At 57.7% G+C, this 68,153-nt stretch overlaps 3 protein-coding genes across 7 annotated transcripts in view; 2 read left to right on the top strand and 1 right to left on the bottom strand.

The window, feature by feature from the left end:
• Positions 1-10,818: 10,818 nt before the first annotated feature.
• Positions 10,819-13,112, bottom strand: EMD (emerin). Its single transcript, XM_036305766.1, has 6 exons — positions 12,898-13,112; positions 12,615-12,722; positions 12,372-12,452; positions 12,021-12,154; positions 11,607-11,653; positions 10,819-11,524 (listed from the first exon to the last, which is right to left on the bottom strand). The coding sequence occupies exons 1-6, from the start codon at positions 12,977-12,979 to the stop codon at positions 11,203-11,205; spliced, it is 774 nt and encodes a 257-aa protein (XP_036161659.1). The 5' UTR covers positions 12,980-13,112; the 3' UTR covers positions 10,819-11,202.
• A 4,738-nt stretch (positions 13,113-17,850) lies between these two features.
• Positions 17,851-46,234, top strand: FLNA (filamin A). Of its 3 annotated transcripts, none has more exons than XM_036304069.1 (48): positions 17,851-17,990; positions 21,087-21,574; positions 24,626-24,874; positions 24,991-25,088; positions 25,208-25,355; positions 25,825-25,943; positions 26,494-26,571; positions 26,660-26,822; positions 26,926-27,126; positions 27,659-27,796; positions 27,882-28,005; positions 28,109-28,245; positions 28,329-28,522; positions 28,680-28,793; positions 28,878-29,021; positions 29,953-30,076; positions 30,159-30,319; positions 30,404-30,494; positions 30,580-30,749; positions 31,198-31,315; positions 31,413-31,675; positions 32,106-32,703; positions 32,798-32,971; positions 33,053-33,215; positions 33,292-33,452; positions 33,545-33,715; positions 34,339-34,462; positions 34,549-34,705; positions 35,503-35,692; positions 35,847-35,870; positions 38,423-38,670; positions 38,789-38,884; positions 39,062-39,164; positions 39,251-39,391; positions 39,501-39,629; positions 39,815-39,988; positions 40,539-40,700; positions 40,792-40,995; positions 41,072-41,224; positions 41,325-41,447; positions 41,564-41,830; positions 41,961-42,098; positions 42,280-42,395; positions 42,936-43,068; positions 44,080-44,256; positions 44,402-44,620; positions 44,705-44,908; positions 45,725-46,234. In XM_036304069.1, exons 2-48 carry the CDS (start codon positions 21,202-21,204, stop codon positions 45,910-45,912), a joined length of 7,944 nt encoding a protein of 2,647 aa, XP_036159962.1. In that variant the 5' UTR covers positions 17,851-17,990; positions 21,087-21,201; the 3' UTR covers positions 45,913-46,234. The 3 variants fall into 3 exon arrangements, with proteins under 3 accessions (XP_036159962.1, XP_036159961.1, XP_036159963.1); XM_036304068.1 differs by having other exon boundaries at positions 31,413-31,684; XM_036304070.1 differs by lacking the exon at positions 35,847-35,870.
• A 20,431-nt stretch (positions 46,235-66,665) lies between these two features.
• RPL10 (ribosomal protein L10) overlaps positions 66,666-68,153 on the top strand; it is a 2,408-nt gene continuing 920 nt past the window's right edge. For 2 of the 3 annotated variants that reach the window (XM_036305510.1, XM_036305512.1), the window contains exons 1-4: positions 66,666-66,823; positions 67,647-67,705; positions 67,798-67,905; positions 68,081-68,153. The exon at positions 68,081-68,153 is cut by the window's right edge and continues 66 nt beyond it. In XM_036305510.1, coding sequence (XP_036161403.1) covers positions 66,801-66,823; positions 67,647-67,705; positions 67,798-67,905; positions 68,081-68,153 — 263 coding nt within the window. In that variant the 5' untranslated portion in view covers positions 66,666-66,800. The remainder of the gene's footprint in view (positions 66,824-67,646; positions 67,706-67,797; positions 67,906-68,080) is intronic. The other variant, XM_036305511.1, reaches the window with a different exon arrangement.

Genomic DNA, 68,153 nt, shown 5'->3' with positions numbered 1-68,153 from the left:
CTGAAAGGTCCCAGGTTCGATTCCGGTCAAGGGCATGTACCTGGGTTGCGGGCACATCCCCAGTAGGAGATGTGCAGGAGGCAGCTGATCGATGTTTCTCTCTCATCGATGTTTCTAACTCTCTATCCCTCTCCCTTCCTCTCTGTAAAAAATCAATAAAATATATATTTTTTAAAAAAAAAGTGTGCAGGGTGGTCATGTAAAATGCTATAGCCACTGTGAAAGGCAACTCACTCAGACAGGGAGAAACATCAATGATGAGAAAGAATCATTGATCGGCTGCCGCCGGCATGCTCCCTAATGGGATGGAGCCTGCAACCAGGGCATGTGCCCTTGACCAGAATCAAACCCAGGACCCTTCGGTCCACAGGCTGACGCTCTAGCCAGTGATGGCAAACGTATGACATGCGTGTCAGAGGTGACACACGAACTCGTTTTTGGTTGATTTTTCTTTGTTAAATGGCATTTAAATATAGAAAATAAATATCAAAAATGTAAGTCTTGCCCTAACCTGTTTGGCTCAGTGGATAGAGCGTCAGCCTGCAGACTGAAGGGTCCCAGGTTCGATTCCAGTCAAGGGCATGTGACTTGGTTTCGGGCACATCCCCGGTGGGAGGTGTGCAGGAGGCAGCTGATCGATGTTTCTCTCTCTTCGATGTTTCTGACTCTCTGTCCCTCTCTCTTCCTCTCTGTAGAAAATCAATAAAATATATATATATATATATATATATTATGTCTTTGTTTTACTATGGTTGCAAATATCAAAAAATTTCTATATGTGACACGGCACCAGAGTTAAGTTAGGGTTTTTCAAAATGCTGACACGCCGAGCTCAAAAGGTTCGCCATCACTGCAAGCCACTGAGCCAAACAAGCCAGGGTTCAGCTGTTTCTTTTAAAGATAAACATCCATCTCCACAGGACCCAGCCATGGAACGCTTGGGCACTTGGCCAAAGAAATGGAAACTTGTAATCACAGGAAAACCTGTGCTCCAATGTTCATAGCGGGTTGTTTGTGGAAGCCAAAGACTGGGAACAGGCAACGCCTCCCTCAGGGGGTGAACGCTGGAAGGAACAGCGGATGATCCACACCGAGGACTACAGCCAGCAACACAAAGGAAAACTATAACACATGCAACAGCGAGGCCGGACCTCCAGGGCACCGCGCCAGTGGGAAAGGGCTCAGCCCTTGACACGCTGCACACTTCCTTATGTAACGGCCTGCAAATGACAAAACTGCAGGGATACGACTAGAATACTGGCCCTGACCGGTTTGGCTCAGTGGCTAGAGACTCGGGCCTGGACTGAGAGGTTCCGGGTTCGATTCTGGTCGAGGGCATGTACCTTGGTTGCAGGTTCGGTCACCAGTAGGGGGCGTGCACGAGACAGCTGATCGATGGTTCCTCTCATCGATGTTTCTAACTCTATCCCTCTCCCTTCCTCTCTGTAAAAAATCAATAAAATATATGGGGAAAAAAAAGAATAAGAAAGAAAATAGAATACTGGTTGCATGGGTTGGCGGGAGGAGGGGAGAGGCTGTGGCTAGGAAAGGTGAACCGGAGGGTTCCTTGTGCGGGAACAGGCTGGCCACTGATGGCAGTGGCGGCCACTTGAACCTACACGTGAGGAAAGTGCACGGCGCTATGCGTGTGCCCGCGTGCGCTCACACACGGGAGTAACCGCAGCAGCTCCCGGCTGGCACCAGTGCCGTTTCCTGGTGTGCGACTGTGCTAAGTGTACAGGATGCGGACACTAGGGACCTACGGGAGGGGCCCGTACCTCTGTTTCTATGGAACTTCCTGTGAACTTAATTACCTCAAAATATAAGTTGACACCAAAACAATGCAAACAGGGCATACAGTGTACAAACAAGACGATTCTCGCGGCTCTGCATGGAAAGTCCCTGCTTTCCCACATTGGAACCGGCTTTGCCCCCAGTCCACAGACAGCTCAGCCCCACCAAGAAGAAAGAAACATTAAGCCAAGAGGAGGGAAGGAGAACGGCTGGCTTTGATTGGGCAGAAACCCTGTCCGTCAGGACCCAGGGGCTGAATTACGTAGGTGGGCTGGGGGCGGGTCTTGTCACGAGCCAAGCGTAGTTATTGGTGGAGCCGGCCAGACAGTGTGTGAAGAAAGGCGGTACTTCCTGTTGGCGGGTTGATGACGCCTTGAGACAATGGAAAGGCGGTTCACCTCCGCCATCTCTCTCCGCCCCACACACACCCTGAATTGGCGATAGTCCCCATTCCCTGGACTCGGGGATCTCGACCTCACCCCTAGAAAAACGCCACCACCGAGTCCAAGCCCCAGGAGATTCTGGGGTCACAGTCAGGCGGCCCGCCCCCGGATCCCGGCCGGACTTCCCCCACTTTCCGGACGGAGCCAGGCCCCCCCACCCCCACCCCCCGCAGATGACCGGGGACAGCGTACCGGGGTCCGGAGGGGACTGGTGAGGGGGAAAGGAGGGCGGCGACCCCACTCCGACCGCAGGGTCACTCCGTCTCTGGCCCTGCCCAGGCCTGGCCAATGAGAGTGGCCTTGCTGGGAGCTCATGGGAGCTTCCATCCTCCCAGGGCCCCAAATGTATCTCCCTACCCCCCACCCCCCACTCCCCCACACGCAATCACATACACACTCGTTTCCGGGCCCACTGTGTTCCAGCGCCTCCCGAGTGTATCGAGACAGTTCCTGTAAAGCATGGATGACAAACAACCACACAGGAGCCTGTATGCAGGGAGAGGGGGACAGAGTTGAGGCCAGTCACGGGGAAGGTGCCGTCCGCCAGAGGGACTGGCTGTCCGCGGCCAGGAGGTGAGAGGCAGGAAGGAACCGTCCTCCCTGGACCGTGGCAGAGGGCCGGGGGAGCGAGTCCTGCCAGGCGGGCCTGCTCTTCCCCAGGAGCCCCTGACTGCGGCCATCAGCTGTGCCCGCCTGCCGCGCACCTGGACAGGCCAAGGTGAGCCCTGCAGAGAGCTGGCGGCTTCTCTAGACGGAGGTGTGATCAGGAACATCCGTCCTGGTGGTGCTCACGGGGGCTGGGGCGGGGGGGGGGGGGGGGGGGGTGTGCAGGTGCATGGCAGCCCCTGCAGGGCTGTTCACACCCAGTCACTGGCCTGCCCCCTCCCCGCAGTCTCTGATGTTGCAGATCTGACTGGGGCCTGAGAATCGGCGCCTCTCACACTCTGCCTGTGCTGCTGCTGCTGCTGGTCCAGGGATCCCGCTGTGAGAAGCACGTCTTCGCAGGCCTGCAGCCCCTAGATGTGTGCCCCCTGCCCGACGTGGGGCTGGCTCCTTGGATGGCCCCCATGGACGGGGAGATGCTAGGAGGCTGCCAGCCCTCAGAGACCAGGGCCTCCTGTTAGCAGCATCACCCTTCCTGCCTGGGCGGGCTGCAGGGCACGTGCACAGCCAGGTGGGGAAAGGGGTCCCTGTGCAGGTGCTCAGCGACTCCCAGGTTTGAAAACAGCATCTGGGCACGTCGGAGACAGATCACACGGGGGCCTGGGTGGGGCTGGACAGACTCTCTGAGGAGGCAGAGGGACGACCCAAACCCCCAGCTGGGAGATGGGAGAGGAACCTGGGCCCAGGGAGCAAGAAGGTGGATGTGGGGCACATCGAGGCCAGAAGGTGGTTTTCTGCCCGGGAGCTTCCCTGACAGCTGTCAGGGCTGGGGTGCGGCCGGCCCTCTAGACGGGGGAAGCCTCCACCTTTCCTGCCCACTGCCCCTCCCAGGAGGGCCTCCCAGCTCCCGGGCCGGTGCCCAGCAGCACCCTGCTTCCTCGGCCAGTCGTGGCAGGGGGCAGAGGCCGGTCGTATTCGGCGCCACGGTGGCCTGTCATCTCCTTGGAGCGGCAGGCGACGTGCATTGCCGGTCACCAGCCGCCGTCTGCCCCTCAGAGCCCAGCACCTGAGCATGTTCTGGCTGTGGGAACAGAGGGTGGAGTAACCTTTGGCTTTCGTTTTCCACATTTCCCCCCCTGCACCCCCTCTGCCTCTGGGTTGTGCCCTGCGCCCCGGTCAAGCTCTCTCTGCGTTAATGATAGGAGCCCTGAGTCACATCTTGTCAGTAGTTTCCCTCACTTTGTCACTTGTCCCTTGACTTTGTGGTTTGGGGTTTGTGTTTGGTCAGGCAGACGACTAGTTTTCATGCCATCAGACTTTCCAGGCTTTTCCTAATGGCTTCTGGGGCTTCTTGTCGGTTTCTTTGCATCAGACTTGAGTCCCCGTCTCTATGTAAAGGTGTGTATTAGTTCCCTGTTGCTGCATAACAAATGGCCCCAATCATAGCGCCCTGATGCGACCCACACGTGATCTCCAAGTGTCTGAAGGACAGGACGCCCAAGGGCCTGGCTGGGGGTTCTGGCTCCGGGTCTGTCCCAGCTGCAGTCCAGGCACCAGCCTCACTGCAGCCTCGGGCCTGCCTGGTGGGAGAGGGCTCTGCCTCCAGGACCACTCAGGCGACGGTGACAGGGGTCTCGGTGCCTCCCCACAGGGCCCGGCCACCCGGCCGCTCAGGCAGGGCTTCCCCAGGACCAGAGGAGAGGGGCGAGCGGCCCAAGATGGAAGACACAGCCTCCTCCTCACTGGATCTGTAAGTGACAGCCCCTCACCTCTGCCGTATTTGTATGGGTCACACAGGCCAGCGCTGGAGCAGGGCTGGAGGGGGCGACTGGGCTGAGGGGTGTTCTGTTCACAGCAAATGAGAAGGCTGCGAGGAAGGGCATGGCTCCTGAACCTGGAGGTGCCGGCGTGAGGATTCCTGGCCCCGCACGGAACAGGTCCCTCAAGAACGTGTCCTTTGTCTCCAGGAGGGTGGCCAGTTCTAGCCCCGGGACCAAGCCAGGCAGGGCCTGTGCTTGCAGGGCAGGGGGGCTCTTGGTCTTCAAAGGGCTGTAAAGGAAACACACAAAGAGGAAGAGAGAAGAGTGTGCCTCAGTGCCCCGTGTGCCCACGGTGTGTGCTCTCTGCCCGTCCCTGGGGAGGTGGCGGCCCTGATGGCGGTCCCAGGCCCTGGAGCGGCTCCGGGCACAGGGCAGGAAGCCCTTCCTCACACAGCAGCGCTGGTCAGCGCCCTGTCAGTCCCCATCCAGGCTGGGCCACAGGATGCCCCTGACCTCCCGTGTGCCCACACACTGGCTCAGTCTCGCCTCCATTCCTGCTCCGTCCCCAGGGGCAGGGACTGGGGTAGGGGCAGCTACCCTGCCTAAGGCAGGGGTGACCTCCCCTGCCCCCTGCTGTCCCCTCCAGCCTTCCTCCATGCAGTCTGAAGGGTGGGGGCAGGGAGTGGAGAGGTGCAGGCAGCATTGCGGAGGGGCAGGCCCAGGAGCCCCTTTCCTTCAAGGAGGGTGTCAGGTAGCCCTGGGCTGGGTTCTGGCGGGTTGGGGGGTGAGGGTGGCAGGCGTCAGCCTCGCGGGTCAGGGGCAGTTGTTGAGGAAGGAGCTCCCACTGTGGCTGAAGGAGGCCCTTTGCATCTCGTTTCCCTGGAGACGTGCCCGCCCCAGCCCCATCGTTCCTGGCAGGGGCCCAGAGGTGACTTCCCGATGACAATGACGCATGTGCTGGCTCTGAATTTGTCACACAGGTTCTGTGGGCGGTGAGTGCTTCTCTTGTTGGCTCTCGCTGCTGGGCAACACCGAGCCCTTGGTGCCGGCTCCTGGCACCGTCCCAGGTGCTGTGCGTTTCTTGAACCCAGGACAGCGAGGTTCTGCGGAGCTGGGCTCTGCTTCCCGGGAGCAGCAGGTGTCGCTGGCGGGCCTCGCCTCAGGGATCCTGGCCCTGACTCCTGGGGACAGTCAGCCAAGGTTAGGGACAGGGTGCAGGGCTGCCTGGAGGTGCCCAGGCCTGTTGGAGCCCTTGCTCCTGGGCCATCTGACCCTGACACACTGTCCCCACCTGTGACCGTGCTGAGCCCCCGTCCCCTCCCTTGTCCCTGGGCAGGAGCCACCGTGAGGAGGGCGCTGCCCTGCGGTCTGCCCTGGGCCGCCTGGCCAGGAAGCTGTGGAGGGCTGGGCGGTGCTGGGCGGGCACTGGGGCCTCACCCCCCACCCCCCTGCTGCAGGGCCCCTTTCCTGGGGAGCTCCCCCTAGTGGCCTGCCCTGAGGATGGCACACTCACAGCCCCTGCCCTGACCCTGTCCCCATCTGCCCTCAGTGACCACTGTGGCCTCACCCTCTCTGCCCAAGGACCCGGGTCCTTACCCAGGAGCACGGATGTCTGTGCCCCCGTCTACAGCAGCTGTGCTGACCCCAGGGTAGCCTCCGCCCCGCCCGCTGCTCAGCGATGTCCTCACCCTGCGGCCCTGGCTGCGGTCTCGCTGGGCCCTGGAGACCTGCCCTGACCCCGTGCTGGGTCACGGAGGTGGCCGCCGCAGCCTGACCTCCAAGCAGCTCAGTGTCCTCCTGCAGGGAACGGCCTCCCTGGGGACGCCTCGGGCCTGAGGAGGACTCTGTGTGCATGACTGTCCCTGCCTCTGGGGACCTGACTGCCGCTGGGATGGCCCGGGGCCTGGACTGGGATGAGACGTCCCGAGCCACTGGGTGCACCCGAGGGCCCAGGTCAGCACCACACCGCGCATGCTCGCGCCCTGACTCGGTGCCCGCCCTCCTGGGCTACTGGCTCCCTCCAGGTTCCCAGGGGCCTGCCCTGGAGCACCGTGGCCCCATGCCCTGGGTGGGCGAGGCTGCCCGTGCTGGGGGGCTCTGCGGGAACCCCAAGGGTCCCCAGACTAATGTTCCCCTTGTTGACAGGCTGGACTCCCTCACTGTCAGGGGGCAGGGAGGTGGCAGCCCTACCCTGAGGGCCCAGTGCTCCCCTTTCTCCACCTGGGCCCCCCAACCTCCTGTGGGCATGGGCAGCAGGGAGGGTCAGGTGCAGAGGTGTGGCTGGGGCGGGGGTGGAGGCTGACTGTGGGGTGGGGGTCAGCTCAGCCCTCCCCCTGCCCTGCCCTGCCCGGTCTGGACTCAGGGTAGTCAGGGCTTGCGGGGCGGGGCCAGGTGCTCCCAGTAGGGTGGCCAGCCATCTCCTCCCCCACTTAGTAGGTGAGGTGGGGGAGCCTGGGAAGGCATGTGGCCGGGTCCTCCCCTCTGCTCCTGGTTCCCACTGGCGAGCAGGGCTCGGGCGTGGGGCCGGGTGGGGCTGGGTGACCACACTGTTGGCTCTGGGCGGGTGGCCAGGCCTCCACACCCAGTGTGTGACCCTGGCTCCTGGCCTGGGCCCTGCCCCTCCCTGTGTCCTCCCAGCAGCCGGGATGTCCTCTGTGATTTGCTCAGTGGATCAGCCGGTTCCCAGGCCATTTGCCTGGTGGCTCTCTTTCCTGGTGGCAGCTGCTGGCCCCCCACTGGGGCCCCTCCTGCCCGTGCCGGCAGGGCTCAGGCTCAGGCCTGGTGTGTCCTGCAGACTCAGTCCAGGGTGGTCCCCAGAGGCTTGTTCCCCCAGGTTGGCATTTTCCATCGTTGCTGCCACACATGTCACAGCTGCCTGGGTGTGACATGGCCTCTGGGGAGGGGACAGGGCTCCTGGTGGCTGGGACCCATCTCCGTCGGGGGCCCACCAGGCAGGCATTGGGAGAGGATGGGGGCAGGACTGTCTCCTCTTGGAGGGGCCAGCCTAGGAGGAGGCAGGAGGCTCTGGTATCTCAGGGAAGGGAGGTGTGCGGTGTGTGTGCAGAGTCCTGGGGGTCCACTGGGCCGAGGGGAGAAGGGGTGCCTTGGGGGGATCTCTGTTCCCCCGCTGGTGCTGCACCTCTATGGGCCGGGGTCTGCCTCCTCCTGTTTCCTCTCCACCTGGGTAGCTTCTAGAAGCCTCCAGAATACACCTGCCTTTGAGGACAGTGGGAGAGCGAATTGGGGAGCCAGGGGGTGGGACCTAACTTTATTCAGGCGTGTCCAGCGTCCCCTGGGGCAGAGCTTACTGTGGAGACTGGACACCCAGAGCCTAGGGCAGCAGTCCAGCCCCAGGGGCAGTAACAGCGAGGGTCCATAGCCACTTTCCAGTCCTTTAAGACCCTCAGAGCCCCCGCCAGTCCATCCTCATGGAGCGCAGGATGTGCATCCATTGTGTTGTCTTGAAGGCTGCCTGCTTGGTGCTGGAACCCACAGGACTCAGTAGGCGCATTCTCCAGCTCAACAGCTGGCTAGTATGCAGCATGAGGGTCAAGGCAAGGGCACACCTGGACCTTCTCAGGGAGGCCAAGTTCATGGGGGAGATCAGGAGTGGTGCCACCACCAGGGCACTCCTCTCTCAACCTCCCACTCTCAGGGTGCATCCAGCTCCTCCCACAGACACCTGCACTGCCCACGCTGTCCTGTCCAAGGCCCCAACAGGATTCGGCTCAGGTGGTACCCCCAATGGAAGCAGAGACATGGTCTGCTGGACCGTAGGCGGCTGCTGCCCCCTCCTGTGTCCCCAGCCTTGCTGGTGCCCTTGGGCAGGAAGAGGGGAGTGGATCAGAGGCCTGAGTCATGCATTGTGAATACTGGAACCCTCAGTTGCTGTACAGGGGGAACCCCAGAGTCCTAGGGGGCTTTTGGGAAGTGAGTCCCCTTGGAGTTCTCAAGGAAGGGAAGTAGTCCCAGCCCTGGCAAATACTAGGTGGAGACCTTCAAGCCTGGGGTTCCCTTGGGGGCCCAGGGAGCACTCAAAAACCTTTGGGTTGTGGTGCCCAGAGCACTAGGGAGCACTCAGGTGCCCTTATGGGCCTCCAGAGCTCTAGGGGTTGGGTGTGGAGAGCCCTGGGGACCACCGGAGGGGTGTAAGAGCACTCAGGATCCCATGATGCCCTGGGGAGTGAGCCAAGCCCAAGGGGGAGTCCTGGGATGGGGATCCAACCTCCTCAGGAGCTATCAGAACTCCCTGGGATAGGAGTGTCCTCAGAGCCCCGGGGCAGGAGGCTGAAAGCCCCTTAGCAATCCTCCATCTGGCACATGGTGCTGAGTGCATATGGTTGGCCATGGGGAGTAAATGAATGAGAAGGAGGAGACTATGTCATGTGGGTGTTGCCTCTTTTCTCATGCTAGACACCACAGTGGTTTCCCAGCACATCTACCTAGCCTCCCTGTCTTTCCTGAAACAGATGGAGGACCAGAGACTTGGAGCCATTCTACCCAGAAGCCATGCCATCTCTTCCCTTCCTGGGGATGCCCCCAGCCCAGCTCCCCTTCCTCATGCTGTCCCTTTTCTCCACCGCAGCTTTGACACATCAACCTTGCCCTTCCCCAGGCCCCACATGGAGTTCGCTAGGCTCCACATACCTTTCCAGCGCAACAGCAGCCCCAGGCAGTGCTTGTGGGGGGTCCCTCCTAATATACTTGATTTGGGATCAGTTGCTGACACAAGCTGTCACTGTGTCCCTCTGGGGTTCTAGTGTACTTATTCTGCCCCTCCCCCTCTTACAGGCTCATTGATCTGACCATCAGGCCTTATTGTCAGTGATGAGGCAGCATTCCCTGCCCCTGCCTACCACCACTCCACCCATAGAGCATCCAGGTTTAGCCTTTGCACTAGGATGGCGAGGGGCAGCGTCTGAAGTCTGGGGAGTCCGTGCCACAGGTGTCTGTGCACTTGGGGATGAGCCAGGTGGGAGTGGCTTGCAGCAAACAAGGGAGGCTGCAGCTGTGGGAGTGGTGAGAAAAATAGAAGCAATTCATTTCTTTCATTTTGTATATTTTAATTGCACAAAAAGCATGTGTTACTTTTAAGAAAACACAAAAAATGTGGAGAGAGTCCAGCTGGCATGGCTCAGTGGTTGAGCACCAATCTAAGAACCAGGAAGTCATGGTTCAATTACCGGTCAGGGCACATCCCCAGGTTGTGGGCTCGATCCCCAGTGTGGGGCGTGCAGAAGGCAGCTGATCAATGATTCTCTCTCATCATTGATGTTTCTCTCTCTCCCTCCCTCTCCCTTCGTCTCTGAAACCAATAAAAGTATATTCTTTAAAAATGTGGGGAGAGACTAGGATCCAGCAAAGAGAAATGGCCAGGAGCTGGGGGTAGGTGGGTCCCAGTCCCAGCCCTGACCTGAGCTTGCTGTGTGGCCATAGCCAGTCGAGAGCCCCGAAGGCTCAGGAGCCCATGGGTACTTTATGGGCACTGTGTCCAGTGAGAGGCTGGCACCTGCTGAGTCCTACTACCTGTAGCCAGGGGCTGGTCAGAGGCAAGACCGAGTGATGTCAGGGCCCCACCTGTCCTGGAAGCCTGGCCTCACCTCTGCTTCCCACCTGCCTGCATGGAGCACACGCCCATGTGCTTTCCCAACTTGTGCTGGCAGTGCACCAACAGGATGCACAGCCTCACATGCCATTCTACCCTGGGTTCCCTCAGTACCCCCTGTTATAAATACGTGTAAATATTGAGGATGATTAAATACCCACGGCAGAAAACCTGGAGATAAATAAGAATAGTCAGTTGAAGAATCGGATTACCCAGAGATGGCGGGGCATCTCAGATGATGATGACTTCCCCGTGTCACTAAACAAGCCGCTTTCCAGAAGAGGAGGCCCACCGAATACATGCTGCCCCTTAGACACCAAGGTCAGCATCAGCTCTTCCTGGTTAAAGCACCTGCAGCCAGCATTGTGCGCGCAGCCTCACCTGCATTTCCAGCTGGGCTTTCCATAACCTATGGTGCTTCAGTTATTTTCGTAAGTAGTTACAAGAGGTCTGGGAGTAGGCCCCACAAGCAAAGCACAAATGTGTCTGTGGGTAGAATGTGCCCAGAGCAAAGAAGGAGAGTCGTCAAAGCCAGGTGGGGATCTTTGAGACCCAGGGCAGAGGCCCCAGGCAGAGGAGCCCACCCCCTTCCCCAGCAAGAAGAGCCCACACGTTAAAAATAAACTTTTTATTGTGTGTCCACGAAAACAGAAGTCAGGGTGGCCTTTGGTTAATCCCCCAACAAGGTGACAACAACAGGAGGCATGCAATGACAACAACCATGTTCTCCTCTTCAGGAGAAGGGTCTTGCCCTCCTGGGCCCTAAAGGGTCAGAGGCAAGCAGGGTCAGGAGGAAGGTCAGCCCAGGCCCACCATGCTGCAGAGAGCCCAGGTCTGCTGCCTCCAAGGCAGGACAAGATAGGACAAGGCACCCACAAGCTAGAACACACACAAAAAGCCCCCCACCCACCTCCCCCCAACAAATACTGCTAAGGCAGTTGGCCAGCACTTCCATGAGCAGCTGGCCACGAAGCCAGCTGGACCCTCAGGTGTTTCCTTAGAAGGGGTTGCTGTCCTCAGCCTGCATGGAGTAGTAAACCAAGAGCAGGAAGGCAGCAAACACCACAAAAAGGATCAGCTGGCCCCAGAGTGGGACCTGGCGGTCCGGGCCCAGACCAGCCCCAGGGGCCTGCTTTTCTGGCCGGATGGCTCGGCGGGCAAGCCATGAGGGGGAGCAAGATGAAGTTGAGGACATGGAAGAGGTGGAGGAGGTGGTGGGATAATAGGACATGCCCAGAGAGCTTCTGGTGATGTTGGAAACTGGGCGGTAGTGCGCGATGCTGTGGTAGGCACTGTCCCGGCCATACACAGGGCGTTCCCTGAGGCAAAGAGGGGAGCAGATGGGCCAGGAGGATCTGGGCCCAGAATCCATCCTGGCCCCTGGCCTTCCCCACTACTCACCTATTCTTGCCCTCCTCTTCTGAAGAGAAAAAATTGTCTTCACGCACCTGAAGAAGAGAATCAGGGTGAAGAGACACTGTCGGGGTCAGCGTGGTCCTGTCATCTCTCTGTCCAAACTACCCTGGCTGGCCTGCCCCGCTCCAGAACCCTTCTGAATTTCTGGCCTTATGTCCGTGGGGCTTTGCCACTTGCTCAGTAATTGTCCTGGCTGCATGCACACTACCTTCTGCCCCAGGGTTCTCAGAAAGAGCTCAAACCTAGATCCCAGACCGGGGTGCAAAGCATGTCCCATGAGCTCTAGTCAAACGGTTCTGACAGCGCCATTTGCACCCAGGGGCCCCCTGGGTTTATTCAAACCCAGCTATGACCCCCTGAGGTTGTACCTCAGTACAGGGTGCCCGGCAGCTAGCTCACCTGGTGGTGAAAGGTGTCAGCATCTGCAAGTGAAGCCGAGGGCTGGCGGAAGCCCTTGGGTGTGCCGGCAAAATCAGGCTCACCGTAAGTTCTGGTGCTCATGTAGCTCTCCTCATAGTAGTCATCATTGTAGCCTTGGGAAAGAGGGGAGGTAGTGGTAGTAGAGGGGGCAGTGGTGTCCCCCACCTGGCCCCGTGGTCCTAATTTGAATCCTATTTGGGGCCTGTGACACAGTTGCTCCCCTCCAGGGCTGGTGAGGGACAGTGGGGATTGTGGTCTCAGGTTCTCCCTAACACTGGGATCCCTGAGGGAGTGGAATTGATGTCAGGGCCCATCCCACTGCTGCCTTACCCTTGCTCTGATAAAGTAAGGCATCCTCTTTCTTGGGCAGATCGTACATATCCGAGTCCACCGATGCTGCCGAATCTGAGTCTGAATGGGGGAGGGGGAGTAGGACCATTTGCCCCCAAGCTCTTTTCCTCACGCCCCTCCCGGCCAGCGTCCCTGCCACACCCGCGCAACCCAATCCTCCCTATAGCGCAAAACACGTCCCCACAGGTGGTCAGGTGGCGCCCTGGGGTGGGGGAGCCTCACCGGAGAGCCGATAGGAGAATGAGGATGTGGACGAGTTCGGGGGCGAGAGCCTTCGCCTCTGAGTCTCGTACTCGAAGATTTTCTTTTCGTAGAGCTTGCGAGTGGAGCCTGGCCAGACATCGGGCGCAGGGGAAGGAGGGGGTCAGGAACGGGGGCCCAAAACCTGGGGAGGGAGTCCCAGAAGGGGGCGCGCAATGCGGGCTGGGGCCCGGGAGGGGGGCCCGAGAAGGGGACCCGGGAGGGGGGGTACGGGAAGGGGAGGGGGCCGCCCGCCGCCGCATACCCACGACAGGCCCGTGCGGGATGTTGTACTGGCGCAGCACGGCGGCCAGCTCAGCGTCCGAGAGGACCGCGTAGTCGTCCATGGCGGGAGGCGGAGGCCTAGTGGCTGCCCGGGCCTGGCGACACGGGCCTAGCTACGGTTGCCTCGGAGCTCGGCGGTGGCAGCAGAGTGCCTCGGGAGCGGCAGCACTCGCGTCACGCCTGCGTCACAGTCGCGGGGTGCGCGCGCCGCGCAGGGCGGAGCCAGTCCGCTGGGAAGCAGCCAGCGCAAACCGGTCTGGCCTCGGGAGTGGGCGGGGCGGGGCGGGTGAGCCCAGCCATCACAAACGAGCGGGATTGGCTAGAGGCGAAAGAGGGGCGGGGCCTGCGCGCCCTCGGGAAGAGCCGAAGCAGCTCGGACCTGTTGGACCGTAGGAGTAGGCGGGGCTGCGCGCCGAGGGAAAGGGGAGGGGTCGGCGAGCCCGGCGTCACACGCTGTGGAGTTTGGGCTGGACGTGAGAGAGGGGCGGGGCCTGCGCGCGAGGGCAATGAGAGTAGACCCCCCTGTACATGCGAGGAGGGCGGGGCCGGGGAGCGCAGACGTCACCCACTGGTGTGTTCGGGCGAGAAGTGAGGAGTGGGGCCCTGTGAGTGGAACCGGCAGAAACCGGCCAGAGCCTGCAAGTGGGGTGGGGCTGGTGCGCATGGCGTGGCTTGCCTTCTCTGAGTCACGTGGGCTCGCCCCTTCCCCGCACTCCCCGCTACCGAGAATCAGGGGTTTCCCGGGCCGCACCCCGGCAGGCTGCCCGGGCAGTACCGGGAATGGGCCCATTCTAAGGGTGAGCCCTTGGAAAGCGCAGATCCCGGGCTAGTCGCTGTTGCAAGCGCTTTGAGTGCGTGTGCCACACCTGGGAAGCGACCCCAGGCAGAGCCCAGGCCCTAGGCTTCCCCCAGGCCTCTCCCCAACCACCTACCCCCCTGTTCCCCTCCAGCTTTCCTGTCTGCATAGCTCTGGCCTGTGCACCTGCACCCTGCGGTCCCCACCGCTTCCCTCCCTCCCGGCTCCACTCGGGAGGAAATGGGGCACTGGGCCAGGAGGCTGCCAGCACTCCAGGAGCAAGCAGCCTTGGAAGTGGCCGGACGTGCCAATAATGGGCACTGGCATAGGGCACCGTGTGATGTGAGCACAGACATTGAGTGTCCGCCTGGGGTTGCCGTCCACCTGGGGCACTAGGGGTTTCCCCTCCTGTGTGAATGGCCCCTGAGCCCAGTGTGACCCAGGAGATGACCAGACAAGGAGCCAAGGGGGCCCTTCCAGACCCAGAGTGGCCTGCTCAGGGCTCCCAATAGGCTTGGCAGGCTCTGAGCACCTGGGTGTGTGTGGGTTTCAGTGCCATGAAAATTTAGCCCCCACCCCCACCCCAGGACAGGGGGCCCAGGGACTGAGAGGAGCCAACCACAGAAAGCACCAAGGCCTACTGAGGAGCCTGGACTGTCACTAGGAGTTGGTAAGGGCCTTTGTCAGTCAAGAGCTGTCCCATGGAGATTGGAAAGCTGTCCCGTGGAGATTCTAAACAAAGACAGCCAACTGAGGTGCCTCTCCCTAGGCAGGCCTAGAACTGGGAACATAGGGAAATGAGGTGCTGTCCCTGGTCTCATGGATGACAGCTGGTGATGGGGAGCAGAAGAGAGGTGGGCTCTGGTTCAGACAAGCTGGCTGGCCCAGCTAGTGAGGGTCACAGATCAGTTCTCCATGGAGGGGAGAAGGTTGCCAGACAGAGTGGTAAACACATGGGCCTCTGGATTGACTGCATACAAAGACCCTCAGAAGAGTTGCTGTTGACTTGGTTTTAGAGTAAAGGTGGGGCCTGCTCTGTCTCCTGAAAGATGAAGAGGAGACCTGTGAGTCCCCAGACACGTGTATGGCTTCAGAGCAGGGAGAGAGATGGCGTTTGGGCTCTGGGCCGCTCAGAGGCTGCCTCGTGGAATTTTGGGTTTTGGCAAGATCAGATTCCCCAGCACCTCTCCAAGCCTTCTTCTGCAATGTTGGCCCATGTCCCAGAGGCTCAGTCCTCCCCCATGCCACCCCTCCCTGTATGCATCCAAGCTGTTTCCTTATGAGGTCAAGGAATTCTAGGTCTGCCGTCTCCCCAAGGAACACCCCTCCCCCGGCACCTGCCTCGGCACTCGGCCTTTTATGTCCCCCACTGTTGTCCCACTAGGAGGTCCCACCATAGATGGCACCAGGAGGCTGATCTGTGATGGTCTCCTGCGCCTACCCTGTGGGCTCCTGGAGCCCAAGTACAGCCCCACTGCAGTGCAGACCCATCCCAGACCACCAGAAACCAGGGGGAGCCCTTGACCATCAGAGCTGAGAGGCCCCCTGCATCACCCCCATCACATAGAGCAGAAACCAGGAGACCAGAGAGGTAAGAGACTTGCCCAAGGGCCTCAAGTGCAGCGATTCATTCAATGGACTGTTCCCCCAGCCAGTACCTAGTCCTCATGGCAATGACCTGGACAGTTGTGGCCCAGCAGGGGTTCCAAGTCCTCAGAGGAGCTGTTGAAGGAAATCTGGGACCTCCAAGGGAGTCTTCCTGGGAAGGGTAGGCAGAGTTCAAGAGGAGTTTATATGGAACCACAGCCAGGATGAAAGGGCTAGGAAGTCACCAAGTCCAGAGTAAGAAGACAGTTTCGCCCTAGAGGGGTTGGCTCAGTGGATAGAGCGTTGGCCTGCAGACTGAAGGGTCCTGGGTTCAATTATGGTCAAGGGCAAGTACCTCAGTTTCAGGCTCAATCCCTGGCCCTGCGCGTATGGGAGGTAACAAATATGTCTCTCTCACATGGATGTTTCTCTCTCCCCCTCCCTTCCACTCTCTCTAAAAATCAATGGAAGGATATCCTCAGGTGAGGATTAACAAACAAAAAAGAAGACAGTTTCTCCTTTAAGGATAGGGAATGGCTTCCAAGCAGTATATTGTATAACATGCAATTCCAGTCAGATTGAAAGTTGTAAGGAAAAATAATATCAACACGAATACATTTCTCAGCATCCATGTCCAAGGACATGATTGTTCCCTGCGCTATTCATGTTTTCCGTAATATCAGAATCTCCTTCATACTTTAGCACTGGACAAAACTGAACTTTTCAGGGATGTTAGAGAGCCTTTGGGTTTTCCCCAGTGTTTGAATTCTTTGAAGCAGCTCAGAGAGTAACAAAAGTCATAAGATGGTGATTATTGTGAAAATGTGTGTGTGTGGAAGGAAGATTGTCACAAGCAATATAAAACAGTGAATGGTTAGCGAACCAAAAGCCTCTCAAAGAATGCCTTGTGTTCCAACCCTGGAACCATTGGTGTATCTGGGAGCCATTGGCACAGCCAGTTGGAGAGTCAGCCTGCCTTGGCAGCAGGGATGGAGCTGATTCTAGTGGTTTTCCAAAATCTTCAACACAAGGAGAAAAGGTCTTTCATTTATGACATTTTTTTAACACCAGGAAACAGCTGGTGCTGGACAAACCTTCGTTCCCCCCAGACCTGGAAGCAGCAGTGAAGAAGAACTGTATGTGTGGAGGGGGAGGGACGCAGAAGTGTAAAGAGAGGATTCAAATGGAGGTGAGGGGCCTGGGATCCAGCCACTTGGCCACTGCCCCCTTCATGCCCCCTCACCTGTTGTAACCCTGACAATGCCTGTGGCAGGTGAGTTTCCCTCCTTGAAGGACAGCCGTGGCCATGAGCTCCAGCACAGCCACCCAATGGAGCTGAGCTCAGGCCGCTCATCTATCAAGTGATGATAATCCACCGCCCTCCCCAGTGGTAGTGGTGGGGAACCCCACCAGAGAGCAAGCAGTGAGAAATGGAAACCCTGGCGCTGCTGGGAGATCCCACCATGGGGCTAGGTAGAAAGGTCATTGGCAAGGGAGGCTTGGAGGGTGAACAACGCCTTCCCATTCATGTTACACTGTAGACACCAAATTCATTAGAAACATTAATGATCAGAGAGTATCATTGATTGGCTGCCTCCTGCACACTCCCCACTGGGGATCGAGCCCACAACCCAGGCATGTGCCCTGACTGGGAATCGAACCCTCCTGGTTCATACGTCGACACTCAACCACTGAGCCATGTCAGCTGGGCCCCTTCTTTTAATGAAGTAGAACAGAATAGAAAATACCAAAGTGCTTTATAGGTACTAAGGGAGGGTAGTTTCGTGAAATGTTTCAATTTTTGGTGTCAGTCTGTGTGTGTGCGCACACATACTGGCTCAGGATATAAAAAGTAGTTCTTATTGTGGGCAAAATGTTAAAACGATACCGCTTTATGTGGGTGAATCTGAAGCTACCAGGAAATGGGCACAGAGAAGAGGAAGAGGGAGCCTGGCAGAGCCAGGGTGTGGCTGTGCCCACCCAGCTCACAAACACTTGGCTCTTTTAGGCTGCTCCTCACCGCACGCTCCCAAGCTTCGGGACTGCACCTGATCGTGTTCCTAAGAATTCAGTATCCGTCAGCAGGGGCCCAATTGGCAAGCTTCACCAGGCATTCCTGCCCCGCTGGGGCCTTGCGGATGGTAAGCATTCAGTGGATACCTGCAAAGGCCTGTTGTTCCCCTCCACCCCAGAGGACAGAATCCCACTTACTGGCCAGTCCAGGCTTGGGGCAAAGGCAGGGCCATGCCTGGGTGGCTCCCTGGAGGAGGTGGCCTTTCTAGCTGTGTTGAGACGTGGGCCCTGCAGACCCCACGGGCTCTTTAGAAGAACCTAGCCCCCCCATCACCCCAGCGGTCCTCGAAGGGCGGTGAGCTCATCGAGGGGGGGGGCACGTCGCCAGGCAGCCTGGGTGCCTGAGCTCACGGCGCGCCCCCGCCCCCCAGCCCCCCTCCCCCGCTCCTGGGCGATTTTACCAATTAAGGCTTTTTCGCCGGGCCGGGCCGGCCGGGTGCAGGGCGGGCGCGGGGCGGGGGTGCGGCCAACAAGAAGGCAAGCGGCGGCGGCGGCCCATTCGCGTAGAGGCTCCAGGCGCGCGGCGGACGCCAGCGGAATCCCGAGGCGCCGGCTGCGGGCGCGTAGGCAAGCCGGGCGCCACCCTGCGGTTGAGGGCCGCCCGCAGGGGACAGCAGGTGAGGCCTCCGCGCGGGATGGTGACCGCGCTGCTCCCGGACTCGGGGCGGGGGTGGCGAAGGCGCGCGGTGAAGCCCGAGAACGCAGGCGCCGGCGTGCACCCAACACCCAGCCAAGTGCAGCTGAGGTGCCTGAGCGTGAACGCTGGGGAGGCGCCCCCTGCTCCTGGGAGTGCGCTACCCAGAGGCTGCCTTCCCTAGTATTCTCGAGAAGCTGTGTCTGTACCCAGGAGTGTGGGAGCCCAAGGCCACGGGCGTCCCTGAGGAAGAGCGTGTCTGAGCTCCTGGCAAGATATGGGCTCATGTGGGTGCCCATGCGCTGGCCACTGCATAACTGTGTGGGTGTCCACGAGCTGCCCCAAGAGCAGGGAATAGTGTGGGTGGAAGGTGATTGACCAACTGGAAGGACACTAGGCAGCCAGTGTGCCCCCTGGGAGGGCAACAGTGGGCTCTTCGTTGGCACCAATCCTCAGGGCACCAGCTGCCTTGGGCACAGGGGAGCTGGCCTGGGGCTGCTGCACTCCATGGGGGCCAGGTCACGGCTTCAGCCAGGTACGGAAAGCAGGATCTCCTCAGACAGGCCAGATTCCTGGGCTGGGCCCTGGGCTCTGTCCCAGGTTGGCTCTGAGCTGGCTGTTCACTGCCAGCTAGGATGTGAGCAGCAATATACCCAGATTCCCAGGTTCAGGAAAAGTAGGTGAAGTCTGTTGGCAGGCCCGCCTGCACGTGCTCCAGGCTGCATGGCCAAGGTGGGAGCTTAGAAATGAGTGCCCTCACCTGCAGCACCTGGGCAACCCAGGTCTCTTCCCACTGTGCCATTCTGAGGCTTTCTTGGCCAGCTGAAGCGCCCCAGTGGGAGGGCCTGGCCTGGGGTCTCAGGGCCGGGGGCGGGGTGGGGGGCGGGGTGTGTCTAACATCCAAGAATCTACTCCAAATAAGGGAAAATATGAAAGAGCTGGATTTAGGCTTCCAAAGACTGCCTGATCTGGGGGCTTTGTGATGGGGCGCCATCTGGTGGTGATAAGATGTCCCCTAGGGACAAGAACCCTCTACACCCCCAGCCCTGTCTCCCCCAAATAGGGAAAGCCTAGGGCTGGAAGCCAGGACACCTAGCTTCTGCCCACTTTTCTGTTAGAGTTGAGTGCTGGCTGGTTACTCTGACTCAGTTTCCCTGCTCTCTGAAGATTAAGGAATGAACACAGACGATCCAGTTGGACGGCACTTAGTGAAAAGAAAATCAGTTCTTAATGTCATGCTGTCCTTGGGAACTTGCTTTCCAGTGGGACAGGGGGAGCTGGAGGACAACTTAGCGTGTCTTGAATGGAGCCTGGCAGGAAGGGGTCCATCCGGGTTCCCCCTTCACAGCTCTCCCTCCCACCTTCACTCCAGTTCACAAGACACTGGTGTGGAGTTTTGTGCAGGTGTGGTTGAAAGTGCTCGGGAGAGGGGAGAGTGCGCAGGAGGTGGGCCTCAGATTGGGAGTCTCTACCACTACCATTGGTGGGGAAAACCAGTCGTGTGACAGGTAGCCCCTACGTGAGCATGCTGGGGGGTAGGGAAGATGCCGGCTGGGACCATAGCCCCACTGTGGGTAATGCAGGCACTTAGTCATGCAAGAGTCAACCATATTTGGACATGACATGCTGGCTGAACCAGGGCTTGCTGTCCCACTGGTCTTTAGCAGATAACTGAATTATGGCTAGTCTGCAGCTCAATCTAAGAATCCAGTAGGAGGGACAGAGACCTAAAGAAGGGAACATACTGGAGAAGGGAGGCACATGGGACTGGGAGGAATAAGCCCACTCTGGGGAAAAGGGCTTCTCTTGACTGAAGAGGGTGGCAGTGAGCGTCTCCAACAGGCCTTTTGCTGGTGTCCATGTTCCCACAGCAGCCTCCTCACTGTCGCCAGAGTTATCTACTAAAAAATTAATTTTGAGCGAGTAGTTCCCCATTGCCCTGGCGACACAATCCAGGCCTTAGCAGCCTTCTCTGGTTTGTCCCTCTCAGTCCCCTGCCCACACCCTGTTCTCAGAAGGGGCCCCTCTGCATGGCCACAGCACTGAAGCCCACCCAGACCCAGGTGATCAGAGCCTGCCAAGCCTTATTGGAAGCCATGAGCCAATGGAAGGGCCCCTGGGCTTCCTGCCTGGCCACCTCCTGGGTCACACTGGGCTCTGGAACCAGTTAGACAGGAGAGGAAACCCCTAGTACCCCAGGTGGACAGCAACCCCAGGCAGACACTTGCTGTCTGTGCTCACATCACACGTACGCGGTGCCCTCTGCCAATGCCCATTGGCACACCGGGCCCCTTCTAAGACTGCTTGCTCCTGGAGTGCTGGCAGCCTCCTGGCCCAGTGCCCCATTTCCTCCCGAGTGGAGCAGGGAGGGAGGGAAGCAGTAAGGACCTGTAGGCGCAGGTGCACAGACCAGAGCTGTGAAGAGCGCAATGCCTGGCCGGGAGCAAAGGGTCTAGGGTGCAGCCTGGGAGGCAGTGTAGGGTCTGGGCCCTGCCAGCAGCCACTTCCCAGGTGTGGGGCATGTGCTTCCAGCAGTGCCTGGCCCAGACCGTGCTCTCCAAGGGCTCACCCTTAGGATCAGCCCCTTCCCGGCTGCTGCTGGGGCACCGGACAGGGTGTGGCTGGGGAACCCCCACGCTGGAGCCCCGGGGGGTGGGGTCAGGGATGTGCTGCCGGGAGGGGGCGGAGCCCACGTGACTCACGCAGGGCAAGCTATCGCTATGGCCCTAGGGGCCTTGGGGAAGGAAAGTCCCTTGTATGGCATGCTCGCTGGAGACCGAGGCCCAGTGGTCCAGAGCCAGAAGCTGCTCAGCCTTTCCTCGCTGCAGGGTTTTCTGCAGCGCTGATGTGAGGCCGTCCTTGCCCCATTTGGGGTCCAACGAAACTTCCTCGGAGCACGGGGGGCTGGGGGAGTCGACTCAAAACTGCCCGGGTCGGGAGGGGGGGCCTTTGGGGGGCATTCCAATGAGCGAGGTGGGGCGGGCCACCCCCAAAGCCCCACCCCATGACCACGCCCCATAGTGACCCCACCCCCAGCCCCGCCCCCAGCCCGCATTTAAAGGGCTCGCTCTCTCCACAGCGCAACCTCCGCTGTCTGCATCGCCCCTTGCACGCCGGAGTGCCTGCGACTTTAATTAAAGGGCCGTCCCCTCGCCTAGGCTGCAGCACCGCCCATCGGCTCCTCGCGCCTCAAAATGAGTAGCTCCCACTCCCGAGCGGGCCAGAGCGCGGCGGGCGCGGCTCCGGGTGGCGGTAACGACACGCGAGACGCCGAGATGCCGGCCACCGAGAAGGACCTGGCGGAGGACGCGCCGTGGAAGAAAATCCAGCAGAACACATTCACGCGCTGGTGCAATGAGCACCTCAAATGCGTGAGCAAGCGCATCGCCAACCTGCAGACGGACCTGAGTGACGGGCTGCGGCTGATCGCGCTGCTCGAGGTGCTCAGCCAGAAAAAGATGCACCGCAAGCACAACCAGAGGCCCACCTTCCGCCAGATGCAGCTCGAGAACGTGTCGGTGGCGCTCGAGTTCCTGGACCGCGAGAGCATCAAGCTCGTGTCCATCGGTGAGGGCGCGTGCCGCCCCGTGGCGCCGGGAGGGCGAGGGCGGGGGGCTCCGCATGTCCTTCCATCTCCCCTGGGTAGACCCCTCCCAGCCACCCTCCCCGAGTCGTGGTGCTTTCTCGGCCCCCTCCCCCCAGCCCGGCTGAGGGGCTCCGCGCGGGCCGGGCCTCGAGAACAAAGGCGCGCTGGCAGGCTCGCCCCGCTGCTGTGCGGACCGCTACGCGCCCCCGCCCGCCGCGCCCCGGCTGGCCCGCGCCCAGGCTGAGCTCACATCCTCCGCAGGCCGTGCCCCCGCCCCTTCGCTTGCTGTGGGAGAGGGCCTGGGGGTGGGCACTGGCCAGGCTCTGGCCCTGCGCCCAGTGTCCCATCCCTGTGCAGCGGGAGGCCCGGTTTCTCTACCTCCTGCAGCACTTTGGAGAGGGCCTTCTGACTTTCAGGTTCCCCTGTGGTTGCTAAACAAGGGAGTTAGAGTTTGCGGGTTCCATTGTTTAGGGCTCTCAGCTTTTTCTGGTCTTGGAAGATGCCCCCCCCCTCCTCAGAGATGGCTCTAACCCCCAGTTTAGATCTCTGCCAGGGAACTTAGGAGGCCAGAGAAGGGCATGGCTAGCAAAACAGAACGTGAAATGAGTCTGGGTGTCAGCCAGTGAAGGGAGCTGGTTTGTCGTCTACTGAAACACTGAATTACTGTTGAACTTGGGCCAAACTCTTGTTTCTATGTAGGACTTGGCTTTTCTGCATCTCAAATGCAGGAGTTGGTTGGGAGGTACTCCAGCGTGTGCTGGGCTCACTGCCAGCCCAGTGTCCGTGTCACTGGGCTGGTGATGCTGGCATTGACCGGGCCTACTGTAGCATCCCTGGCTCTTAAGGTGGAACCCACTCCGGGACAGGCAGCAGAACTGGTGGCTTGGGGGCATTGTACAATAGAAAGAAGAAAGGCCATGAACTTTTTTCAGAATTGAAAGGGGTCTTTCAGTTGGCCCCCTTGCCCCGATTCGATCCATGCTGAGCCTGAGAAAGTGGGAGACCAAGATTCAGGTGCCTCCAACCACTCAGAGGGTTGGTCTCCAGGGCCTCACCTCTTTCTTTGGAATGCCTTTGGAGGCTCAGGCCCACCCCCCAGTCCCAGTCTGTGTCTAGCCAAGCTGAGTCATCTCTGAGCCTTGGGTGGGGGGGCAACCGGATGTGGGGAGGCGGGCCACACCCCAGCTGTCTGAGGGGGGGTCTCCTCCTCCCTTCTCTTTTGAGCTGGCTGGAGCAGGCCTAGTTCCCAGAGCTTTGCCATATAAGGCAAAAAAATGTTGGAAAGCAGCAGTGATTAGGGGAGGGAGGGGGCAGGCTGGCCCAGGGGCTGGGGAAAGGGGGTGGGAGGGGGCGGGGCCATCCAACCAGGCAGTCTCCCAATGAAGCCCGGCCCTTCCCTCTCTCTTTTCTGAGGGGGATGGGGAGGGCCTAGGCCTGCCTCCTATGGACCAGGGGGCGGGCCCAGCCTGACCCACCAGGGCTGATAAGCTTGGCCTTGTGTGTCCCCTCCTGGGTCACAGTGGGCCTCAGGCCTCATTAGGGCTCTTCTGCTGGACCCAGGACTCTGGGGATGGGGGCCTTGTGGGAAGCCCTGGCTGGTCCTGTGCATTTGGTCTTCTCTGACCCTTCCAGTCACCACTAGCCTGAAGCCCCCTCTCCACTTTCCCACCATTTGGAGACAGTGCAAGCCAGTGGTGCAGGACTCTGACCAATCTCAGTCTGGGGACAGAGAGGCCACTCTGCTCTGAGCGGCTCAGCTGGTCCTCAGGGTGCTGCCTACTAGACTCAGAGGCCACCCGCCATTGATCACCCTTTGGTAGCATCCATTCCCTTCTCCCCACCCCCAAGTTGACTCACTAGACAAGTATTTTCTCTTGATTGGGGGTTGGGTAGGTTGGAGACAGCAGGGATTTCAAAGATGAGCTCTTAGAAAGCTTGGCCTTTCTCTGGGCCCCACTCCCAGCCCCTCACCCCTTGAAGCCAAGACCCACAAGGGCCTTGGGTGGGTCCCACAGCCCAGAGGGGTTCCCATGGTGACAGGGTGCAGGGTGCCCGCCCTAACCACTTCCCCTGTGGTTAGCTTGGTGGCCGCCCGCCCACAGCCCAGCAGCCCGTTAGGTGGCAAGGAGGACAGGCAGCAGCCGGTTGGGCTCTGCTGAGGCAGCGGGATCAAGGACCCCACCCATGGCCTCTGCTACCCCAGTTCTCAAGCTGGGCCCTGGGCGTCCAACCCAGCCTCAGTGGCTCTGCCCTCCTCCTCGGGCTGGGTGAGGGGGCCCCCAGAATGTGCCCTGCTCATCCTCCTGCTGGGCCCCAGTGAGTCATGGCCCATTGCCATTGGGCTCCCGACCCCTCCCCTGTGCCATGACCTTGCCTGACTCCCAGCTTGGTCCTGCGGGGGGTGGGGGACACTAAGGAAGTGCAGGGTGGGGCTTGCACCCTCCACCCCAAGAGGGGGGCCTTGCCAAACTCAGGCCTTGCCCAACACCTCTACTTCCCTTGCCTCCTGCCACCCACCTTGGGGAAGCAGTTGTATTTCCCAACTGCCCCACCCACCAGCCTTCCTCTTCCCCTTCCTCAGCCCTGGTCAGGGGCCCTGGCATCCAGGCCCACTAGGGCTGCGCTGTTCCTACTGCTTGTTGCCTGGAAACCCGTGGAGATGAGTGATGGGCCCCTGCTTGCGTTGCTACAGAGCACTCATCCTGCTCACTCCAGGGCCCCTCCCCTGGCCCTGTCTGCAGCCTGCTGCTGTCGTCAGTCCTTCCTCTTGTCCCCCAGGGCTTCCCGCAACACCCCCTAACTCCACTCATTTCCCCCCAAAAGTTTTCTTCCCTCTGAAACCACCTACACCCCCTCCGGGGGCTTCTCCCCCACATGGGGTTCCCTGTGCTGCCATGCTCTCCACTGCCTGGGAGCCACCTGACACCCTGTGTGTGCACCCTCCCCACTCGCAAGCCCGTGTGTGCACACGTGCACAGGGGCACTTGGGTGGGGCCCCTGCTGTCCAACACCGTCACTCTTTTCCCTCGCAGACAGCAAGGCCATCGTGGATGGGAACCTGAAGCTGATCTTGGGCCTCATCTGGACCCTGATTCTGCACTACTCCATCTCCATGCCCATGTGGGATGAGGAGGAGGATGAAGAAGCTAAGAAGCAAACGCCCAAGCAGAGGCTCCTGGGCTGGATCCAGAACAAGCTGCCGCAGCTGCCCATCACCAACTTCAGTCGGGACTGGCAGAGTGGCAGAGCCCTAGGCGCCCTTGTTGATAGCTGCGCCCCGGGTAAGGAGTGTGGGAGTGGGAGGCGCGGGGCTAGAGCTGGGGCTGTGAGTAAGACAGTGGATACGGCCTGCAGGGGAGTCTGGCGGACCCCAGACTCAGTCATCCTTGTTCTGCAGGCCTGTGTCCTGACTGGGATTCCTGGGACGCCAGCAAGCCTGTGAACAATGCGCGGGAAGCCATGCAGCAGGCCGATGACTGGCTGGGCATCCCTCAGGTACAACTCTGCCTGGACATCCAGGGCTGTCCAGGGGCCAAGTCCCAGGGGGAGTGGGGTCCTATCCCTGGAACCCAAGGCCTGGAGGCCAAATGGTTCTTGTCTTTTGACTGTGACAGGTGATCACCCCCGAGGAGATCGTGGACCCCAATGTGGACGAACACTCCGTCATGACCTACCTGTCCCAGTTCCCCAAGGCCAAGCTGAAGCCAGGGGCTCCCCTGAGACCCAAACTGAACCCAAAGAAAGCCCGAGCCTATGGGCCAGGTGAGGGAGACGGGGCCTGGGGATGTTCAGGGACATGGCGGCTAGGTTCTCAAACGCCCCCTGAGAGTCAGACAGGCATGAGTCAGAGCTGGTCCAAACTGGCCACTTGCGACTAGCCGTCAACCCAAGGTGGGACCTGTTCAAGGAGGGAGCACCCAGCCACTTTCCTGTAAGTGGAGACCAAACCCGGCCAGGGCATCACGCAGGAGCAAGGGCCCAGGCAAATTCAAGTGAGAGTTCCAGAAAACAGGCCCAGGCCTGTCTCACAGTGAAGGTACAGCTGGGGCCCAAGGCCAGGCTCCATGCACCGGCGTTCACGCTGAACTGACTCAGCCAGTTCTGAGTGTTCCACTGGGACGGCGGGGAGGGGGCTGAGCTGCGGAAGGAGATGCTACTGAAGGATGATGGGGGAGGGGGAAGGCCGTGCACGGCCCTAGCACCCAGCCATGCCTTTCTCCTCCCTTGGCAGGCATCGAGCCCACAGGCAATATGGTGAAGAAGCGGGCAGAGTTTACTGTGGAGACCAGAAGTGCCGGCCAGGGAGAGGTGCTGGTGTACGTGGAGGACCCAGCTGGACACCAAGAGGAGGTAGGGCCACCTTCAGGCTGGGTGGGGCACTGCAGTGCCTCCACTTAAAGGGGCTGCTCTTGCCCTGACCGGTTTGGCCCAGTGGATAGAGTGTCGGCCTGAGGACTGAAGGGTCCTGGGTTCAATTCCGGTCAAGGGCATGTACCTTAGTTATGGGCACATCCCCAGTGGGGAGTGTGCAGGAGGCAGCTGATCGATGTTTCTCTCTCATCGATGTTTCTAACTCTCTATCCCTCTCCTCCCTTCCTCTCTGTAAAAAATCAATAAAATATATAATTAATAAATAAATAATGGGCTTGTGGCTCACTGGTTGAGCATTGACCTATGAACCAGGAGATCATGGTTCTATTCCCGGTCAGGGCACATGCTCAGGTTGCGGGCTTGGTCCCCAGTGTGGGGCGTGCAGGAGACAGCCAACCAATGATTCTCTCTCATCACTGATGTTTCTATCTCTCCCTGTCCTTTCCTCTCTCTGGAATCAATAAAAGTATATTTAAAAAAATAAAGGGGCTGGTCTTAGCAAAGGCTCATGGGCTCCTTGTTACCACAGGCCAAAGTGACTGCCAATAACGACAAGAACCGTACCTTCTCTGTCTGGTATGTCCCCGAGGTGACGGGGACTCACAAGGTGAGCCCTCAGCCTGTGGGGAGGCTGGTGGCGGGGACAGTGGCTGTGGGGCCCCGACCCTCTCACAGCCTGCCCCTCCTGGAAACAGGTCACCGTGCTCTTTGCTGGCCAGCATATCGCCAAGAGCCCCTTTGAGGTGTATGTGGACAAGTCCCAGGGCGACGCCAGCAAGGTGACTGCTCAGGGCCCCGGCCTGGAGCCCAGCGGCAACATCGCCAACAAGACCACCTACTTTGAGATCTTCACAGCAGGTGAGAGGAGGCTGCTGAGCAGGCGGTTCTGGGGTGGCGGAGTGTTGCTGGGGTCCGGGCGCAGCCTGGAGGCTCTGGGAGCTAAGCTGGTACTTTGTGGCAGGAGCTGGCTCAGGGGATGTAGAGGTCACGATCCAGGACCCTACCGGACAGAAGGGCACTGTGGAGCCTCAGCTGGAGGCCAGGGGCGACAGCACCTATCGCTGCAGCTACCAGCCCACCATGGAGGGTGTCCACACTGTGCACGTCACCTTCGCTGGCGTGCCTATCCCTCGAAGCCCCTACACTGTTACTATTGGCCAAGGTAGGCTGGTCCCGGCCACCTACGTCCCCCATTGCTGGGGCCTCCCATGGGATGGTCGGTTGGAGGGTCCCACTCCAGCCCTCCCCACCCTGGCACCCGGGGTCTCTGCTTCCACTGTTGGGGTGAGCTCTCTTTCCTCCCCCGCTGGGGCCCTTCTTCCTGTTCCTCTCGCCCTTTCCATCTCTCTTTCTCTTCACGCTTTCACCTTCGGAAGAACTTGCTCGAGCTGTCTAGAATCCTGCTGCTCTCTGCTCTGCCCACAGGGTCAACGGTACTTGGATCTGTCTTGCTTTGGGAGGGGCGGGCTGGGTGGGGCCGGGGAGCTGGTGTGGAGCAGGTGGGAGGAGGCCATCACATCCTGGTCTGGGCCACAGGTCCTGGGGTCGGGGTCCCTTTCATTTCTTCCTGGCATGTCCCTCCCTATCTCCTGGGGTCAATTGTGAGGGTCCCCACCCTCATCCTGATGGCCCAGCCCTGTGGGAGGAAGCAAGGGAGGGGTCACCCCGAGGCTTCATGAGCCCTCTGCCCACAGCTTGTAACCCGAGTGCCTGCCGTGCTGTTGGCCGGGGCCTCCAGCCCAAAGGCGTGCGGGTGAAGGAGACTGCTGACTTCAAGGTGTACACGAAGGGCGCAGGCAGTGGGGAGCTCAAGGTCATCGTGAAGGGTCCAAGTAAGTCAGCCTGCAGCTGAGGTGGGCAGTGGCCGCCCCAGGGGTGCTGCTGGGCAGGCCTGAGGCCCTCCTTTGTCTCTGGCAGAGGGTGAGGAGCGTGTAAAACAGAAGGACCTGGGGGATGGTGTTTACGGCTTCGAGTATTACCCCACGGTGCCTGGCACATACACCGTCACCATCACGTGGGGCGGCCAGAACATCGGGCGCAGGTGAGGCCCCAACCCAGTGCTCAGAACCAATGCAGTGTAACCCCCCACCCTGCTCAGGGCGGTGCCCCTCAGCACATACCCCTGTGTGGCTCTTTCTCTACAGTCCCTTCGAGGTGAAGGTGGGCACGGAGTGTGGCAATCAGAAGGTGCGGGCCTGGGGGCCCGGCCTGGAGGGTGGTGTCGTTGGCAAGTCAGCGGACTTCGTGGTGGAGGCCATCGGGGATGACGTAGGCACCCTCGGTGAGTTGGAGGCTACAGTGTGGGCAGCCGGGGGCTCCCTGCCAGGCTCCAGGGCACTGATAGAGTTGGTGGCTTGTTGACAGGCTTCTCCGTGGAGGGCCCATCGCAGGCCAAGATTGAATGTGATGACAAGGGCGATGGCTCCTGTGATGTGCGCTACTGGCCCCAGGAAGCTGGCGAGTATGCTGTACACGTGCTGTGCAACAGCGAGGACATCCGCCTCAGCCCCTTCATGGCTGACATCCGGGAGGCACCGCAGGACTTCCACCCAGACAGGGTAATGCGCATGTTCCACTGGCCCGGGTCTTGGCCCTCTTTTGCCTCCACTTGGGGGCTGGGCTGAGTGATTGGTGTTCCAGCGGTGTTTTCCCTGCCACCCTATTTCCTTGGTGGCCTGCATTTGGTCCCCTGAGATCTGGGTGGCTTCCCATCAGGTGAAGGCGCGTGGCCCTGGATTGGAGAAGACGGGCGTGGCCGTCAACAAGCCAGCGGAGTTCACGGTGGATGCTAAGCTCGGCGGGAAGGCCCCTCTCCGGGTTCAAGTGCAGGTGGGGTGCCCACCCATGGCACAGAGGTGGGGGTGGGCAGCTGCCCAGATCTGAGTACTGACCAGTTGGCCACGTACTTTCCAGGACAACGAGGGCTGCCCCGTGGAGGCATCAGTCAAGGACAATGGCAACGGCACATACAGCTGTTCCTACGTGCCCAGGAAGCCCGTGAAGCACACAGCCATGGTGTCCTGGGGAGGTGTCAGCATCCCTAACAGCCCCTTCCGGGTGAGCTGGCCCTCCCACAGGCCTTCGATAGCCCTTCATCACATCTTCCTAGGGCACCTGTCCCGTGTTTATCTATAGCTCTTAGATCAAACGTGAATCCCAGACAGCTCATCCATTCCAAGTGTATAGCTTGGTAGTCTTGAGTCCATTCAGAGTTGTGCAATGGATAACACAATTAAAGACTAGGTAGGGTTTTGTGTTTTTTTAACTGATTTCAGAGAAGGGAGAGGGAGAGATTGAAACATCAATGATGACAGAATCATTGATTGGCTGCTTCCTGTACACCCCCTACTGGGGATTGAGCCCACATCCCAGGCATGTGCCCTGACCAGGGATCCAACTGTGACCAATGCTCAACCTCTGAGCCACACCGGCCAGGCAAGACTAGATAGTTTTCATCATCGCAAACAAACGCTCCTCTACCCCCCAGAAATCCCCCTCCCCCAACCCTGAGCAACCACTATTCTGCTTTCTGCCTGTTCTAGACATTTGCTATCAATGGAACCATGTAATGTCTAGCAGCCTTTTGTGTCTGAATGCTTTCACTCAACATAATGTTTCAATTGTGGTTCTACTTGCAGCATGAATTGGTACTTCCTGCCTTTTCATGGCTGAATGATAGTCCATTGTATGGATTAGACCACATTGTATTTATCCAGTTATTTGTTGATGGGCCTTTGTTATGTTCTCCCTTTTGGCTGTTGTGAGTAGTGCCACTATGAACATTTGGGTACAAGTATGCAGACGAGTGATCTCATTTCTCTGGGTAGATAGAGGCATAAGAGCGGGATTACAGTGTCATAAGGTCTTTTTATGGTTAATCACTTAAGGCACCACAAGACCACTTCCCAAGGTGGTTGCACCATTTTGCGTAACAGCCAGCAGTGGATGAAGGCTGGTAATACCCTTGCCCTTACCTTGTCCTGTGCAGGTGAACGTGGGAGCCGGCAGCCACCCAAACAAGGTCAAGGTGTACGGCCCAGGAGTGGCCAAGACAGGACTCAAGGCTCATGAGCCCACCTACTTCACCGTGGACTGCACGGAGGCCGGCCAGGGTAAGGCTCTGCTTCAGGTGGGTGGACATGTGGGTGAGGCATCCGCATGAGGTCCCAGCCTCCACTCCCTCCCCTGCTGCAGGCGATGTCAGCATTGGCATCAAGTGTGCCCCTGGTGTGGTGGGCCCGGCTGAGGCCGACATCGATTTTGACATCATTCGCAATGACAATGACACCTTCACGGTCAAGTACACACCACGTGGGGCTGGCAGCTACACCATCATGGTCCTCTTTGCTGACCAGGTGGGTGTTGCTGCTTCCCGCCCCCAACACTGCTGAGCATTGGGGTGCTGTTCTCCTCTTAGTCCGCTCCTCCCACCATTGCAGGCTACACCTACCAGCCCCATCCGGGTCAAGGTGGAACCCTCCCATGATGCCAGCAAGGTGAAGGCAGAAGGACCTGGCCTCAGCCGCACAGGTGAGGATGACCACCCTCTGGAGAGATCAGGGACCTCAAGGGGGATTGAGGCAACGTGCCCCTAATGGCTGCCGTGTCTCCTCAGGTGTTGAGCTTGGCAAACCCACCCACTTCACGGTCAATGCCAAAGCTGCTGGCAAGGGCAAACTGGATGTCCAGTTCTCAGGAACGGCCAAGGGGGATGCAGTGCGTGATGTGGACATCATCGACCACCACGATAATACCTACACGGTCAAGTACACTCCTGTACAGCAGGTAGCGCCCTTAACCTCTGCAGCCTGCACCTCTTCTACACCCATCATGCCCATGGTCCTCCTTGAACGGTGGGCTGGGTGGGTTGCTCCAGGAGGCTTCCCACTCACTGCCATTTCCCACCTGGGAGACAGTGGGCATGAAGGCCAGGGGCGGAAGAGGAGAGCCAGTTGGTTGACCTATGAACCAGGAAGTCATGGTTTGATTCCTGGTCAGGGCACATGCCCAGGTTGTGGGCTCAATCCCCAGTGTGGGGCATGCAGGAGGCAGCCGATCAATGATTCTCTCATCATTGATGTTTCTATCTCTCCCTCTCCCTTCCTCTCTGAAATCAATAAACATAAGAGGACAGCCAGTGTCTCTCTGACCAGCCCCCAATTCCTAACGGGAAGCTGCAGGCCAGGAAACCAGGGTCATGACCTATGACTCTACCCTTCTGTACCCCTCCCAGGGCCCAGTGGGCGTCAATGTCACTTACGGAGGGGATCCTATTCCTAAGAGCCCCTTCTCCGTGGGGGTGTCTCCAAGCTTGGACCTCAGCAAGATCAAGGTGTCCGGCCTGGGAGAGAGTAAGTAGTTGGAGCCCTTGTCGTGGTGACCGAGATGGCCCAGGAGCTGCCCGGGCTCAGTGTCACAGTTCTTTCCCTTCTTCTGTCATCTCAATAGAGGTGGACGTTGGCAAAGACCAGGAGTTCACAGTCAAGTCAAAGGGTGCTGGTGGCCAAGGCAAAGTGGCATCCAAGATCGTGGGCCCGTCCGGCGCATCAGTGCCCTGCAAGGTGGAGCCCGGCCTAGGGGCTGACAACAGTGTCGTGCGCTTTGTGCCCCGCGAGGAGGGGTCCTACGAGGTTGAGGTGACTTACGACGGTGTGCCTGTGCCTGGCAGCCCCTTTCCTATGGAAGCCGTGCCTCCCACAAAGCCTAGTAAGGTAACTGAGGTATGGGGGCCACCCTGTCTTTTCCAGACACGCCCTTACCCTTTATCAGGCTGAGGCCTGCTTATGCCCCTGTCTCGTAGGGGAGGGAAGCCAGAACAAGAGGAAGTAGATTGTCCTCACTGGTTTGACTCAATGGATAGAGCGTTGGCCTGTGGACTAAAGGGTCCCAGGTTCAGTTCCCAGTCGGGACATGTGCCTGGGTTGTGGGCTCGATCCCCAGTGTGGGGCGTGCAGGAAGCAGCCAATCAATGATTCTCTCTCATCATTGATGTTTCTCCCTCTCTCTTCCTCTCTGAAATAAAAATATATATATATATATATTTTATAAATTAAATTTAAAAATAGATTGAAGTGGGGGCCAGGGGTCAAGGGTCAGGGAGGTGGTGTGGTTTCAGCTCTTGACCTGCCCATCTCTCCTCAGGTGAAGGCGTTTGGGCCAGGGCTGCAGGGCGGCAGTGCAGGCTCCCCTGCCCGCTTCACCATCGACACCAAGGGCGCCGGCACTGGCGGCTTGGGCCTGACCGTGGAGGGCCCCTGCGAGGCGCAGCTCGAGTGCCTGGACAATGGGGATGGCACATGCTCCGTGTCCTATGTGCCCACCGAGCCCGGAGACTACAACATCAACATCCTCTTCGCCGACACTCACATCCCCGGCTCCCCATTCAAGGCGCATGTGGTGCCCTGTTTTGACGCATCCAAGGTCAAGTGCTCCGGCCCTGGGCTGGAGCGTGCCACGGCTGGGGAGGCAGGCCAGTTCCATGTGGACTGCTCAAGCGCAGGCAGTGCAGAGCTGACCATCGAGATCCGCTCCGAGGCCGGGTTGCCTGCCGAGGTGCACATACAAGACCACGGTGACGGCACACACACCATCACCTACATCCCTCTTTGCCCTGGCTCCTACACCGTCACCATCAAATACGGTGGCCAGCCTGTGCCCAACTTCCCCAGCAAGCTGCAGGTGGAGCCCGCGGTAGACACTTCCGGTGTCCAGTGCTACGGGCCTGGCATCGACGGCCAAGGTGAGAGGCCACACTGCGAGACAAGGGGACTGGGGGCATCTAGGGTCCCCAGAGCCCCCGGAGCCCATGCCTACTCCTCATTGCCCCCTTACAGGCGTCTTCCGAGAGGCCACCACTGAGTTCAGCGTGGATGCCCGGGCTCTGACGAAAACTGGAGGGCCGCATGTCAAGGCCCGCGTGGCTAACCCCTCAGGCAACCTGACCGAGACCTACGTGCAGGACTGTGGTGACGGCACGTACAAAGTGGAGTACACACCTTATGAGGAGGGTATGTGCCAGGGCTCCCCGGGGCTGTGAGGCATGCGTGGGGTGGCCCGGGCTCCTCCTCACCCAGCCTGCCATCCTCCAGGACTTCACTCTGTGGACGTGACCTACGATGGCAGCCCTGTGCCCAGCAGCCCCTTCCAGGTGCCCGTGACCGAGGGCTGCGACCCTTCCCGAGTGCGCGTCCACGGGCCAGGCATCCAAAGTGGCACCACCAACAAGCCCAACAAGTTCACCGTGGAGACGAGGTGAGGAAGTGCCCAGGAGGCAGGGGCGTGATGGGCCTTGAAACTCCAGGACTAACTGGCTGTCTGTCTGGACTAGGGGAGCTGGCACAGGGGGCCTGGGCCTGGCTGTAGAGGGCCCCTCTGAGGCCAAGATGTCCTGCATGGATAACAAAGATGGCAGCTGCTCGGTTGAGTACATCCCCTATGAGGCTGGCACCTACAGCCTTAATGTCACCTATGGCGGCCACCAAGTGCCAGGTGAGGAGGCAGGTCGGCTAGGACTGAGCTGGAACCACCCGTTGCCCTCCACCCTGTCTCACACACAATCTGTCCTTCTGCCCCCCACCCAGGCAGTCCTTTCAAGGTCCCTGTGCATGATGTGACAGACGCAACCAAGGTCAAGTGCTCTGGACCTGGCCTGAGCCCAGGGATGGTCCGTGCCAATCTGCCTCAGTCCTTCCAGGTGGACACGAGCAAGGCTGGTGTGGCCCCACTACAGGTCAAAGTGCAGGGACCCAAAGGTGAGTGTCCACACGCTTAAGAGCAGTAGGTTGGGTCCAGCCAGTGTGGCTCAGTGGTTGAGTGCCGACCCATGAACCAGGAGGTCACAGTTCGATTCCTTGTCAGGGCACATGCTCGGGTGTGGGCTCAATCCCCAGTGTGGGGCGTGCAGGAGGCAGCTGATTAATGATTCTCTCTCATCATGGATGTTTCTGTCTCTCTCTCCATCTCCCTTCTGCTCTGAAATCTATAAAAAAATATATTTTTAAAAAGAGCAAGAGGTTGGGAGGGCATGATCCTCTTTGAGGGGTGGGGGGAAGAGAGCAGAGGCCTTGCCCAAGAGGCTGGAGCAGGTGCACCAGCTGTTGAATGAGGAGCCTTGGGTGATGGGACCAGATGGAGGTAGAATAGACACTGAACAGATGTGGCAGCAGGGACCAAGGGCCAGGGTCCAAGCTGGCACCCAGAGTAGTTTCTGGTGTCACAGGGCGCAGGGCCATTCCTGGGATGGGCAGGTGAGGGCAAAATGAGGTGTAGGCCTGGAGTGGGGGCTTGGGTGCATAGCTGAGCCCCTGACATCCCGGGTGATGGGGCTGAGGGCTCAGGAGACTGGCTGAGGCTCTGTCTTTGGGACTGGGGCCAGGCCTGGTAGAGCCAGTGGATGTGGTAGACAACGCTGATGGCACCCAGACAGTTAACTACGTGCCCAGCCGCGAGGGGCCCTACAGCATCTCCGTGATGTACGGGGAAGAGGAAGTGCCCCGCAGGTAAGAGGCAGCTCCCTGCCAGGCTGGGGGTGGCAGGCTGGGCATCAAGAGCCTTCCTAACCACTCACCCCTGGCCCAACAAACAGCCCCTTCAAGGTCAAGGTGCTGCCTACACACGACGCCAGCAAGGTGAAAGCCAGCGGCCCTGGGCTCAACACCACCGGTGTGCCCGCCAGCCTGCCTGTGGAGTTCACCATTGATGCGAAGGACGCAGGGGAAGGCCTGCTGGCTGTCCAGATCACGGTGAGTAGCGTCCTGGGCAGCTCCTGGCCCTGCTGGGTGCCACTCCGGGCACAGGGAAGGCCAGGGAAGGTGGGGAGCCCAGGCTGGAGCCGTGTGCAGAATAGAGCATGCAGCTGGGGCACTTGAGGTCTCCCCAGGGAGTGATGCCAGCCAGGGCAGGTCTCCTGTGTGTAGGAAGATGGTGACAAGCACAGGCTTCCCCACCCGTACACTAGCTCATGCCTCACTTTGAGCACGTTACCAAAGCCCTTAGTTCCTCAACTTGCCCACTTGTGACATTAGTGCTGGGCAGGCCCCGGGGTGGAGGATGGGAGCCGAGGGGTACTCATGGGGATAAAGCAGAATGGGTGCCAAGGACCCTGGCCCTGCCTGTTGTCATGGGGGGCAGGAGCTTTGGGCATTTGGGAACCTCTCTTCTGGCCCTTGCCAGTGGGGAAGTAAAGGACAATTCTGGATGCAGGCAGCTATTTTGGGCCATGGCGGCTGAGTGACTTGGACGCTGTTCCTGCAGCAGCAGACTTGACGCTGGCTCCTTTAAGAGAACCTGAGCCCGGCTGGTATGGCTCAGTGGTTGAGCATCAATCTATGAACCAGGAGGTCATGGTTCTATTCTTGGTTGGCGCACATGCCCGGGTTGCAAGCTTGATCCCCAGTGTGGGGCGTGCAGGAGGCAACCGATCCATGATTCTCTCTCATCATTGATGTTTCTGTCTCTCTCCCTCTCCCCTCCTCTCTCTGAAATCAATAAAAATATATATTTTAGAAACCACCTCCATCCCCTGTGCTTTGCCACACAGGACCCTGAAGGCAAGCCCAAGAAGACGCATATCCAAGACAACCACGATGGCACGTACACGGTGGCCTATGTGCCAGATGTGACGGGCCGCTACACTATCCTTATCAAGTATGGCGGTGATGAGATCCCCTTCTCCCCGTACCGTGTTCGCGCCGTCCCCACCGGGGATGCCAGCAAGTGCACGGTCACAGGTGAGCCCGCCCGCCATCGGCCACGGCGCTCAGCACGGGGCTTGGGTGTGCCTGTGTGCAAGGGCTCGCTGCTTGGGGCAGCGTGTGGGAGTGGGGGCCGCCCCCTGAGTGACTCACCTGACCTTTCTCCTTGCTCTCTGCCCTCTCACCTCAGTGTCAATCGGAGGTCACGGGCTAGGTAAGCTGCTTGCCGGGGCCACTCCCAATGCCCCTCCTGCCCAGAGGGCAGCTTCCTTTCCTCTTCCGTGCTGATTCCCAGGACAGTTCCAGCTGCAGCTCTTGGCAGGGACAGAGGGGGGGGCCGGAGGGTTAGGGCCCAGGGAGGCCTCTGGAGCTGAGCATGAGCGCTCTGGCCCGTCCCCTCTCTGGGCCTCTGTTTCCCCATCTGAGAAGTTGGGTTGCAGCTGAGAGCTTTGGGGTGAGGTGCATCCTGAGAGGCACCCCACTGGGGCTCTGGGGTCTGGGGATCTTGGCACCCCAGGAAAGCCCAGGAGGCGGGCAGCAGGCGCTTCCTTCTTGCTCCCTCCTTCCATGTCAAGGGCTCCTGCATGGGCTAAGGGGACAAGGGGTCTCCCCCGACAGGCGAGAGTCCCCAGCCCTGGCCAGATCCACAGACCCTCATCCCCACCTCCCAGGGGCCTCGCGTCCCGGGCCGGGGGAGGCGCAGCCTGCATGAGCGGGTGGGGCTCGCTGGTAGTGCAGTAGCACCAGCGTTGACTGCTTGGGCGGCCAGCATGGCGGGGCCTGGCCCAGCCTCAGAGCCCCAAAGTGCACTCAGTGGCCTATCCGCCCTCCCCGCCTCCTTTCCTACCCCTGTCCCCCCAGCAGTGACGTTATTCAGAGGGTCCCCAACCAGGTGTGGCAGGGGAGAGCCAGCCCTAGGCAAGGACACCAATAAGAGGCGATTGCTACTTAGGAGGCTCTGAGGGCTGCAGGCCTGGAGCTTGGGCGAGGCAGCCAGCACAAGTTAGGGTGGCTTGGGCTTTGCAGCAAGGGCTCATCTGCCGAATATAGCAGGCCCTGGGATCTGAGATGATAGGCATGTAGGGCAGGGGGACAAGGCCTTGGGGACCAGAGGCAGGGTCAAGCCTTGGTTGAGGGCGTGGCCTCGGTTTACCTGGCCACTGTGTGCAAAACAGAGATAGTGAGCCCAATTGGGGAGCTGAAGTTACTTTTATTTTTATTTATTTATATTTTAAAAATTTATTTTTATTATAGATTTCAGAGAGGAAGGGAGAGGGAGAGATAGAAACATCTATGATGAGAGAGAATCATTGATCGGTTGCCTCCTCCATGGTCCCTACTGGGGATCGAGCCCGCAACCTGGGCATGTGTCCTTACCAGGAATCAAACCGTCACCTCCTGGTGCATAGGTTTACGCTCAACCACTGAGCCACACCGGCCGGGCTGAAGTTACTTTTAGATCAGCCAGAAGGGTGGCTTGGGCTAGGCTTGTGGCCATGGGGCTTGAGGGGGGTGCCAAGTTGGGAGGTGTACTTTGAAGATGGAGCAGCCAAGACTGGCTGATGGGCTGGGTGGGGAAAGTGGGGATTCGAGGGTAACTGAGGTTGGGGCCCAAACCACGAGCTAGATGGTGGGTTCAGTTCTCAGTTGGGGAGAATGGGTGTTGGATGGGTGTGAGGTGAGGCCTTCCAGGGCAGAGTGGGCAGCAAGTGGCCAGGCCTGGACCTCGGGAGAGCTGCGGAAGGCCAGCAGAGAGCCTAGGGCAGCCTGAGCCCTTGACCACAGGGGAGCTCAGTGGCAGGCTGGCTGGGGAACCCCTTGGACGCAGCCCTGGAGCAGGTTCCATGCTCCTGGGGGCTTCCCTGGCCAGGGCCAGCCTGCCTGTTACTTTGAGGCCTCACAGCCCCACCACCCCCTGAGCCTCCACGGCTAAGCGCAGGTCGTAACGTCACTGTCCCTCCCCTTTCCTCAGGCACTCTGGGGCCCTGGAGGCTGCTCAGCTGCTCTGCCCTTGCAACCTAGAGGCGGTGGCTGTGGCTTGGGCCTCCTGTCCCCCTCCCTCCGGGTGCTGCCGCTGCCTGTGCGCTGTGCTGCTAGGGCGCTAACCCCGCTGCTCCCTGCTTCCCTGCTCCCAGCTCCCTGCCTGCTCTGGGCTGTGCCCAGCCACCCCTCACCTCGAGCCTTCGGTTGAGCGAGCATTCTCAGTTGTCAGGAAACTCTCATTTCCCCTTCAGGCCTGGGTGGGGGCGGGAGGCGAATGTCACATCCCCCCACACTGCAGCAGGACCCCGCCTCACTGCGTGCACACACAGCACTGGGGGCCGGGGCCGGGGCCAGGCCACGGGGCAAAGGCAGCTGTGCGCCCAACCGGAGCACTGGCATTGCTCAGCGCGGTCCATGGCACCAGCTGAGGCTGAGTTGGCAGGGGAGGTGGCAGCAAACGCTTGTGCCCCAACGGCAGCAGCGGCCTCACGGGCCTCCAGGCCCGCCCTTCCTCCCCAACACCTGGGTGCCACCCGTCGGGCCTTTCCCACATGGGGGCTGCCCCCAAGACAGGGCTCCCTGGCCTGAGGTGGCTCGAGGGAACCTTTCCTGCCTTCTGAGAAACTACTCACCTTCCAAGCTCGGGGGTCAGGGGCGGGAGGCCTGGCTGTGCTTGGTGGTGGCAATAAAAGGCCTGGGCGGGCGGCAGGCAGTGGATAGGAGCAGCCTGAACGCCACGCTCATGCACTGGCCCCCCTCTGGGGACCCGCCTTGCCCCACTAGGTGCTGGCATCGGCCCCACCATCCAGATTGGGGAGGAAACGGTGATCACTGTGGACACCAAGGCTGCAGGCAAAGGCAAGGTTACCTGCACTGTGTGCACACCCGACGGCTCCGAGGTGGATGTGGATGTGGTAGAGAATGAGGATGGCACCTTTGACATCTTCTACACAGCCCCGCAGCCGGGCAAATACGTCATCTGTGTGCGCTTTGGCGGCGAGCACGTGCCCAACAGCCCCTTCCAAGTGACGGTCAGAAAGGGCCAGGGGTGAAGGGTCTGGGTGGGACCCATCCTGAAATGCCCCCCACCCCCCGCCAAAGGATTTCTCTGTGATTTCAGAGTCTCCAGCTCTTGTGTTTGCTCTGCAGGCTTTGGCTGGGGACCAGCCCACCGCGCAGCCTCCATTGAGACCTCAGCAGCTGGCCCCACCATACACCTACGCTCCGGGCGCCCAGCAGACCTGGGTATGGCCTGGTCCGCCTCCTCCAGCTCGCCTAGCTCTAGGGGACATTGGGGGGCTGGCCAGCTGGGTGTCCCATGAGGCCCATTCTGGCACATGTGAGGAGGGATCCCAAATCTTCCTGCTTGGGACTCCCTCGACTCCTACAGCCCCTCACTTGGGCCCTCTGTCTCCACTGCAGGCCCCGGAGAGACCCATGGTGGGCGTCAATGGGCTGGATGTGACCAGCCTGAGGCCCTTCGACCTTGTCATCCCCTTCACCATCAAGAAGGGCGAGATCACAGGTGAGTGGGAGCAGGAAGGAGCTTGGGAGCCGCAGAGGCCAGGGTGTGCCAAGGGGCTGCCCTGACCCTGTCACATTGCCCTGCAGGGGAGGTACGGATGCCCTCTGGCAAAGTGGCACAGCCGGCAATCACCGACAACAAGGACGGCACAGTGACGGTGCGCTACGCCCCCAGCGAAGCTGGTCTACACGAGATGGACATCCGCTATGACAACATGCACATCCCAGGTGCGCCCTCACAGAATGCCACCCCCACCTCACAGAGGCCTGGGGCAGCAGGAGGACCTGGGGGCCAACACAAGGTCCCCATTACACATGGCCCCTCTTCCTGCCTCAGGAAGCCCCCTGCAGTTCTACGTGGATTACGTCAACTGTGGCCACGTCACCGCCTACGGGCCAGGCCTCACCCACGGAGTAGTGAACAAGCCTGCTGTCTTCACAGTCAATACCAAGGACGCAGGAGAGGGTGAGTGGCAGCCAGTTTTGACCTTCCTGTGCCATGGTTGTCCTCAGCCTGTGGAGAGCTGGGCGCAGGAGAGACATTCCCGAGTGGGGTCCCCTGCCCTGTCCCCCAGCCTCTGCTTGCCTGTTGGGGCTCTCCCTCATCTTGTCCTGGGTATAGTTCCTACCCTCACCCATGATTCTCTACAGGGGGCTTGTCCCTGGCCATCGAGGGACCATCCAAAGCAGAAATCAGCTGCACCGACAATCAGGATGGGACGTGTAGTGTGTCCTACCTGCCTGTGCTACCCGGCGACTACAGCATCCTCGTCAAGTACAATGAGCAGCACATCCCAGGCAGCCCCTTCACCGCCAGGGTCACAGGTGGGTGCTAGCAGGGAGAGTGACAGGAGGAGGCAGGTGGCCTGACTGGCGTGGTTCAGTGGTTGAGCCTCGACCTATGAACCAGAAGGTCATGGTTCGATTCCCGATCAGGGCATATGCCTGGGTTGTGGGCTCCATCTGCAGTGTGGGGCGTGCAAGAAGCAACTGATCGGTGATTCTCTCTCATCATTGATGTTTCTCTCTCTCTCCCTCTCCCTGTCTTTCTGAAGTCGATAAAAGTATATTTTAGACCTTAGCCGGTTTGGCTCAGTAGATAGAGCATCAGCCTGCAGACTGAAAGATCCCGGGTTCGATTCTGGTCAAGGTCACATGCCCGGGTTGCTGGCTCGATCCCCAGTGGGGGTCTTGCAGGAGGCAGCTGATCAATGATTCTCTCTCATCATTGATGTCTCTATCTCTCTCCCCCTCCCTTCCTCTCTGAAATCAATAAGAAATATTTTTTTAAATAGTTTTGTTGTTTTAAAGAAAGGCAGGTGGCAGGGTGGGTGCCGTCTCTGCTTCTGGACACTCAATGACTGTCCTCTGCCAGGTGATGACTCCATGCGCATGTCCCACCTGAAGGTGGGCTCCGCTGCGGATATCCCTATCAACATCTCCGAGACGGACCTCAGCCTGTTGACGGCCACAGTGGTGCCTCCCTCGGGCCGCGAGGAGCCCTGTCTGCTGAAGCGGCTGCGCAATGGCCATGTGGGTAAGAGGCTGAGGGGCAGGGCCTTCTGGAAAGGAGGGAGGTTGGGGTGGGGGCATGCCTTTCCCTGGCTGACAGCCCGCTCTGTGCCCAGGGATCTCCTTCGTGCCCAAGGAGACAGGGGAGCACCTAGTGCATGTGAAAAAGGGTGGCCAGCACGTGGCCAGCAGCCCCATCCCAGTGATGATCAGCCAGTCGGAAATTGGGGATGCCAGCCGTGTGCGCGTCTCGGGCCAGGGCCTCCATGAAGGCCACACCTTTGAGCCCGCGGAGTTTATCATTGACACCCGTGATGCTGGTAAGCGATGGTGGTCTGCCCGCCAGGGTGAATCCACTGTGCTTGGCTCTCTGGCTCAGGGGTGTCCCTTCTGCAGGCTACGGCGGGCTCAGCCTGTCCATCGAGGGCCCCAGCAAAGTGGACATCAACACAGAGGACCTGGAGGATGGCACGTGCAGGGTCACCTACTGCCCCACGGAGCCCGGAAACTACATCATCAACATTAAGTTTGCTGACCAGCACGTGCCTGGTGAGTGCCACGCACGCGCACTTCTCCCTAACCCTCCTGATCGCACCCCAGGGCCAGGATGTAACCTGTATGGGGTGTGGGCTGTGCTTCCCTCCTGCAGGCAGCCCCTTCTCTGTGAAGGTGACAGGCGAAGGCCGAGTAAAAGAGAGCATCACACGCAGGCGACGGGCCCCTTCAGTGGCCAATGTTGGCAGTCATTGTGACCTCAGCCTAAAGATCCCCGGTAGGAGCTATAAGGAGCAGGGGGGGGAGGGGGGCGGGGACTAGGGAGGCCTGGTAACTCCAAGCAGAAGTCTGGGGCCTGGAGCTCCTGCTCACGAGGCTGTCCCCCACCTGCAGAAATTAGCATCCAGGACATGACAGCCCAGGTGACCAGCCCGTCAGGCAAGACCCATGAAGCTGAGATTGTGGAAGGGGAAAACCACACGTACTGCATCCGCTTTGTGCCTGCCGAGATGGGCATGCACACGGTCAGCGTCAAGTACAAGGGCCAGCACGTGCCTGGGAGCCCCTTCCAGTTCACCGTGGGGCCCCTAGGGGAAGGGGGAGCCCACAAGGTCCGCGCCGGAGGCCCTGGCCTCGAGAGGGCCGAGGCTGGAGTGCCAGGTAGGCCTGCTTCCTGCCAGCTCCTTGCTCTCCTGGGCAGGGCGGGGGGTGGAGGGGCTGAGGTCAGGAGTTGCAGCCTCGGGAGAGGTGCACATGCGCTCCACTCACCGGACACACTGCTTTGCCACAGCTGAATTCAGCATTTGGACCAGGGAAGCTGGCGCTGGGGGCCTGGCCATTGCTGTCGAAGGCCCCAGCAAGGCCGAGATCTCCTTCGAGGACCGCAAGGATGGCTCCTGCGGTGTGGCCTATGTAGTCCAGGAGCCAGGTACTGAGGGCCGGGCCGGGCCGGGGTGAGGGTTGGCGATGCCTCAGTGTGGGTGTTGGTGGGTCTATGCAGACAGTCCTGCTCGGCTCCCCTCTCCACCTTGACCCAGGGCCACTCGACTGTGGGAGGCAGGAGGTGAGAACGCGGCCAAGATGCATTATCTGCGTCTCTCCCTGCACAGGTGACTACGAGGTCTCCGTGAAGTTCAATGAGGAGCACATCCCCGACAGCCCCTTCGTGGTGCCTGTGGCTTCTCCGTCTGGCGACGCCCGCCGCCTTACTGTTTCTAGTCTTCAGGTGAGGCACTGAGAGAAACCGCCCGCCTGGGGCTCCTGGGCCCGGCCAGACCAGAGCCAGTGCACGGAGCAGGCCTCGGCCTTGTGTCGAGTGACCCACCCAGCCCCGCTCGGGGCGCCGGGCCTCTGCTCTGGCCGGGTGCAGCCCACGCTTTGGGTTGGCAGGACACATCCCTGCCCACCACGTGGAGTTTTTCTCGTGTCTCAAGTCTAAAGGCTTTGAACAGAAGCCTGTGCCCCTTGAGCACCAGGGCTGAGGTTTAAAGAGGGACAGCCTGTAGGGGCTGAGTGCTGCCCAGCGGGTAGGGCCACCCTCCCTTTACCCTGCCCCGGGGAGTGTGATTGTGGAGCGCATGCGCCTGGGGGTGGGGGCTGGGGCGTGTGCCTGTAGCTTGCTGCCCCTGGAGAATCAATGGCTCTCCCTCTTTAAACCAAGTTGGACGCCAGATGGGTAAGTGCAACCCTGTGGGCCTCCTGCTTCTGGAGCCCTGCCCTCCCTCGTCCTGACCACCCGATCTAACCACCTCTGCTGTGCTTCCAGGAGTCAGGGTTAAAGGTCAACCAGCCAGCCTCTTTTGCAGTCAGCCTGAACGGGGCCAAGGGGGCGATCGATGCCAAGGTGCACAGCCCCTCGGGAGCCCTGGAGGAGTGTTATGTCACAGAGATCGACCAAGGTGAGGCCCTGTCCCTACCCAGCCACCCCGCCACCTGCCCAGGCCCCGCTGGGAGGAGTGGGCCTGCCCAGCCGGCTGGAAGCAGGCTGAGAGTACGAAAGGAGGTACAGATTCTGTGAGCAGCCAAGATGGGCCCACACACGGGCCCCCTCAGCCAGGCGACCCTGCCACTACTCGTGACCCACACCCCTGGGCATCTAGCTCAGCAGCCACGACTGCTAGAAAGAAGACGGCCTTCTGCAGGGCCCGATGCAGTCTCCTGAAGGAGAGGCCGCAAGTGCAGCCAAGAGACTCATGGCCCTTTAGCCAGGGCATGGCACCTATAGACAGGCCTGGGCAACCCAGGGATGGGCGAGGGTGAGAGGGTGTGCATTGCTGCCGGGTAGAGTTTCGCTAGTATCACAGTGTAGTCCTGCCCCTTCCCAGCTGTGTGGCCTCGAGCAAGTTCCTTGCTGCCTCTGAGCTCCAGTTAACATGCAGGGAGCTTGGCATTTGTGGTAACCTTTCTTTTTGTTGTTAATCCTCACCTGAGGATATTTTTCCATTGATTTTTCAAGAGAGTGGAAGGGAGAGGGAGAGACACATCGATTGGTTGCCTCCCACATGCACCCTGACTGGGCCAGGGTTGAGCCTGCAACCGAGGTACATGCCCTTGACTGGAATCAAAGCCAGGACCCTTCAGTCCACGGGCTTGACGCTCCATCCACTGAGCCAAACCGGCTAGGGCCATGGTAACTTTTCTAAAGAGGCAGTGAGGTGCGTGTTTTGCTTGTAAAAGATTTCAGTCCCAGTGAGCCCCGATAGGCTGCTTGGGCATCTACAGCTTCACCCCTCAGGTTTTAGGTCTGTGCTGTGGGGTGTGGGTGCCCGGCATGGTCCATGGAAGAAGCTGCGTGAGCTGCATGGACCTGCTGGGCTCAGGCTGGCGGGCAAGGGTCGCGCCTCACAGATGTCACTTGCTCTGTCTGTGGGAAGGGACCCGGGTCCACAGCATGCCCCTCTGCTCCTCAGATAAGTACGCCGTGCGTTTTATCCCACGGGAGAATGGTGTCTACCTGATTGATGTCAAGTTCAATGGCACCCACATCCCTGGAAGCCCCTTCAAGATCCGAGTTGGGGAGCCTGGGCATGGAGGGGACCCGGGGCTGGTGTCTGCCTACGGAGCTGGCCTGGAAGGTGGCGTCACAGGTAGGTCAGCTGCTAGGGCCCCCATCTAAGATCCCAGTGACAACAGGAGGCACACAAGAATGACAAAGCTATGCTGCTGGGTGGGCAGTGGGGGGCTGGGGTGGGATGAGTCAGACCAGCTCTGCCTGACCTCCTGTGTCCCCAGGGAGCCCAGCTGAGTTTATCGTGAACACAAGCAATGCGGGAGCCGGTGCCCTCTCGGTCACCATCGACGGGCCCTCCAAGGTGAAGATGGATTGCCAGGAGTGCCCCGAGGGCTACCGCGTCACCTACACCCCCATGGTACCTGGCAGCTACCTCATCTCCATCAAATATGGTGGCCCCTACCACATCGGGGGCAGCCCCTTCAAGGCCAAAGTCACAGGTGAGCCTCTGCAGCAGACTGCTGGCGCCCACCTCAGTGCCTAGCCCTCAGCTACCTCTCAGCCCCACCTGCTCTGCCCCACAGGCCCCCGTCTCGTCAGCAACCACAGCCTCCATGAGACATCATCAGTATTTGTAGACTCCCTGACCAAGACAGCCAGTGTCCCCCAACACGGCACCCCAGGCCCAGGTCCCACTGATGCCAGCAAGGTGCTGGCCAAGGGCCTGGGGCTGAGCAAGGCCTACGTGGGCCAGAAGAGCAGCTTCACCGTGGACTGCAGCAAAGCAGGTGGGTGCCCGGAACACAGGAAGGGGGTTGAAGGGGTGGGGATGCCTTTGAGGGTGTGGCCGTCTCTTCTAGAGCCACTTCCTATTTTGGCCTCCCTGCCCTCTGCCTTAAGTACCTTGAAGGAGCTGGAGTTTCCTATGCTGGCCTGGCTGGGGGGCAGGGGTGCTGGCAGGTCTTTAGAAAGGGGTGTCAGCCTAGCCAGTGTGGCTCAGTGGGTGTGTCAACCCATGAACCAGGAGGTCAGGGTTCGATTCCCAGTCAGGGGACATGCCTGGGTTGTGGGCTCGATCCCCAGTGTGGGGTGTGCAGGAGGCAGCCGATCCATCTTTCTCTCTCATCATTGATGTTTCTATCTCTCTCTCCTTCTCCCTCCCTCTCTGAAATCAATAAAAATGTATGTTAAAAGAAGTAAAAAAAAAAAAAATAGAAAAGAAAGGGCTGTTCGCAAGGGCGGTTCGCTCTGCCCTGGCTGGGTAGGTCAGCTGGTTAGAGCATCATCCCCATACACCAAGGTTGCGGGTTCGATCCCCAGTCAGGGCACATACAAAAATTAACCAATGAATGCATAATTAAGTGGAACAATAAATCCATGTTTCTCTCTTTTCTCTCTCTCTCTCTCTCTCTCTCTCTCTCTCTCTCTCTCTCTCTCTCTCTCCCCCTCCCTCATCAATAAATAATTTTTTAAAAAGAAAGGGTTGTCATATTAGAACAGGTGAGGGGGACAGAAGGAGGGGGAGGGGGAGTCAGCATAGTTACAACTGAAAATAGGGGGCTTGGCACCTGGGACTGAGGCCCTCTCCCCTCTCCCCCTTCCAGGCAACAACATGCTGCTAGTGGGGGTGCACGGCCCCCGGACGCCCTGTGAGGAGATCCTGGTGAAGCACGTGGGCAGCCGGCTCTACAGCGTGTCCTACCTGCTCAAGGACAAGGGGGAGTACACGCTGGTTGTCAAGTGGGGCGATGAGCACATCCCAGGCAGCCCCTACCGAGTCCTGGTGCCCTGAGCACTGTGCCTGTGCCAGTGGCGACTCCCAGGACCAGAAGTGTCCCCGTGCCCACCCCTAACCCCCCTCCAAGCAGCCCCCCCTCCTCTCCTCAGCCCCGGAGCCCTGGCCAGCCCTGGCCGCCCTGTCACTGCAGCCACCCCTGCCCTGCACTCACCTGCCTCCACTTGGGCAAAGGAGAGAGGCAAGCAGCGGGAACCGTTGATGGCTCCACCTGTCTTCTTTGGTTCTGGGAGGGGTGATGGGTGGGGGCCTGTGCACGACCACCTGCTAGTTCCCTTCCCTAGCCAAGAAGAATAAAGCTCAGCTTTCATTCTCCTGAGACTGGCTCTCGATTTCTTGCAAGGATGCCAACAGGGTGGCTGGCACATGGGCCTCGGCCACAGGCTGCTGATCTCCAGGCCTGGCCCTACCTGCTGACCCCACCCCCTAACTCCAGGAGGCCCCATCTGCACTGGCCGCCTCTGCCTCTCCGGATTCAGATCAATGCAGGGCAAGGGGGATGTAGCACCCCCAGAACACGGCCTGGGAAACTTGCCCCAGTCCACACCAGGAGTAGGCGATTTCCTGGGGAAAGGCTGGGCTGTGGCCAGGCAGCAGGATGCAAAGTGCTGGGTGGAAGGACCAGGTAGCCAGGCTTGAAATCACAGCAGACCCTGGCCATCTCCTAGACACCTTACATGCGCCACCACCCCTGGGGTAAGGGACTGTTGCAAGGTCCTCTGCCCCAACGGGTCTCTCAAGGCCCCTCAGCAGGCAGATGGAAATATTGGAGGAACTGCTGTGAGATGCACAGTTTGTCCACTCCCACCCGACCCCAGGTGTCCTTGTCTGTCCTGCCCTCCCTCCGTGAGCATGCTTTGCCATGGCTCCTTGGGGCATTCAAACCCACCACTTAACTGTCCGTCACCTCCCACATCCCACCCAACTATCTCCCACTCTAAAAACAACCCAGTCTCCCAATGCCCCACCCCAAGTCCTCTGCCATGGGCAGCAGGCAGCCTCCTCTCCCACTTCAGGGGAAGGGCCCTAAAGCCAGTTTTCAGCCTGGCGTGGCTCAGTGGTTAAGCAGCCACCTATGAACCAGGAGGTCACAGTTCGATTCCCTGTCAGGGCACATGCCCGGGTTGTGGCTCAATCTCCAGTGGCGGGCAGGCATGCAGGAGGCAGCCGATACAGGATTCTCTCTCATTGATGTTTCCACCTCTCCCTCTCCCTTCCTCTGTGAAATCAATAAAAATATATATATTTTTAAAAATATCAACTTACCCTAGCTGGTTTGGCTCAGTGGATACAGCATCAGCCTGCGGACTGAAGGGTCCCAGGTTCGATTCCCATCAAGGGCACATGCCTGGGTTGTGGGCTTGATCCCAGTGGGGGACGTGCAGGAGGCAGCCAGTCTATGATTCTCTCTCATCATTGATGTTTCTCTCTCTTTCCCTCTCCCTTCCTCTCTGAAATCAATGAAGATATATATATATATATATATATATATATATATATATATATATTTATCTTTTACACATATATATTTAAAAATCAGCTTTCATAGCTCTTCCCTAACTGGGTGACTACAGGCATGCTGGCCACGCCCCTTCCAGAAGCGATTTGTGGGCCAACATGAGCCCAGAGCCCAGGACACAGTTGCTTCTTGGCGCAGGAGAAACCATGAGCTCAGGAAGGGAGAGGGGGAGAACAATGCAGTGGCCAGTTGCCAGCTCCCCAATCCTGTGCTGGGGTCCACCCCCCAATTCTACCCTCCATAGCATGTGGTGGACCCTCGCTGTTACTGCCCCTGGGGCTGGACTGCTGCCCTAGGCTCTGGGTGTCCAGTCTCCACAGTAAGCTCTGCCCCAGGGGACGCTGGACACACCTGAATAAAGTTAGGCCCCACCCCTGACCCCCCAATTCTCTCTCCCACTGTCCTCAAAGGCAGGTGTATTCTGGAGGCTTCTAGAAGCTACCCAGGTGGAGAGGAAACAGGAGGAGGCAGACCCCGGCCCACAGAGGTGCAGCACCAGCGGGGGAACAGAGATCCCCCCAAGGCACCCCTTCTCCCCTCGGCCCAGTGGACCCCCAGGACTCTGCACACACACCGCACACCTCCCTTCCCTGAGATACCAGAGCCTCCTGCCTCCTCCTAGGCTGGCCCCTCCAAGAGGAGACAGTCCTGCCCCCATCCTCTCCCAATGCCTGCCTGGTGGGCTCCCGACGGAGATGGGTCCCAGCCACCAGGAGCCCTGTCCCCTCCCCAGAGGCCATGTCACACCCAGGCAGCTGTGACATGTGTGGCAGCAACGATGGAAAATGCCAACCTGGGGGAACAGGCCCCCGGGGACCACCCTGGACTGAGTCTAGGGACACACCAGGCCTGAGCCTGAGCCCTGCCAGCACGGGCAGGAGGGACCCCAGTGGGGAGCCAGTAGCTGGCACCAGGAAAGAGAGAGCCACCAGGCAAATGTCCTGGGACCTGGCTGATCCACTGAGCAAATCACAGAGGACATCCCGGCTGCTGGGAGGACACAGGGAGGGGCAGGGCCTAGGCCAGGAGCCAGGGTCACACACTGGGTGTGGAGGCCTGGCCACCCGCCCAGAGCCAACAGGGTGGTCACCCAGCCCCACCCGGCCCCACGCCCGAGCCCTGCTCGCCAGTGGGAACCAGGAGCAGAGGGGAGGACCCGGCCACATGCCTTCCCAGGCTCCCCCACCTCACCTACTAAGTGGGGGAGGAGATGGCTGGCCACCCTACTGGGAGCACCTGGCCCCGCCCCGCAAGCCCTGTCTACCCTGAGTCCAGGCCCGGAAGGGCAGGGCAGGGGGAGGGCTGAGCTGACCCCCACCCCACAGTCAGCCTCCACCCCCGCCCCAGCCACACCTCTGCACCTGACCCTCCCTGCTGCCCATGCCCACAGGAGGTTGGGGGGCCCAGGTGGAGAAAGGGGAGCACTGGGCCCTCAGGGTAGGGCTGCCACCTCCCTGCCCCCTGACAGTGAGGGAGTCCAGCCTGTCAACAAGGGGAACATTAGTCTGGGGACCCTTGGGGTTCCCGCAGAGCCCCCCAGCATGGGCAGCCCCGCCCAATCCAGGCCATGGGGCCAAGGTGCTCCAGGGCAGGCCCCTGGGAACCTGGAGGGAGCCAGGAGCCCAGGAGGGCGGGCACCGAGTCAGGGCGCGAGCATGCACGGTGTGGTGCTGACCTGGGCCCTCGGGTGCACCCAGTGGCTCGGGACGTCTCATCCCAGTCCAGGCCCCGGGCCATCCCAGCGGCAGTCAGGTCCCCAGAGGCAGGGACAGTCATGCACACAGAGTCCTCCTCAGGCCCGAGGCGTCCCCAGGGAGGCCGTTCCCTGCAGGAGGACACTGAGCTGCTTGGAGGTCAGGCTGCGGCGGCCACCTCCGTGACCCAGCACGGGGTCAGGGCAGGTCTCCAGGGCCCAGCGAGACCGCAGCCAGGGCCGCAGGGTGAGGACATCGCTGAGCAGAGGGCGGGGTGGAGGCTACCCTGGGGTCAGCACAGCTGCTGGAGACGGGGGCACAGACATCCGTGCTCCTGGGTAAGGACCCGGGTCCTTGGGCAGAGAGGGTGAGGCCACAGTGGTCACTGAGGGCAGATGGGGACAGGGTCAGGGCAGGGGCTGTAAGTGTGCCATCCTCAGGGCGGGCCACTAGGAGGAGCTCCCCAGGAAAGGGGCCCTGCAGCAGGGGGGTGGGGGGAGAGGCCCCAGTGCCCGCCCAGCACCGCCCAGCCCTCCACAGCTTCCTGGCCAGGCGGCCCAGGGCAGACCGCAGGGCAGCGCCCTCCTCACGGTGGCTCCTGCCCAGGGACAAGGGAGGGGACGGGGGCTCAGCACGGGCACAGGTGGGGACAGGGTGTCAGGGTCAGATGGCCCAGGAGCAAGGGCTGCACCAGGCCTGGGCACCTCCAGGCAGCGCCACACCCTGTGTCCCTCACCCTGGCTGACTGTCCCCAGGAGTCAGGGCCAGGATCCCTGAGGCGAGGCCCGCCAGCGACACCTGCTGCTCCCGGGAAGCAGGGCCCGGCTCCCCAGAACCTCGCTGTCCTGGGTTCAAGAAACGCACAGCACCTGGGACGGTGCCAGGAGCCGGCACCAAGGGCTCGGTGTTGCCCAGCAGCGAGAGCCAACAAGAGAAGCACTCACCGCCCACAGAACCTGTGTGACAAATTCAGAGCCAGCAAATGCGTCATCGTCATCGGGAAGTCACCTCAGGGCCCCTGCCAGGAACGATGGGGCTGGGGCGGGCACGTCTCCAGGGAAACGAGATGCAAAGGGCCTCCTTCAGCCACAGTGGGAGCTCCTTCCTCAACAACTGCCCCTGACCCGCGAGGCTGACGCCTGCCACCCTCACCCCCAACCCGCCAGAACCCAGCCCAGGGCTACCTGACACCCTCCTTGAAGGAAAGGGGCTCCTGGGCCTGCCCCTCCCCAATGCTGCCTGCACCTCTCCACTCCCTGCCCCCACCCTTCAGGCTGCATGGAGGAAGGCTGGAGGGGACAGCAGGGGGCAGGGGAGGTCACCCCTGCCTTAGGCAGGGCAGCTGCCCCTACCCCAGTCCCTACCCCAGTCCCTGCCCCTGGGGACGGAGCAGGAATGGAGGCGAGACTGAGCCAGTGTGTGGGCACACGGGAGGTCAGGGGCATCCTGTGGCCCAGCCTGGATGGGGACTGACAGGGCGCTGACCAGCGCTGCTGTGATGAGGAAGGGCTTCCTGCCCTGTGCCCGGAGCCGCTCCAGGGCCTGGGACCGCCATCAGGGCTGCCAACTCCCCAGGGACGGGCAGAGAGCACACACCGTGGGCACACGGGGCACTGAGGCACACTCTTCTCTCTTCCTCTTTGTGTGTTTCCTTTACAGCCCTTTGAAGACCAAGAGCCCCCCTGCCCTGAAAGCACAGGCCCTGCCTGGCTTGGTCCCAGGGCTAGAACTGGCCACCCTCCCGGAGACAAAGGACACGTTCTTGAGGGGCCTGTTCCGTGGGGGCCAGGAGTTCTCACGCCGGGACCCCCGGGTTCGGGAGCCAGGCCCTCCCTCGCAGCCTTCTCATTTGCTGTGAACAGAACACCCCTCAGCCCAGTCGCCCCCTCCAGCCCTGCTCCAGCGCTGGCCTGTGTGACCCATACAAATACGGCAGAGGTGAGGGGCTGTCACTTACAGATCCAGTGAGGAGGAGGCTGTGTCTTCCGTCTTGGGCCGCTCGCCCCTCTCCTCTGGTCCTGGGGAAGCCCTGCCTGAGCGGCCGGGTGGCCGGGCCCTGTGGGGAGGCACCGAGACCCCTGTCACCGTCGCCTGAGTGGTCCTGGAGGCAGAGCCCTCTCCCACCAGGCAGGCCCGAGGCTGCAGTGAGGCTGGTGCCTGGACTGCAGCTGGGACAGACCCGGAGCCAGAACCCCCAGCCAGGCCCTTGGGCGTCCTGTCCTTCAGACACTTGGAGATCACGTGTGGGTCGCATCAGGGCGCTACGATTGGGGCCATTTGTTATGCAGCAACAGGGAACTAATACACACCTTTACATAGAGACGGGGACTCAAGTCTGATGCAAAGAAACCGACAAGAAGCCCCAGAAGCCATTAGGAAAAGCCTGGAAAGTCTGATGGCATGAAAACTAGTCGTCTGCCTGACCAAACACAAACCCCAAACCACAAAGTCAAGGGACAAGTGACAAAGTGAGGGAAACTACTGACAAGGTGTGACTCAGGGCTCCTATCATTAACGCAGAGAGAGCTTGACCGGGGCGCAGGGCACAGCCCGACAACCCAGAGGCAGAAGGGGTGCAGGGGGGGAAATGTGGAAAACGAAAGCCAAAGGTTACTCCACCCTCTGTTCCCACAGCCAGAACACGCTCAGGTGCTGGGCTCTGAGGGGCAGACGGCGGCCGGTGACCGGCAATGCACGTCGCCTGCCGCTCCAAGGAGATGACAGGCCACCGTGGCGCCGAATAAGACCGGCCTCTGCCCCCTGCCACGACTGGTGGAGGAAGGAGGGTGCTGCTGGGCACCGGCCCGGGAGCTGGGAGGCCCTCCTGGGAGGGGCAGTGGGCAGGAAAGGTGGAGGCTTCCCCCGGTGCCGGAAGCCGGTCCATCCTTGCTGCTTGACACAGTCGCTGCAGGAAAGAAACATCTGCACAGCATATGTTTCAAGGGACCTGGCGTATACAGCATACTGTTCTTAATATGTTTGCTCCCCTTAGCGCTGTGTGTTTTATCCAAGGTCACCTCTCCGAGAAAGGTTGTTTCCCCAGGTAGGGATTTTTCCCTGAAGTCAGGGAGGGGATAAAACTCCTTAACTAAGTGCCAGGCGGGTAGTTAATCACTTTAACTACAAACAATCACGATTAAGCTACATAATCTTTACTCCCTGGAATGGAGATAAGAAATGCCCTAACCTTTGCAATAGAAATTGACAGGATTAAAATCAACTAGTATAAATACGGATGTAACAAGACAATAAGCAGCAGAGCTTCGCTGGAGATCCAGACCAGAACTTGGCTGGAGATCCTGGCTAGAGATCCTGGCTAGGCTGCTGATCAACTGAATGCTGTCTCCGTGTCATTCCTTCTTCGCCGACACCGTCCACACTTTTGGGGACCCCTGGACCTGCTGGGGTTAGACCCCAGCACCCCGGCTACAGGGCCGGCCGCACCCCAGCCCTGACAGCTGTCAGGGAAGCTCCCGGGCAGAAAACCACCGTCTGGCCTCGATGTGCCCCACATCCACCTTCTTGCTCCCTGGGCCCAGGTTCCTCTCCCATCTCCCAGCTGGGGGTTTGGGTCGTCCCTCTGCCTCTTCAGAGAGTCTGTCCAGCCCCACCCAGGCCCCCGTGTGATCTGTCTCCGACGTGCCCAGATGCTGTTTTCAAACCTGGGAGTCGCTGAGCACCTGCACAGGGACCCCTTTCCCCACCTGGCTGTGCAGGGTGCCCTGCAGCCCGCCCAGGCAGGAAGGGTGATGCTGCTAACAGGAGGCCCTGGTCTCTGAGGGCTGGCAGCCTCCTAGCATCTCCCCGTCCATGGGGGCCATCCAAGGAGCCAGCCCCACGTCGGGCAGGGGGCACACACCTAGGGGCTGCAGGCCTGCGAAGACGTGCTTCTCACAGCGGGATCCCTGGACCAGCAGCAGCAGCAGCACAGGGAGAGTGTGTGAGGCGCCGATTCTCAGGCCCCAGTCAGATCTGCAACATCAGAGACTGCGGGGAGGGGCAGGCCAGTGACTGGGTGTGAACAGCCCTGCAGGGGCTGCCATGCACCTGCACCCCCCCCCCCGCCCCAGCCCCCGTGAGCACCACCAGGACGGATGTTCCTGATCACACCTCCGTCTAGAGAAGCCGCCAGCTCTCTGCAGGGCTCACCTTGGCCTGTCCAGGTGCGCGGCAGGCGGGCACAGCTGATGGCCGCAGTCAGGGGTTCCTGGGGAAGAGCAGGCCTGCCTGGCAGGACTCGCTCCCCCGGCCCTCTGCCACGGTCCAGGGAGGACGGTTCCTTCCTGCCTCTCACCTCCAGGCCGCGGACAGCCAGTCCCTCTGGGGGACGGCACCTTCCCCGTGACTGGCCTCAACTCTGTCCCCCTCTCCCTGCATACAGGCTCCTGTGTGGTTGTTTGTCATCCATGCTTTACAGGAACTGTCTTGCCCTGACCGGTTTGGCTCAGTGGATAGAGCGTCGGCCTGCAGACTGAAAGGTCCCAGTTCGATTCTGATCAAGGGCATGTACCCTGCCGAAACCGGTTTGGCTCAGTGGATAGAGCGTCGGCCTGCGGACTGAAGGGTCCCAGGTTCGATTCCGGTCAGGGGCATGTACCTGGGTTGCGGGCACATCCCCGGTGGGGGATGTGCAGGAGGCGGCTGGTCGATGTTTCTCTCTCATCGATGTTTCTGACTCTCTATCTCTCTCCCTTCCTCTCTGTAAAAAATCAATAAAATATATTAAAAAAAAAAAAAAAAAGGGCATGTACCTTGGTTGCGGGCACATATCCAGTGGGGGGTGTGCAGGAGGCAGCTGATCGATGTTTCTCTGTCATTGATGTTTCTAACTATCCCTCTCCTTTCCTCTCTGGAAAAAATTTTTTTTAAAATATATTTTATTGATTTTTTACAGAGAGGAAGGGAGAGGGATAGAGAGTTAGAAACATCTATGAGAGAGAAACATTGATCAGCTGCCTCCTGCACACCCCCTACTGGGGATGTGTCCACAACCCAGGTACTTGCCCTTGACCGGAATCGAACCTGGGACCCTTCAGTCCGCAGGCCGACGCTCTATCCACTGAGCCAAACCGGTTAGGGCTGGAAAAAATATTTTTAAAAAAGAAACTGTCTCGATACACTCGGGAGGCACTCGAACACAGTGGGCCCGGAAATGAGTGTGTATGTGATTGCGTGCGGGGAAGTGGGAGGTGGGGGTTTGGTGGGGTACATTTGGGGCCCTGGGAGGATGGAAGCTCCCAAGAGCTCAGAGCAAGGCCATTGTCATTGGCCAGGCCTGGGCGGGGCCGGAGACGGAGTAACCCTGCCCTTTTGTCATCTGGGTAGGGACACCGCCCTCCTTTCCCCCTCACCAGTCCCCTCCGGACCCCAGTACACTGTCTCTGGCCATCGGGAGGGCCAGGCACCCTCAGGAAGGTGGGGGGAGTCCTGCGGGGAGCCCGGGATGGGCGCCTGACTGAGACCCCAGAATCTTCCGGGACCTGGACTCAGCCGTTTCTTCTTTCTGGGGGAAGGGGAGACATCCTCAGGACTCTGGCCCAGCCCAGCACCCGGAGGGCAGGAAGACAGAGACTGGCGGCCAGGGCGTGGTCCTCGCGCGTGGGGCCCCGCCCTGAGCGCGTCTGTGGTCTTCTCAAATCATCTCAGCACGCCCACCGGAAACTCCGCCCCATAGATTGCTGAGCTCCGCTTTCCTGCCTCCTTTTCCGGACAGATTAGCCAATGAGAAAGCGCGTCTTCTGACAAGACCCGCCCTCAGACCGTCAAAGGAAGCTGACAGACACTTCTTTGGCCAATCAAAACTAGGCGTTTTCTAGCGACTCCCCTCTAGGCTCCGCCATAGGGAGCAATTGTCTTGGGTGTGGACCGGGCCAGCTATGAAGAGTGGGGACCTAGAGATCCTGCGGGAGTCGTCCTGTCTGTACGCTAGTCTGTTTGTGTACTTTTGGTGTGATCATGTATTTTGAATTAAGTTCACAGGAAGTTCCATAGAAACAGAGGTACGGGCCCCTCCCGCAGGTCCCTAGTGTCCGCATCCTGTACACTTAGCACAGTCGCACACCAGGAAACGGCACTGGTGCCAGCCGGGAGCTGCTGCGGTTACTCCCGTGTGTGAGCGCACGCGGGCACACGCATAGCGCCGTGCACTTTCCTCACATGTAGATTCAAGTGGCCGCCACTGCCATCAGTGGCCAGCCTGTTCCCGCACAAGGAACCCTCCGGTTCACCTTTCCTAGCCACGGCCTCTCCCCTCCTCCCGCCAACCCATGCAACCAGTATTCTATTTTCTTTCTTCTTTTTTGAAAAATGTATTTTTATTGATTTTTTTTTACAGAGAGGAAGGGAGAGGGATAGAGTTAGAAACATCGATGAGAGGAACCATCGATCAGCTGTCTCGTGCACGCCCCCTACTGGTGACCGAACCTGCAACCAAGGTACACGCCCTCGACCAGAATCGAACCCGGAACCTCTCAGTCCAGGCCCGAGTCTCTAGCCACTGAGCCAAACCGGTCAGGGCCAGTATTCTAGTCGTATCCCTGCAGTTTTGTCATTTGCAGGCCGTTACATAAGGAAGTGTGCAGCGTGTCAAGGGCTGAGCCCTTTCCCACTGGCGCGGTGCCCTGGAGGTCCGGCCTCGCTGTTGCATGTGTTATAGTTTTCCTTTGTGTTGCTGGCTGTAGTCCTCGGTGTGGATCATCCGCTGTTCCTTCCAGCGTTCACCCCCTGAGGGAGGCGTTGCCTGTTCCCAGTCTTTGGCTTCTACAAACAACCCGCTATGAACATTGGAGCACAGGTTTTCCTGTGATTACAAGTTTCCATTTCTTTGGCCAAGTGCCCAAGCGTTCCATGGCTGGGTCCTGTGGAGATGGATGTTTATCTTTAAAAGAAACAGCTGAACCCTGGCTTGTTTGGCTCAGTGGCTAGAGTGTCAGCCTGTGGACTGAAGGGTCCTGGGTTTGATTCTGGTCAAGGGCACATGCCCTGGTTGCAGGCTCCATACCATTACGGGGCGTACACAAGGCAGCCGATCAATGATTAATGATTCTCTCTCATCATTGATGTTTCTCTCTCTCTTTCCCTCTCCCTTTCTTTCTGAAATCAATACAAATATATTAAAAACAAAAAAGAAACAGCTGAGTTGCCTTCCACAGTGGCTATACCATTTTACATTACCACCCTGCACACTTTTAAAATACATAATCAAATTTTGTTTTACAAAACATTATTTTAAGTAAGATTTTTTAAAGCAAGATTGTTAACAATCTTCTTTTCTAACTACATTTTTCTATGTAATCACCAACATAGTTATTCAGTTTTAAAAACATACACTTTAGCCCAGCCAGCTTGGGTCAGTGGTTGAGTGACAACCTATGAACCAGGAGGTCACAGTTTGATTCCTGGTCAGGGCACATGCCTGGGTTGCGGGCTTGATCCCCAGTATGGGGTGTGCAGCAGGCAGCCAATCAATGATTCTCCCTCATCATTGATGTTTCTATCTCTCCCTCTCCCTTTCTGAAATCAATAAAAATGTTTTTTAAAAACATACACTTTATACATTGGATTCTGATTTTCTTTTTTTATATATTTTTATTGATTTCAGAGAGAAAGGGAGAGGGATAGAGAGATAGGAACATCAATGATGAGAGTGAATCATTGATCAGCTGCCTCCTGCACACCCCCCTACTGGGGATTGAGCCCACAACCCGGGCATATGGCCTTGACCAGAATTGAACCTGGGACCCTCCAGTCCCCAGGCTGACGCTCTATCCACTGAGCCAAACCAGGTAGGGCTGGTTGTGATTTTCTTTCTTTTTTAAAATTTTTTTAAAAATTATTTTATTGATTTTTTACAGAGACGAAGGGAGAGGGATAGAGAGTTAGAAACATCGATGAGAGAGAAACATCGATCAGCTGCCTCCTGCACACTCCCTACTGGGGATGTGCCTGCAACCAGGGTACATGACCTTGACTGGAATTGAGCCTGGGACCCTTGAGTCTGCAGGCTGACGCTCTATCCACCGAGCCAAACCGGTCAGGGCTGTGATTTTCTTTTACTTGGTAATATATCTTTGAGATCTTTCCATGTCAGTACACAAATGTCTAGCTCACTTCTTCTCTGGCTGCTTGGTTTTTGATAAAATACATGTACTGTAATTTACATAATGAATCCCCATTGAGGTACTGTCATATTTTCTCTCTTGTTTTGCTATTCACATTAATGCTGCAACCACCAGCTTTGAACATGTGTCAATCTCCCTCTAGGATAATTTCCACTAAGTAGAATTGACCTATGGGCATTTATCATGTTTGTTTGTTTTTTAACATGTTTTTGTTGTTGTTGTTAATCCTCATTGGAGAATATTTTCCCATTGATTTTCAGAGTGGAAGGGTTGGGGAGAGACAGAAACATCAATGTGAGAGAGACACATCAATTGGTTGCCTCCCACATCCATCCTGACCCCGTGCTGGGGATAGAGCCTGCAACTGAGGTACGTGCCCTTGACCAGAATGGAACCTGGAACCCTTCAGTCCATGGGCCCATGCTCTATCCACTGAGCAAAACCGGCTTGAGTTAACATGTTAATAGACACTACATAAGTGTTTCCCCAAAAGACCCTACCTGTCATACGCTAGGGCTGTTAGTTCTTTGTTCTGTATGTTGCAAATATTTTTCCTCAGATTATTTAGCTTAGCTCTTTCCCCACATTTCTTTTTTTAAAAAATATATTTTATTGATTTTTTACAGAGAGGAAGGGAGAGGGACAGAGAGCCAGAAACATCGATGAGAGAGAAACATCGATCAGCTGCCTCCTGCACACCCCAACTGGGGATGTGCCCGCAACCAAGGTACATGCCCTTGACCGGAATCGAACCTGAGACCTTTCAGTCTGCAGGCCGACGCTCTATCCACTGAGCCAAACTGGTCAGGGCTCCCCACATTTCATTGTTCTTTCCAGACTACTTTGTAGCAACTTGTGAGTTTTGAGCCTCACCTTCAGCTTGAACTCTTTGCAGACGGGCTCTAGGAGAACTTCAGGCTGTGACTACACTTGCAATGGATTCACCAACGAAGCTTAATGCACCCTCCACTGGATCATTTTCTCAGATGTCCGATGAAGGATACAGTATTCAGCTGACACTCAAGCTGTCTCAGAAGCACTAGCAAAGAACCTTAGTAACTTGACTCTCAACCCTAGTATCAAATTCTCTTCCCATCCACAAAAACATTCACCCCAACAGCAGGACAGACAAGGAGAATTAACGGGGTATATAGTGGGAAGGAGTCATGGACTGGTCTACAGGAGGGAACATGGAGTGAGGGCAATGGCAAGTCTTAAAAGAGACCTCAAGCCCTAGCTGGTTTGGCTCAGTGGATAGAGCATTGGCCTGCAGACTGAAGAGTCCTGGGTTCGATTCCGGTCAAGGGCACATGCCTGGGTTGTGTGCTCGATCCCCAGTGTGGGGGCGGGGGGGGGGTGTGCAGGAGGCAGCTGATCAGTGATTCTCTCTCATCATTGATGTTTCTGTGTTTCTCCCTCTCTCTCCCTCTCCCTTCCTCTCTGAAATCAATAAAAATATTTTAAAAAAGAGACCTCAAGGGACAGTTTCCAATATGGCTGAGGAGAAGGAATGAGGCTTTTCAAAACCGCAGGAAGAATAGGAATGAACCTATATTTCAATGTGACTATTGTCATTGCCTTTCACATCCAGGTCCTTCTGGTATTGCTGAGAATTATGACATGGGGTCATTTTAGGCATACACCGTATTCTTGTACTCATTTTAAATTTTAACACATTTTTTGGTGTACTATTTCAATTTTTATTAGCAAATGTGTGTATAGGGCATCTTCAATAAATTTGAGGCATATCTGAGAAAAAATATTTTTCCAGACTGTCTTTTTTTAAAAAAAATATTTTTTATTGGTTTCAGAGAGGAAGGGAGAGGAAGAGAGAGCTAGAAACATCATGATGAGAATTATTGATTGGCTGCCTCCTGCACACCCCACACTGGGGATCAAGCCAATAACCTGCCGACTGAACCTTGACCTCCCAGTTCGTAGGTCAACACTCAACCACTGAGCCACGCAGGCCGAGCCTGTCTTGTCTTAAAAGACTAGACTGGCTGGTTTTGCCTGTGAAGAAGTTAAACATTTTGAGCAGAGGCAGTGCCTGCTCCAGAGCTCAACATATGGTCTGAGAATCCTGCAGAAAAAAAAGCTGGCTCAGTGTGAGGTGAGCAGGTGGCCGCTGTGTGGAGGCTGTGCATTAACAAAGTATCCATAGAGAGCACTTACAACTCAGTGGATTCAAAATCCATTAAAAATTCAGAAATATAGCTCTTACATGAAGGCAAATCAATAGCCCTAGCTGGTTTGGCTTAGTGGATAGTGTTGGCCTGCGGACTGAAGGATCCTAGGTTTGATTCCAGGTCAAGGTCATGGACCTCGGTTGCAGGCAGACTCCTCCCCAGCCTGGGTCCTGGTCAGGGCTTGTGCAGGAAGAAGGTAACCAATTGATGTGTTTCTCTCATATTGATATTTCTCTCTGTCTTTCCCTCTCTCTTCTACTCTCTCTGAAGAATCAACGGAAAAATATCCTCCTGGGAGGATTTAAAAAAAAAAAAAAGGAAATCAATGGACTCTGGGATATCCTTGCTCAATAGTTACAAAATGGGTCATTCTGAAATGGGTTTATGTATAATCATCCTATATAATAAAAGCCTAATATGCTAAGTGTCCAGTCATCCAGTTGGCCATCAACCAATCAAAGCATAATATGCTAATGATATGCTAAGGCCGCTCAACTGCTCGCTATGACGTGCACTGAGCACCAGGGGGCAGACAGTCAACCAGTCGCTATGACGTGCACTGACCACCAGGGGCAAATGCTCCGACCAGTAGGTTAGCTTGCTGCTGGTGTCTGGCCAAATTGGACTGAGCCCTCCTGTGGTCCTTCCCGTGGTCCCTCCCCAGCTGGCCAACCTCCCACTTCCCTCCCCAGCTCCGATCATGCACTGGTGGGGTCTCTCGGCCTGGCCTGCACCCTCTTGCAATCTGGGACCCCTCAGGGGATGTCGGAGAGCCGGTTTCAGCCCAGCGACAGAATGACCGCTCACTATGACACACACTGACCACCAGGGGGCAGGCGCTCAATGCAGGAGCTTCCCCCTGGGGTCAGTGCACTCCCACAGGGGGAGCGCCGCTCAGCCAGAAGCCAGGCTCATGGCTGGCGAGCGCAGCGGAGGTGGCAGGAGTCTTCCCTGCCTCTGCAGCAGCACTAAGGTTGTCCAACAGCCAGCTTAGGCCTGCTCTCCCGAGAGCTCCCGGACTGCAAGAGAGCACAGGCCAGGCTGAGGGGACCCGCCCTCCCGAGTGCACGAATTTTATTCCCTGGGCCTCTAGTCAATAATAAGAACTTTCATAAAAGTACTGGCTGGAATGGCATCTCGGTATGGTACAGCTGTAGATGCAGCAAACCTCAGGGAAACATTCCCAGACTTGCAATATGAAGTCAGGAATAAAAATGATCTTACATGGGAAGAAATTGTGGTAGAATTGGTATGCAGTGTTTCTAAAGAAGATCATAGTAAGTTTTATTTGCATGCTTCTAAGCCAGTGGTTCTCAACCTTCCTAATGCCGCGACCCTTTAATACAGTTCCTCATGTTGTGGTGACCCCCAACCATAAAATTATTTTTGTTGCTACTTCATCACTGTAATGTTGCTACTGTTATGAATCGTCATGTAAATATCTGATATGCAGGATGTATTTTCATTGTTACAAATTGAACATAAAGCATAGTGATTAATCACAAAAACAATATGTAATTATATATGTGTTTTCCGATGGTCTTAGGTGACCCCTGTGAAAGGGTCGTTCAACCCCCAAAGGGGTTGTGACCCGCAGGTTGAGAACCGCTGTTCTAAGCCATGATGATGAAGGAATGGTTTTTGGAACAAATGTTGACCTGAGAAAATTAACACTTTTTTCAGAGGGGATTTTTGCAGAAGTCTAACTGAAAACCCAACCTTTTCATTATTCAGGCCCACCAAGGTACAGAACTGGACTGTGGTATTGAGACTGAGAATGGTTATAATGGTGTTGTGACATGTTAGAAAATACCAGTTGAGCCTGGTGTGGCTCAGTTGGTTGGGCATCCTACCATGCACCAAAAGGTTGCTAGTTCAATTCCCAGTCAGGGCACATGCCTTGGTTGCTGCTTGATCCCCAGTAGGGGGCATGCAGGAGGTAGCCAATCAATATCTCTCTCCCTTCCTCTATGAAACAAAGCCTATCTAATAATAGACAAACATGGTAATTGACCATACCTTCACCACACCTCCCATTGGCTAATCAGCAAGATATGCAAATTAACCACCAACAAAGATGGCGGCTAATTTGCACACTGCAGGCAGGGCAGGCAGCACAAGCCACCAGCGCAAGCCACCATCCAGGCCCCCGTGTGCGACCCCAGAAGCCTCAGAAGCCGCCTGCTTGCCGCCCGTGATTGAATCCGATCCCGGGCCGCTGGCCGGCCCCAGAAGCCCCAGACACCACCTGATAATGGCAGTAACTCTATCAGTAAGCACTCTGAAAGCCAGTGGCATAAATGCACCAATGAAAAGACAGATTATGAGGGTGAATCAAAAACAAAACCCACTTTAAATATAAAGACACATATAGATTAAAAGTAAATGAATTAAGCTGCAGCCTGTTTTGCTCAGTGGATAGAGCCTTAGCCCATGGACTGAAGGGTCCCAGATTCGATTCCAGTCAAGGGCATGTACCTCAGTTGCTGGCTTGATCTCCAGTCCCTATCAGAGCATGTGCAGGAGGCAACCAATCAATGTGTCTCTCCCTTTCCCTTCACTCTCTCTAAAATTCAATGGAAAAATATCCTTGGGTGAAGATTAACAAAAACAAAGTAAATGGAGTAAGCAACATTAAAGAGATTATAAGAAAAATATATTCCAAATTTTGTTAGTTGTATAATGGTTATGTTTAAATTATTAACACCTAAGAAATTGGGTGAAGGGTACATATAATATGCTGTAGTATTTTATAGGTTTTTTTTTTACATGTATGAGATTATTTCAAATTAAAATATTAAAAAATTAAAAATTAATAAAATATTAATTGAAATGTATCTGCATTACATGAAAAATCTCCTAATTGCTTCTAGCATAATTTATTAAATTGTGCTAAAATTTATAAGGGTTTAATTAAAAAATATCTTAATTCTAAATGATATAATAGAAAATATATAATACTGCAGTTATAAGCACTTATCTGAAAATAAAAATTTAAAGAAGTGAATTTAAAGAAGGGATTAGCCAAAGAAAATATATGCACAGCCCATGGACACAGACAACAGTATGGTGATGGCAGAGAGAAGTGGGGGGCAAAAGCTGGGTAGAGGGGGAAAAAGGGGAGAAATAGGGACATCCTATATAATAATAATAAAAAGCTAATATGCACATTGACTGAACAGCAGAATGGCCGGTTGCTATGATGCGCACTGGCCACCAGGGGGCAGATGCTCAATGCAGGGGCTGCCCCCTGGTAGTCAGTGCACTTCCATATGGGGAGTGCCACTCAGCCGGAAGCTGGCTCATGGCTGGCCAGCGCAGTGGTGGTGGCAGGAGCCTCTCCCACCTCCGTGGCAGCACTAAGAATGTCCAACTAACGGTTTAGACCCGATCCCTTGGGGGCCTAAGCCTTTAGTCGGACATCTGCCGAGGGCTCTCTGGCTGCCAGAAGGATGTCTGACTGCAAGCTTAGACCTGATCCCCCGGGGAGTGGGCCTAAGTCAACAGGTGGACATCCCCCAAGGGGTCCTGGACTTCAAATGGGCACAGGCTGGGCTGAGGGATGCCCCCCCCCCCCGAGTGCACACATTTTTGTGCACCGGTCCTCTAGTATATGTATGTGTGTGTGTGTGTGAGTGTGTGTGTGTGTGTGTGTGTATATTTAACTTTAAGCAGCCCAGGCAGACTTGAAAAACCACATTAGAAGTACAAACACATAGTCATTGAAATAAAAATCTCAACAGATGGATTAAGACACAAAGAGATGTCACCAAAGAATCAGTGATCTGAAGCCGGTGCCTTGGAAATGACCTCCTGCCTTGCTCCCTCGTAGCTGCTGCTGCTGCTTTCCCTGAAAATTGCAGCAGCTCCTCCTCAGAGATCCAGGCTCTGGCTCTTCAACGTCCCTCATTCTGGCTCCTAGGCTTCTGATGATACCAACTTCTCTTCTTCCCCTGCTCTGGGGGCAGCAGCTTCTTCCTGTGCTGTCTCTGCTACTGCGGTTTCCCGTTTTGCACATTCAGTCTTCCAAACCCTGAGTAACCAGCCCCTTATATTCAAGCTCCAGGTCCTTATCTCTTAGCTCCTTATAGTATGACAGCAGAGAACTTCTCCTACTTCCTGTATCTGCAGGGCTGACAGAGCTGAAAATCAAACACAGTGTTTAATTATTGCCGGAAGCCGGTCCATCCTTGCTGCTTGACACAGTCGCTGCAGGGAGGAAACATCTGCACAACATAAGGGACCTGGGGTTTATGGCATACTGTTCTTAATATGTTTGCTCCCCTTCTTGGCACTATGTGTTTTTTAGCCAAGGTCACCTCTCCGAGAAAGGTTGTTTCCCCAGGTGGGAATTTTTCCCTGGAGTTAGGGAGGGAATGAAACCCCTTAACTAAGTTCCAGGCAGGTAATTAATCACTTTAACTACGAACAATCACGCTTAAGCTACATAATCTTTACTTAGAATAATCTCCTTCAGTTACTTCCTTGTAGCTTAATAGAACAATAGAGTAACCGTGGAATGGAGATAAGAAACGCCCTAACCTTTGGAATAGAATTGGTAGGATTAAAATCAACTGCTATAAATACAGATGTAACAAGACAATAAACACAGAACCTGGCTGGAGAACCCAACTATGCTGATCAACTGAACGCTGCTGTCTCCGTGCCATTCGCCGACTCCGTCCACACCTTTAGGAACCCCTGGACCTGTTGGGGCTGGACCCCAACAAATTGTGTGGGTTACAGAATCCCAGTGTCACTTGAATTCCCAGTATCTCCATGATTCTTTTTAAAAAAATATTTTATTGATTTCAGAGAGGAAGGGAGAGGGAGAAAGAGATAGAAACATCAATGATGAGAGAGAATCATTGATTGGTTGCCTCCCCCACTGGGGATCAAGCCCGCAACCTGACTATGTGTCCAGACCAGGAACTAAACCGTGACCTCCTGGTTCATAGGTTGATACTCAACCACTGAGCCACACCATCCAGGCTCTCCATGTTTCTCATGTGAAAGGTAGGGCAGAGGTTGGAGGAGCAGGGCCCTGAAACCTGGAACTGGGACATCTGGTCACCCTCCATTGAAGCTGACTATCAGGAAGCCCCCAGTCCCTTTGAGCCTCCCTTGCTGATGTGAGTAGCCTGCCTTCTCATGTCTGGGGGACTGGTGCTCCATTGCTGGAGGACTGTGTCATTACCTCACTTGGGCAGGTGCCTTTCCAGGGGACACCTGTTGTCCTTGAGACCCATTGCAACCATCCCCTTGACATTAGACCCATAACTAGTGTCAAACACCTATATGCTCCAGAGAACAGACACGAAGTCTAACCCAAGAGGAAATAGCTCACACATCAATAAAAATTTCCAGCCCACCCTGGCTGGTTTGGCTCAGCAGATAGAGAGTCAGCTTGTGAACTCAAGAGTCCCGGGTTCGATTCCAGACAAGGGCACATGCCCCAGTTGCAGGCTCAATCCCTGGGGGGGGAGGGGGTGCAGGAGGCAGCCAATCAATGATTCTCTCTCATCATTGATGTTTCTCTCTCTCTCTCCCTCTCCCTTCCTCTCTGAAATCAATAAAGGTATATTTAAAAAAATTTCCAGCCCATAGTGTGGCTCGGTGGTGAGCATCGATCCAGGAACCAAGAGCTCTCTGGTTCGATTCCCAGTCTTAGCAAGTGGAATGTGGTCTAAGGAGCAAAAGGGAATGTCAGTTGTCAGTTCCCAGGGGAGGGAGTATTGATTCAATTATTTGATCAGACCTAACATTCCAGCCTTTTTGCCCTAAAAAAACACCACAATCTTTCCAAGCCACAGCCATTTACTACAGTGCCAGGTTATCCTGGACAACAGGTATGCTTGAGCAGGAATCCCTCCCTGGAGGGCCGCACACACACACATCCTTCCCCCTCCTCTGTCAAGTAACACTAAGAATACTTTACTTCCCGCCTTCCCCATCTCCAAAAGTTTGGACAGACACCTCTGGTAGGCAGCACATTCCCGTGTGACTGGCCCAGTTCTGCCCACCTCTCCCTGGATACTGGGCTCCTGGGGTGGAGTGGGGGGCGGGGGGGGGCAAATCCATACTTTATTATTTTTACTTTTTAAAATTGATTTTAGAGAGGAAGGGAGAGGGAGAGAGTTTAGAAACATCAATGATGACAAAGTATCATGGATCAGCTGCCTCTTGCATGCCCCACACTGAGTATTGAGCCCACAACCCAGGCATGTGCCCTGACCAGAATCGATCCTGTGACTCCTGGTTCATAGGCCGATGCTCAACCACTGACCCACGCTGGCCAGGCCGAAACCATGCTTATGGAGAGCCACCCAGACACACTCAGGCGGCATTGGAATATGGTGCGGCTTGGTAAGGAGTGTGTGTGTTGGGGGGTGGGGGAGAAGGGGAGACGCACATTCTGGGCCCTGGGAGGGTGGACGCTGCTCTCAGAGGCCTGGACTAGATGGGGCGGGAGACCGAGTGACCGCGCCCTTTGCCATAAGGGATCGCAGCCCTCTTTCTCCTCTTCTCCATCGGAAGCACAATGTCTCTTTTCTCTGCCCCAAGAGGGTGGGCGGGGAGGACCCAACGGTGCTCTCGGGGTCCCCTGGAACCTGGATTTCGGTGGAGGCTCGTCATCGGCCTTTTTCCCGCGGGTGGGCAAAGACCAACCGGTATCGGCACAGTCTGCGGACTTTTAGGTTGGCGGGGAGTGGGGGCGTGGGGGCGCGCCTCGGCCTCCGGCCTCCCTACCGACAAAGGAATGCAAATCGAGGCTCCAGCATGGCGCGTCCCCTGCGGGCCCTGAAGCCCAGAGGGAGGCAGAGAGCGTGTCACGGGCAAAGTGAATCCTTAGAACAAGCTCACAGCCGCGCAGCCGCCGTGAGCCCCACTCGGGGGCACTTCCCCTTTTTCAACTCAAGAACAGAAGTTTTTCATAGTTACAACAAAGCCTCGGGCCGAGTTCTACGCCCAAGATGGCCAGCTGGAAAGGGCTTTCCCGTGCTGATGTGGCTGGCCCCCATTCGCTAGCTCACTGCGGTCACGCTCTCCGCCTCTTTCCCGTCCTGCGCATGTACCCGGCTGCCTGCCCGCAGGCGCAGAGCGCCTTCACGTCTATGGTCTGCAAGTCTGATAGAGTGTCCACCCGCCCTCGCCAGGACTCTATGGTTCCTACGCGCGAAGAGAGGCGGCCTATATAAAGCATGCGCAGGCGTGGGAGCGTCTCTTTCCCTTCGGCGGGGTGAGTGCTGACTGTTCCCTCCTCTCGCTGTGCCCTCGCCGCTTCCCTCCCGTGGTTCGAACCTTGTCGTCGCCTTCTGACTTTTTCTGTTTCATTGCAGCCACTGAGGATCCTGGTGTCGCCATGGGTCGACGCCCCGCCCGGTGGTGAGTATTGAATCCATGTAATTTGGCTGCTGGAAGAGGTATAGTGCATTTGACTGCTTACAATCGTGGGGTGGAGCCTCCCTAGTACAGACAGCTTTCCCTATTTTGGGAATAGACTCCATCGTTCTCCCCTATACCTTCCGGATCGCTTTAGGTCTTCGTTTAGATCATGTGGTTCTTTAATTTAAAACGTAATGCCGATCTTTAAGCGCTTCCACAATTTTATTGGGGTGTTGTGTTGACCCTTTCCTGCATTTCCGAGCCAGTTTCAGGCTGGAAGCGACGTCTGCCTTGCATCCCGCCCTTTGTCCTGGGAATTGGCCGCCTTTTGAAGGCTCAGTGCCTTCTGGGCCTTTGTGTGCCTTTCCCTTATTTCCGGGCTGGGTGTCCTGAGAGCCCAAGTCTTGTGTGGCCTGCAGAGGGCGTCGGAATCCTTCACGCGGCTTGGAAGCCAAATGCCACGTGCCCAGAAGTCCATGTGGATGGCATGAACTGTGCTACTTTTATGCAGCAAATATACAGTGTCTGGAAGTGAGAGGTGTTTTTTAACTGGGAGAGTCTGTTTCAAAGGATTGGCCTTGTAAGAAATTGAAAACCCAGTAAGAGGTCAAGAAAGATTTTTGCCTACATGGTTGTCCTCTAATAACTTTTGGCCACCTAGTTGTGACTGTCTTGCTTTAGCGCCACGCCAGACATGGAGGCAGCTTACCGATTGGCTTGTGCCATCCCCTCCTTCAGTCGTGGAGGGAGCACTGAAGTGCCTATTGACCAGTTAACTTGTGAATCCCTGCAAACCTGGGTTTCTCCCCCTCCCCCTCCGCAGTTACCGGTATTGTAAGAACAAGCCGTACCCAAAGTCTCGCTTCTGCCGAGGTGTCCCTGGTAAGTCGCAGAAGAGCTCCCCAACTGGTTTGGCTGCACTGACTCAGTTGTCGAGGGCACCCCACATACAACTGACCCAAGCATTTTTTCAGATGCCAAGATCCGCATCTTTGACCTGGGGCGGAAAAAGGCGAAAGTGGATGAGTTCCCACTCTGTGGCCACATGGTGTCAGACGAATATGAGCAGCTCTCCTCCGAAGGTGAGGTGCAGGATTCCTGGTTAATCATACCTATTCCTACGCGCTCCCCCAGCCAAATCCGGAGCTCACGGTACTGGAATTACCAGTTCCCGTTCCTTAGTCATGAACACCCAATTGTGAGCCATGGTGAGTGCTGTGCCATGCTTACTCTGCTGCCTTCCTTCCCCTCATCTAGCCCTGGAGGCTGCCCGTATTTGTGCCAACAAGTACATGGTGAAAAGTTGTGGCAAAGATGGCTTTCACATCCG

This window comes from Myotis myotis, unplaced genomic scaffold (assembly GCF_014108235.1).
Source record: "Myotis myotis isolate mMyoMyo1 unplaced genomic scaffold, mMyoMyo1.p scaffold_m19_p_4, whole genome shotgun sequence".
NCBI classification, from domain to species: domain Eukaryota; kingdom Metazoa; phylum Chordata; class Mammalia; order Chiroptera; family Vespertilionidae; genus Myotis; species Myotis myotis.
The sequence above is the reverse complement of the archived record's forward strand: the minus strand, read 5'-3'. Positions and strand labels throughout refer to the sequence as shown.

Bases quoted from the DNA above. Each gene is read 5' to 3' on its own strand.
- FLNA (XM_036304068.1), top strand. From the start codon at position 21,202: ATGAGTAGCTCCCACTCCCGAGCGGGCCAGAGCGCGGCGGGCGCGGCT. The intron at 30,077-30,158 runs GTAAGGCTCTGC...CCCCTGCTGCAG, and splicing joins CTGCACGGAGGCCGGCCAGG to GCGATGTCAGCATTGGCATC. The intron at 39,630-39,814 runs GTGAGTGGCAGC...GATTCTCTACAG, and splicing joins TACCAAGGACGCAGGAGAGG to GGGGCTTGTCCCTGGCCATC.
- EMD (XM_036305766.1), bottom strand. From the start codon at position 12,979: ATGGACGACTACGCGGTCCTCTCGGACGCTGAGCTGGCCGCCGTGCTG. The intron at 12,453-12,614 runs GTGAGGCTCCCC...TCCCCCATTCAG, and splicing joins ATTCTCCTATCGGCTCTCCG to ACTCAGATTCGGCAGCATCG. The intron at 11,525-11,606 runs GTGAGTAGTGGG...TCTTTGCCTCAG, and splicing joins GAAGAGGAGGGCAAGAATAG to GGAACGCCCTGTGTATGGCC.